The sequence below is a fragment of the Ascidiella aspersa genome, chromosome 6 (genome assembly GCF_963924565.1).
Source record: "Ascidiella aspersa chromosome 6, kaAscAspe10.2, whole genome shotgun sequence".
Lineage (NCBI taxonomy): Eukaryota > Metazoa > Chordata > Ascidiacea > Phlebobranchia > Ascidiidae > Ascidiella > Ascidiella aspersa.
In genome coordinates this window covers 15,835,492-15,907,422 of record NC_139452.1, presented here as the reverse complement: position 1 = coordinate 15,907,422, position 71,931 = coordinate 15,835,492, and the positions used below count along the sequence as shown (strand labels likewise).

General features: G+C 36.3%; 5 protein-coding genes and 1 non-coding gene across 7 annotated transcripts in view; 3 read left to right on the top strand and 3 right to left on the bottom strand.

The window, feature by feature from the left end:
• Positions 1 to 6,097: 6,097 nt before the first annotated feature.
• Positions 6,098 to 10,922, bottom strand: LOC146140459 (cdc42 homolog). The gene is made up of 4 exons (XM_083391716.1): positions 10,501 to 10,922; positions 10,336 to 10,394; positions 7,386 to 7,600; positions 6,098 to 7,267 (listed from the first exon to the last, which is right to left on the bottom strand). The coding sequence occupies exons 1-4, from the start codon at positions 10,709 to 10,711 to the stop codon at positions 6,985 to 6,987; spliced, it is 768 nt and encodes a 255-aa protein (XP_083247842.1). The 5' UTR covers positions 10,712 to 10,922; the 3' UTR covers positions 6,098 to 6,984.
• A 3,331-nt stretch (positions 10,923 to 14,253) lies between these two features.
• Trnat-cgu (transfer RNA threonine (anticodon CGU)) lies at positions 14,254 to 14,325 on the top strand. Its single transcript has one exon. It is a non-coding gene; the product is annotated as a tRNA-Thr (tRNA).
• A 10,911-nt stretch (positions 14,326 to 25,236) lies between these two features.
• Positions 25,237 to 33,491, bottom strand: LOC146140457 (cell division control protein 42 homolog). The gene is made up of 4 exons (XM_083391389.1): positions 32,623 to 33,491; positions 31,453 to 31,511; positions 27,517 to 27,731; positions 25,237 to 27,059 (listed from the first exon to the last, which is right to left on the bottom strand). The coding sequence occupies exons 1-4, from the start codon at positions 32,987 to 32,989 to the stop codon at positions 26,762 to 26,764; spliced, it is 939 nt and encodes a 312-aa protein (XP_083247515.1). The 5' UTR covers positions 32,990 to 33,491; the 3' UTR covers positions 25,237 to 26,761.
• A 10,763-nt stretch (positions 33,492 to 44,254) lies between these two features.
• On the top strand, positions 44,255 to 47,062 carry LOC146140456 (uncharacterized). 2 transcript variants are annotated; one of them, XM_083392989.1, is made up of 3 exons: positions 44,255 to 44,379; positions 45,196 to 45,332; positions 45,564 to 47,062. In XM_083392989.1, exons 1-3 carry the CDS (start codon positions 44,343 to 44,345, stop codon positions 45,822 to 45,824), a joined length of 435 nt encoding a protein of 144 aa, XP_083249115.1. In that variant the 5' UTR covers positions 44,255 to 44,342; the 3' UTR covers positions 45,825 to 47,062. The 2 variants fall into 2 exon arrangements, with proteins under 2 accessions (XP_083249115.1, XP_083249116.1); XM_083392990.1 differs by having other exon boundaries at positions 45,604 to 45,831.
• Positions 45,887 to 64,749, bottom strand: LOC146140455 (poly [ADP-ribose] polymerase 1-like). The gene is made up of 21 exons (XM_083392988.1): positions 64,573 to 64,749; positions 63,425 to 63,670; positions 63,114 to 63,322; positions 62,691 to 62,922; positions 61,677 to 61,882; positions 60,893 to 60,937; positions 60,677 to 60,825; positions 56,720 to 56,883; positions 56,597 to 56,651; positions 56,355 to 56,428; positions 56,079 to 56,203; positions 55,737 to 55,858; positions 55,541 to 55,629; positions 54,975 to 55,088; positions 53,741 to 53,824; positions 48,723 to 48,854; positions 48,378 to 48,503; positions 48,030 to 48,150; positions 47,736 to 47,866; positions 46,802 to 46,929; positions 45,887 to 46,448 (listed from the first exon to the last, which is right to left on the bottom strand). The coding sequence occupies exons 1-21, from the start codon at positions 64,708 to 64,710 to the stop codon at positions 46,178 to 46,180; spliced, it is 2,961 nt and encodes a 986-aa protein (XP_083249114.1). The 5' UTR covers positions 64,711 to 64,749; the 3' UTR covers positions 45,887 to 46,177.
• Positions 64,750 to 67,198: 2,449 nt separating this feature from the next.
• LOC146140454 (uncharacterized) overlaps positions 67,199 to 71,931 on the top strand; it is a 7,518-nt gene continuing 2,785 nt past the window's right edge. The window contains exons 1-9 of the mRNA XM_083392630.1: positions 67,199 to 67,647; positions 67,869 to 67,937; positions 68,118 to 68,236; positions 68,884 to 68,978; positions 69,121 to 69,206; positions 69,597 to 69,751; positions 70,073 to 70,149; positions 70,223 to 70,277; positions 70,408 to 70,693. Coding sequence (XP_083248756.1) covers positions 67,236 to 67,647; positions 67,869 to 67,937; positions 68,118 to 68,236; positions 68,884 to 68,978; positions 69,121 to 69,206; positions 69,597 to 69,751; positions 70,073 to 70,149; positions 70,223 to 70,277; positions 70,408 to 70,693 — 1,354 coding nt within the window. The 5' untranslated portion in view covers positions 67,199 to 67,235. The remainder of the gene's footprint in view (positions 67,648 to 67,868; positions 67,938 to 68,117; positions 68,237 to 68,883; positions 68,979 to 69,120; positions 69,207 to 69,596; positions 69,752 to 70,072; positions 70,150 to 70,222; positions 70,278 to 70,407; positions 70,694 to 71,931) is intronic.

Here is a 71,931-nt window from a genome sequence, read left to right as displayed (position 1 = left end):
CATTTTTTTTTTGCCAGAGAAACTTTTTGTCTATCTCCTGAGACTATTGCAGGAGAACTCATCAAGCATCATCTGATCAAAACTTGAGATTTAGCGAAAAAGAATTCAGCAGTTACTAAACCTAAAACCACGTGGAATCAGAGAACGTGCACAAAACACGTGATGGGCACAATAACGAGATTCCCATACCTATTGACATGATTAGATTTATAAATTTAGCCGAAATTGCAGTCCTTAAGTATTATGTCACATGGCGGAACAGGCCATAGTATGCATGTATTTGGTGTAATAAGATTTTATTTAAACGACAAAAAATGTAGTAAAACGTGAAAAAAGTTCGCGATGCATTAATATAATAAAAGTTGTCAAAGGATATAGTTTTTTCTAAGGAACATAGTCCTGTATCTGCCTCTCAAATTCACAATCTGTCAACACCGTAGCCTACTGTTTGTTAAGTAAATATCCTGCCACATTTAGGTCACTGTATAGCTGAATATAAGAAATCGGAAAACCATATTAAAGTCACTGCGGAGAACTAAATTAGTTATTTTCATCACATATTGCGTGTGTCAGTCATGGAAATAAGCCATTTTGAAAACTATATTCGTATTCACAATACTAATAAATAAAAAAGTTTTTTCCTCAGTGAGTCCTTCGCTACCCCCATGATAATTCTTCACGTCCGCCAATTTAAAAACCCCTGACTTCTATGATTTAGATATTTCAAAAACGGTCGCTAATAAATATAAAGAAAACTTAACACAAAAGAAGTTAGATATTAGTTACAAATTATTTTTTGTATAAAATCTACTAAGATCCCAGAATGTGAGTTTACATAACCTTTAGGAAACGATGTCTGTTTGGTAAATCGTTTAATCAGAAGGGTTTGGCCAATTTGACGTCGAATATCACATTGCGAGGTGAACATTTCTCTATAGTTCTGGTCTGTCACCACTGGAAGTCTGCACTGTGATTCATATAGGATAAATTTAAGCCGAGCGTGAAATAACATCTGTATACTAACTGTGTGAAATTTTCGCACAAATAAATAATTTAATTTGTTTGATTTTACAACGCCTTTGTTATTTTAATTTTGACGGTCTCATAAAGAGAGAGACCGTATTGCTTTTGGAAATTTCTGAAAAGCTTTTACAACTTTTTTTTTTTTTTTTGCAAAAGAAAAAATTAAAATTAAAATACCAAAGGCGTTGTAAAATCAACAACGAACTGTTTATTTTATTGAAAAAAAAAATTTGACTTTTACCTACTGTAAGCTTTTTTACCTTCTCTGAACTCATGTTAACAACACACTTTTGTACTATGCGACTTTAATTGCGATTTAGACGTACTCGTCCCCTACGTTTCTCACAATCATATTAGGAAACCGTATTGTCAATTTGTCATTGTGCTGATGGCTCCATCAAAATAGCACTTGAAAACACAGATACTGCGATAATAAAACAGATACGAACATTAATGGAATTTTCATTTTGGCATTAATTGATACGTTATTTACAACAAATATTTTTACAACAAAAAATAAAAACTCCGATAAATTTTATTGCATACGTTTTAATAATTTGAGGGACTGTGTCGACTTTTTTATACTTTACCATTACATTAGGTCAGCCTTTCTTAACCGGTTCGCCGCGGCGCATTGGTGCGCCATGGAAGGCTGCTAGGTGCGCCGCGAGCAAAAGGAAAAACCATGTCGAAATAAGTCCAAAAATAATCGGAATAAGACTTTAATGGACAAAATAACGTTTTTTGTCTCAAAGGCTGGAAGTCCCTTTAAAGATATGCAACTATAAAACCCATATAATAAAAAATGCAGGCAACTTAAAATCGGTACACCTCAAAAATTTTGCGCTCGCTTCGCTCGTAAGGTGCCCCGCCACATTTTCATACGTCTCTAGGTGCGCCCCCAAGTAAAAAAGGTTAAGAAACACTGCATTAGGTATAACATTGGGAGAAAGCAAATAATAACGAACAGGTCAACATGATTTAACATTTATTGCTTTTTTCGAAACAATTAATGCCAATTTCGTGTTTGCGTATTGATGACGCTTAAAAAACATTAGTAAAATATTGTAACAGCCGAAATCTTTTCAAAAACGTGGGCATATGTTTAGCAGTTTACCGATGTCTCGCTCAGGTACAGTTTGAGTTTTCGGCCACTTACTACCCAAATTCGATTTTAATTTATCATAACCCCTCCAAATAAAAGTTTAGAAACCCGCGCGTCCGCTCGCACTGACGTAACAAAGCTGTTTCGCGTAATTATGGTCGCGCACCAGACCGCTGACGTGCAATTAAGCGTTGATGATTACTAGCTTGGTTACGCTGGTACTGTCAGTCTAGTAATTACGCTTGTACCGTGGGCGCTTTGGTCAGTTCAAATCTGATGTTGCAATTGCCCTAACGACTTACACGAATCGCGTTTGTACACCGATCAGGAGTACTTTAGGTTAAACGAAGCTTAAATTGGCTAACTGCATCAAAGAGTTTTCTTTGATCGGTAATTCCGTTACGTATAGTAGGCTAACATGAAAGAAAAATCAGTTCTCAGCAAACAATGATCCGTGCGCACAAAATCCCTAAAATTAAAAAGTTTGATTTTGTATCAATCGTAGAAACACTACAGTTACGGGGGTATAAAAATCGGCGTGAATCATTCACCTTGGTCTGATGCGGCACGTCACTACCAAAAGCTAAAAAAACGAGACCTCCAATTTTGGCGAACCATTCTCTGCGCTGTGTTGCGTCACGCGACCCCATTTAGAGAGTTTCAAGTTTAGACCCAAGTCGAGCGCGTCACGTGAAACCCGATCCTCAAGTCGCCCGCCACCCACGGGCACATACGCCCTCCTAATTTATTCGCGGCTATGTGGTCACACTTGTTCGCGGCGCCGTGGATGCCTGGTGAGTTCTACCAGCAACAAACTTGCAGCACCGGCGTAAATCCGATGCCGTGATAAGGGAGCGTAACGTCACAGCCCGGCCCTGTATCGGCAACAAGGCAACAGCGGAACCGGGCACTCTCGCCGTTTCCCCGTGTGCCTTAGTTTTACTGCCATGGGCCTTGTTGCCTCTTTATCTACAGATCACCCGTCACCATTCAACGCTCGGTTTATTGTTGTTTCCGCCGTGGATCGTTAAAAATCGCTTATCCTGTTGTCGGTGCCGTTCTTATGCCGACCCTCGCCAGATTTCGATTTCCGATAAGTTTGTTGAATTTCTGTTCTCGTATGACGTCAGGTTTGCGGGTTGTGTCGCGATCGTCTGCTCGCGAAGCTATTGCTTTTCAATCGAGTTCAAGCTGGAGGAGAAAAAAGTCCTATATCAAACGATCTTTGTTGTTGCTTTCAACGGAGTATAAGCTAAGGTCAATCAATTGATGTTTTGTGCCAGACTCCTTCGATTGAAAAAGCAATTAAATATAGCTTCGCGAGTAGACGATCGCGACACAACCCCGCAAATCAATCGATGTTTTTGTGTCAAACGAATTAACAAATGTAATTGTCGTCAATAGTAATAACAAACAACCTGAATAAATAAACAACTTTTGTTAAGCGTACCGTTGTTGTGCGAAAATTTATATGCAAAGCTACAGGTAAAAGTTGCAAAGCAACGTTGTGGTGATTACATTAGAGATTTAACATAAATCATATAGAAATCGTGGATAAAAACCAAACGGCGTTGCCTCTTCTCACGACTCCAACTTGTCTCGAATGTTATAATGGATGACGGTTAAACAAAGTCGGCAAAAAGTGGAAGGGGCGTCCATAATGATACATGGCATCGCTGCAGCATCGATTTCTTAGTCACTCGGGCACTGAGCTACGGGGCAAAAAGTGTTATCATGTGGGTCAATGGCCGGCGCGTCCTGTGCGGTTTGTTTTGCGAACGATGTGCGCAGTCATTTGTCGTAGGCCCACTCGTTAGTCAACGTGTCGCGTCCTACACACGCGCCAATTTTGGTTTCCTTGGAAAAAGATAGCGCCTTCCAATGTATGTTATAGGTCAGCGATTATATCAATACAAGAATGAAAGGCCGGCGCTTTATGTGACGAGAAGGTACTTGAAGTGGCCGATTTTACCGATTGTACTGATTTTAAATCCTAACTGGCCACCTCGTATAGCTCAAGTTGTCCTCGCTTAATTTGGCCTAAATTTGGTTTTGAGCTATTTTAAAACTAAGATACTTTAAATTGCCGTCCTATTGTTTTATCTCGCTCATATGAAGAGAATGTCCATCAGCGTTGTTATGTTGCTATATTTATTTAGGTTTATCTCAAAGCTATCGCTTGGGCATTGCAGAAATTCACATTATGTGCGTCATATAGATTGCTTATCCCGCAGATTTATGATAACCCATCGGAAGGAGTGCTTTCGAGCTTTAGCATCTGCTACGTCACAATGTGTACCCTTGTGAGCTTTGTAATGAAGCATTGTCGGATAATAGACAATAATCGACAAAACAGCGCTGCGTGTGCAGGCTGACTAAGAGTCAACGCAACGAAAAAGGGTGGTGTATGTTTTTGCTGTCGCTGAAAACGGAATATCGACATCAAACTTGTTGACCTACTAAAATCAAAGCACAGGTTCCAGCAGGTACGTCACAATCGAAAACATGGGAAACTCACTTTCTTTGTGCGCTCTGCTGTGGGGCAGGAGAAATAAACAGTCGAGACGCGAGCAGTAAATCGACCGGCCGGAGAGTCACAGACTAATAGCGATTCGATACTCTGGGAAAGGCGTTAACAAACCACCAAGAAAGCGCGTCAACTGGCTTGAATCAGCTTCCTTGCCGTCACTTTTACACCTGATACCAAGCCCCGGTGCTGTTACTTAACAGAAAGCACCCCAGCTCAAATAAGGAGATATGTGATAACTGACAAAAAACGGGGTCAGCCAAAGTGGGAAAACATGATAAACTAATTTATTGTACTGTCTTATTTTATCTAAAATGTCACAATAAAATGCCTTAAACCATTTAAATTTTCATACTATCAGTTATAATTTTACCATCATTATTTTAGTTTTTTATACAATTGGGGTATTCATCTCAATTTAAAAAACAATTAGCTTGCTATTTGTTGGGTTTTTATTAATTTTTAGTTCAGTTATTGCTCATAATTTCAAAGGTTTACATTTTTTTTATTGTTTACCTTTTTTATCAATGATTGATTTAAACTTGACTTGCTTTATAATAATGACTTGACTTGGACTAGTCACTAGAGTGACTAGACTAAGGCAAAAAATAACTTAATGTTTTTTTAAGACTAGTCCTTGACGTTAATTATTTTATAAATGACTTGACTGGGACTTATAGGTCATTTCAAAATAAATTGTTTACAAACTTTTTTTCACTATTGTTTTACAAGCGCAAACGACGGTGCTTTTAAATTATTCAAATTAAAGGCCACAAGACGATTTTTGCGACACAGCCATTATGTAAAGCTTGATTTATAATTGCTTCGAGCCTGATTGAACTGACCGAAAGTAGACGCTAAAGGCGGCCATTAGGAGCAAGTGGGGCACATGATTACAGCATCAAAGGACCACAACTGAATTCTTTTTCTATTGCTAGAGTTAAGTTTCATGTATTGTATGGTAACAGCTACGTAGTAACTTCATCAATCTCAGCATTATCATAAGGGAACTTTCATTATTATACGGAAATTACACACGATCGAAACTAAGAAAAACATAATAATTTATTTATATTTGGTTGTTTGATTAACAAAATTATATGGCTTTTTTTTTAATTTAATTAGGTACTGTGATGACTACTTGGACACATAACCTACTAGGATTGGCAACTTGTAGTGTTGAACGTTCGCGTTTTACTTTAATCCCGCCAAGACTGATGCTTGCCTTAGTTGAAGGACATTGTAAACATTTTGCAGTGCGCCGCGTTACTCTTTCTGCCTCCTGACCTACACAAACAAGCCCGTAATAAAACTGTCAAGTCGCTAAGGTATGAACCCAACACCTGTTTAGTGTCTATCTATTCACGATCAACTCAGGCCACTGCTGTAATGATTCACAACGCTACGCCCATGTACGGGCAATGTCACAGCACTGCCAAGGGTATTTTCTCCTTTTAACGCTTTATTGCATTTGTAAAAGCGCGCGAGAACACAGGTCATATAAGAGGAAAAACTAAGAGGCAGTCGGTAAGATATTGCCAGCAACAAATAACGCACTGACCACGCACGTATTCACTTGACCAAATATGAGAACAGTCAAATTGGCGTCTTACTCATTTAATTGAACGGCCAAAAATAAACGTAACGAACTTGTTTAAACTTTTGAGCGACGCTTCAAAGGCGGGTTTGGTGTCCTGTCCAGACTGACAGACGACGCATTTAGCGCAGAAGATATCTCAGTAAACGAAGTACGTTAGGAAATGCAAAAGAACAATAAAATCAATTACACAAGAGTGAGCGATACACACAAAAGAGTTCGTTTGCAACAGTTTGGTGGACACACAAATGCACATTTTTCAGGGGACGTATAGTTACGCTCAAATCCGATATCTTTTATCAGAAAAGTGAAGCAAAAAAGCACAGTGAACTCGTACCAAAGCCAGTTCGGCACACATAGATATTATTTATCGCGTAATATTGATCAACAATATAAAATTAAACCGAGCATTTTTGTTAAAGTTGGCTGGAACACAAACTATTATCGCGATTCACTGGTTTCAATATTGCGTAGCAAAATTTACAACTGATGAAACAGATAGGGACTTGGTCATTAAGGCACTCGTATCATATACAAAGTAGAGAATACAGAGAATAGCTTTTCAGGTTTAATATAACAATCGAAATATATATCAGACAGCTCGTGTCCCTTTCTACCCGCCATCAGCGCCTTTGACGGCATACACCTGTTCTTTCCTTTACAGGTCTTACGGTTGACTCTCTTCTTTCGTCGACCTTTAGGTAGTTGAATTGCATTTTTTTGCAAAAAAACTTAAGCCAGGCAGAAGTACCTCTTCCACCAAACAACCGACTTCCTCTTCACCTCCAATGCTCTCCAGTGAGTCGTGGTCTGCTCCTTATTGAGCATGCTCTTTTTTCTCCAGGATCGCTTGCCCTTGCGGTCCTGGTGATCGCGGTGATCAAAGGCGTCCAAAATGGCAGTGTCGAAAACCGCCTTGAGGTGTTTCTGTGTAAGGGAGGAGCACTCCACATACTTGCTGGCGCCGATCTGCTCGGCGAACATCTGGCCTTCTTCCTCGGTGACTGGATGCTCGCTGTTAATAAAAAAGGGTGGTTAAATACTCCACAATAATTACGTTTATTAGGCAAAAGTGTCAATTAAACTTGCCTAACTAAAACACATTGAGGCGTTATGCTTGGTCGTTTAATTACCTGTAAGTTGCAAGGTCAACCAATACGTCCACACTCGTTCGAAGATCGGTCATGGTCCCCACCAAGACGATCGGAACCTTAGGCAGGTATTTGCGCATTTCCGGAATCCACTTGTCCTTAACGTTGGCAAGTGAAGTTGGGCGAATGACGCTGAAGCATATCAGGATGACGTCGGTGCCGGGGTAGCAGAGTGGGCGCATGTTGTCGAATTCATCCTAAAAATGTAAAAGGTAACGTTACACTTTCATAACTTCAGCTTATTAAACAAATAATAATATGCCGTTTTGCTTTACCAAGAACGGAATTTAACGTAAAATACGTTCGAAGTCTATGCTAGTGATACCAATTAAACCTATTAAGTAGATGACTTCGAAAAGCGCTCTTGTTTATGGCTGGTAAAACGGCACCGACGCGCCACTGCCACTTACGAAACGACCACATAGCCGACAGCAACGCTTCCGCTCTTGACAAGCGCTGTTAAGGGTTGTATGCAGTAAAACAGTTATACGCCACATTGAACACGGGTCGTGTACGCATCCACACGACGAACAAAAAAATGGGAGACACTTAAACGCAACACAGCAGAAGTGACGAGACATAAATTGCCATTTGGCGTTGACGTATTCACGGTCCTAAATTCAATATTACCACCAACTCTATCGAGCTGCTGTGTATTTTTCCTTTTCCGTACTGAGCCCTAAAAGGAACGACAATTGGTCCGATATCCGGCTACACATCATCAAAGGCGCGCCTGGTCTGTTTGTTGTTTCGTTGGCTTTGGCGCAGCCGTCCGCACTACTCACCCATATAAGGCGATGCGCTGATTGACAAACGACGCGGCAAGCTCTGATATCTCAAGACAAGTTGTTCTGGGACGTCGCGTTGTGACATCGCAATCTGTCTCACGACAGGGGCTACGCAATTATTTCGAAACAACCCACGCGCGACAAATTTGGATGTGCGCTGTTATCTATAGGGCTTTAGCTTTTAGTTAGACGTACATCTTAACGAAGACTTTGTAATTCATAGTCGGAAAACCTTAATCAATTTTGTTTGTAATGCAAAGGCATGAAACTAAATTAAGTTCATACCAGAGGAACTACGTAATTTACGATTCGAATTACTAAAGCGGCGATCAGTCGTCGACTCCATATTAAGCCGGCATAAATGTCAATTTTAGTTTACGCCAAGCATAAAAGTTTGAAGAGCGCAGGTGTTTTGTTAAGGCGCCGGCTTCCCTTGCTTGTTTTGTCATGCCCGGTTATGTACACATCCGCACTGTCGGCTGTGAACAAGTTGCCTCGACCGTGCCGCGACAACAGCGCACAGAGGGCCTCGTTTATTCGCCTTACTGGGAAAGGACGGCTCGGTGGGCACGGAGAGGCCCCTGCCGGCTTTGAAGTGTCAAATTGTCGGTTGACTGGCTCGAACAATGCCGATCGTCGACGCGCAATAAAGGCGAAGGCGGACGCCCTGTGACACCGTAACAAAAGCCGTGAATTGTTAGCTAGAAGATCGTAGATTGCTCCCTTGTAAAGGTTGGCGCTGCGCGGGCGGTTAAACACAACAAAAACAACCGCCCCGTAACGAAATGCAACAAAAGACTGACGGGACCATTTTACTTGGGCGCCAATGTAATTGAACAAGTCCAATATAAACTGATAACCCGGTTGAGAAAACTCGTCCAAGTTATGACGAATCAATATAGACAACAATGCAAACATTCCTATCGTAAGCGGCGGTATAGGGTTGTTCAATTTTTGTCTTGGGCGTAGTGTTTCAACAAAAAAGCGTTTCGCAAAGGTTCAAAGCGACATTGTCTAGTGATGCTTACCCGAGAATAAACCATAAGCCCGATTTGGCATGAGCAATGTTCGTAAGTTTGATAGATTACAGTTTAAAGGGTCAATAAGTTTAATCCGGTTCGCACCTTGCACGACTCAAATATTGGCAAATAAATCAACCCTTTCATGATATACGACATTTTGAAGTAGTTCGAACGGCGCCTGTATTTTCTATTGAGCTTCTGTGCGACTATTTGTGAAGCAAATAAATCCGAGAGCACGGCCGAAGTTTTTAAGGCGACAAAATTTACACTTGGGACCCCTTCGGTGTTTGCCTTCGAAATCAGCAGCACAAAAACAGTTCTTTTGTTCTTGACTGGATCAATTGTAGGCTCGTGTTTGAGGACACCCCAGCACACAAAAGCCCGGAAAACTTTCATAAATATGAGTGTTCGCGAATTAATAGCTTGGGCTTCTTGCTCAGATGCTGGTCAATGGCCGCCGGGTGAACCGGAAAGGGTTTGGCCTCGACTATAGGCTTACTGGTTAATCGTCGTAGGATTTTCAAAAGACGGACGGACTGCGCCTTAACAACATTTTACACGATGAAATACGCTTAAGGAAAATTACAGGTTAGAGTCGAACAGAATATCGTTAAAAGCTATCACTCACAGCTGCTATCTTCTTATAAACGTTTACATTAACATTGCACGACGATGTTCCGCCTTTAAAGTTTAATAACCGTTGTTGGATAAAATGCATCGCACAATGGACTTTACACGCAGCGTGGTGCCTCAGTTGATAGCTGGTCGCAGCAGGAGCAGAGGCATTTTTTATTAACTCTAATCGACTTTAACGTATCCCGCTAGCTTTCATTCGAAGGATATTAATTCATACGCGTATCAAGTTGTTAATACCCTCGTCCTTCAGTTTATCACTGCATTACATAACGCATTACACGAACATGGTGAAAATGTGTTTGATTCAAACAGAATAAATCAATAAATGGCATACAGGTCACGCATTTGGTATTTAAACCGTTTCGACAGGCAGTGTTGCTAGTTGACCGATTGTGCCGATTTTGGTTGTGCTAGAATCATTTGCGCGGCAACATGGCCAATAAATTGGGCCGCTAAAACCGAAAACAAAAACAAGCTGTTACAAACCTGGCCTGCTGTGTCGCATATTTGGAGTCTGATGGGTGTGTTGTCAACGTTGACACGAACTAAAAACAAAACCAAAACTTATATGATTGGGAACGTGAACAGATTGACGCTAAAAAATTATGACAAAGTTGTAATTACAAATCTAGTAAAATTTGCTTAAGGTACCTGAGTAGTTGTCGAAGGCTGTAGGTACATATTCCGTTGGGTATCCGTTGGTAGTGTAGCTTACGACCAAGCTTGTTTTTCCCACAGCTCCGTCACCCACCAGGACGCATTTTAGTCGCTTTTCCTGATGTGGCTGAGGCTTTTCGTCGGGAATTAGGTCTTGTTGAGCAGGAAAGTCGTGAGCATATCGTGATGGTGCATCTGGTGCCATTTTTGCGGTGTTTTCTTAAATCGTTGGCTTGCAGTTGTTTCAGAACAAACTTGTTTAAGTTACCTTATCTAACAACACAAATATATAATTCTGGTTTTATTTTCACAAGCACAAATCTAAGCATCATACAGTATTCTACGTTAAAGCCTCCGCTATGGTGCACACTTGCCCACTATATCAGAAAACTACGTAAAGTGAACTGTTGTTTTAAACATATCCATCCGCAACACGGCAAACCAACTGTCGTCGCTAGCTTCCAACCCTGACTAACTGCACTAGCCGTCGTTTGCGAGTTGGTTTATGAGCGAACAATGAACAGCGCTTTTTTTCTTTCGCTGCGGGGTAGACAACTCTGCGAGGGTGGCAGCAGCGGACGGCGAACCGGCCCGACACAACAGTTTCCAATTTATTTTTTCTCTCACACAGGTTGCAGCACGCAGCACTTGCGAACGCTCACAGGCTTGTTTGTTTTTAACACCACGACGCGCAAGAACGACACGTCGTCATAACTCTCGAGCATTGTTTAAAATCAAAATTTAAGGTCGCACTGAAAAGTTGCCTTGCTGTCAAGTGACTGCGCTTTACACGTTGGAAGGTGTCAGTTTTAAACAATCAATCAATTATTTAGCTAAACATTGGGATATTTTTGTTTTGGAACAAACAAAACAATATAATCTATTTTTTAGTTTGAAGCAGCCTTCAAAATGCTTGTCTATAATATTAGCTGCACTTTTTTCTGTGCCTATCTGCCTAAAGCTACCTGTTTTAAACTTCAAGCGCTTTGAATAAATTTTCAGTATAAGTTTGCATTACAGATAGAGGGCATTTTCCCCAAAAGTTGTTTTTCTAGGAACATAGTCCGATATGCCTCCTTAAACTTGTTTGATTAAATCAGAAATGCGCTATTGGTTCAGATTTACAAGGAAACACACAACAAGGCCTATAAAGCATTGATATATAACCCGGAAATATCTACAATATCATAGTATTAAGATCGTCGACATACATAATTACAACCAAATTCGCTGTAATATCTACAAAAGAATACGACGTAAACTCATCGTTATTCCGTTTTTGCCTTATTGTTGAGTCCAATTAAAACTGTTTTGTCTCGTATATGCAAGTTTAAAATGTTCCGTAAATTCAAAACGACCTCATCAGGATGTACTAGGAATTTGCTTGGTTGCGCCATCTAGTGACATGGTATACCGCACTTTACCTAATGGAAGTTTTAAAACAGATTTATCCAACCCTAAATAAACACATTGTCTCTTTCTTGGTGTAAGAAAGTTTTCCTATATTACAATATTTCTTATTTTACTGATTTCTTATTCCGATAAAGATACTATGGCTTCCCACACAGGATGTTTTTATAATTCGCATCACAAACAGAGCTTTCAGGTCTTTGTGCAAAACGGTTAGGAACACTAGCTCGCGAAAAGCCTAAATGAAACAATAATATTTGTTTTCTTGAAATAGCCAGAATATTGATTTACGAGATAATGTTTGTTTTAAAGGTGTTTATGTAAGATCAGATATATTGTATTGTAGCCTCATACAGTGTAATACTCCCAAATGACTGTCATTTATGTTATATCAAATTTCAAAAACATTCAAACCAAATAAAAGTACATTAACAACCTTTATAACCATGTGGTATCTAATGACCCCGCATGTACATGTGTATCTCTGGTGCTTTAAATATTTTTTCTAGGTTTAAATACCTAACCATATTTCAGCCTACAAGTACATTTTAAATAGCGCTAAACAACCGTCATACTTGAACTTTATTTCTCCATCACAGGATTGAGTAAGCGAAATAAACATTGTCGGTCGTTCGCTTCCGTGTTTGCAATTGAAAGTGCCCGAAAAAACCTTCTATTGTTTAATCGTTCGCTAGCCATTACCGACTCGCGGCAAGATAAACTTTGCAGATTATTATTAATTGGACGCTTTTTGAACGCCGTTGTCATTTCTGGATTAGAAAATGCTAACCTTAAAAATTGCAATTTTAAATTAAATCCATAGAGAAATCGGTATTTGGAAATGTCACACACGGACATTCGGACATTCCGAAAAATGGTCGACTAAATCACATTAACACCTGTAAGATTTATTAACCGGCGTTTTAAGTCGAATGGTACACGCAGTTGCCGAGTTTGATTTATGTGCCACCCACGTGGATCAGTTGAGCCCGCTGTGGGTGTCTAATTGTGCTTCAAATCTCTCGAAGCCTCACCTAACACAACACGGTACCGATTTGTCCTCGTATTACCTTTGCCTAAAATAAAAACCCCTCTTGTTGGTTTGCAGCTACTGTGTGTTCCAGTTGGGCTACCGCCTTAAATGCTGATTTTCGTTTTTAGGCGAAAGAGATTCACATAGGCTAATGCTATGTGTTTATTTGGATAAATACGATTCATAAGTGTTGTATGCAAAGGAATACAAAAATGGGAATTTTTTGTTCAAATTATGTAATATTAGGTTCAATCTATTCTATCGTATCAGAAACGTCATTCATTTTTTGTTAAAGTTGTTGCGTAATAGTAATTTTCATTGCATACTGCTACAATTATACATTAAACAGAGCACACGTAAAAGCTACTAACAAACAAAAGGCAAATCAACCAGTAAGCAGTAAAAATATTTCTCAAACTTGGCAGTGTTAACTTCCAAGGAAGGAATGCCGCATGCAACGCCCACCAACAAAGGCGTTGCGAAATTTGGCGCGTTGGTGTTATGGCAACCACCTCCGTTAGGATATTTGCCGGCACTTCGTTGACCTCTGTAAGCCAGCGTCAAGGTTGCCGCGATGTCAACCGATTGCCCGAAAGCTGAAACACGCGTCGTTAAAGCCGCAAATATCTCGCAACATGTCCGACGGCGAATTTCCGCGCGTCGATCACGATTACACTTCCGCATTTCAGTAAACAAGCCTCGAGAAAAGCCGATTAGCGACCGATATTTTACAGAGCTTTCTGGCTTTTAAATCTTCGAAATTTGCTTGAAACTTGTATCCCCCGCGGGGCCTACACTTCTGCGAAATTAGTTTGGTTTTTCTGTCGAATCAACGGCCTAATGCGATTTGACACGCACCTCGCAATGAAACCAAAATTGCACTTTTGCAAAACGTTATTTAAGATTTTTGCAAACACGTTATTAAATGAAACAAGAAATTAAATCTCGCCGATCGTGTCGTAAAACCATGACCCGCATTCGCGTAAGTTTAAATAGGTCAAACGTAATTACGACATTAATTTTCCCTGCCTTTTGGTTAGGGGTCACTTTACCGCAACTGTTTGAACAAGCTTGAACTTGATTAGGCGAAAAGTTAAAAAAAGAGCAACAACAAACTGATGTAAATATTATAAATACCACTGTCACGCTTGTTTTGTATATTGGTGTATGTTGAAAAACAAATTTGAATTATAATAATTGGTTGAGATTATTCGTCATTGTTGTTTAAACGTATTCAACGATAAACTGCTGCAAGCTCTGGTGCGAGTGATTATATTCTAAAATTCGAACAGCTTCGACGTCGCGCCGCTATAGCTCAGTGGTAGAGCACTGGTCTCGTAAACCAGGGGTCGTGAGTTCAAACCTCACTGGTGGCAAAACTATTTTTTATGTTATTACAAGGTTTACAAAACAAATCACTATTAATATTGTTGCAACATTTTTCTGATTTATAGAACTGTAACATTTTAAAAACGAATCGGTAAAATACTTAATTTATTATGGATTTTACAAAGTAATTTGTGGACATACGATGCTACTTTCATTACTCCTAATAAACCAATTACCCTTTCACTTAACAATTTAACAATTATTGTTTTTTTTTATACAGGAATATCGTAATTTGATAGAAGGAAATTTATAAGCCGCAAGTCATAGGCACTATTTCTCGGGATAAAGCATAAAGGTGATTGGTAATACCAAGTAACGTCATTACTATACACAATTGTAAAAATTAGATAAAATTAAAAAGTCCACTGTTGATATTTTCCAGGTGTTTTAGTCTAAAAACTTGTTTTCATTTTTTTAATGGCCCGATTCGATATTATTACAGATAACCTGTTTTTAATTGCTACCACGTAGCTCATATCATTTAAGATTTACTTTTATATGTCGTTTATAAAGGTCAGCTCTCGACAGTTGGATGGTCGAGTGAAATGTTTGGCGACGGCATTAGTGGATTTCGGAAACAAATTATAATGTCAGCGTATGAGTTCGATGCTTTGCTGCTAGCGGTGTTAAGTCTTGCCACCTGTGTATTGGTGATAAGCCTGCAAGATAATTGCACAAGACCGCCGCCGAGTCTTGCAGGCGCCTATTGTGACAATGTCAGTCACGTGCTGTATTGTCGGTAATCCGATTGAATAACTCACTGCAGGATTTTCCCAGCTCTCTAAAGCGAAGTAGTTATATCTGGGCCACTTTCGCGAGGCAACAGAAAAAGTGTAGGGTATTCCAAGGTACAACGTCGATAAAAAAGCCTTAAATTGCCGCTGCTGATACTGTTCTAGGTTGGCAAAGGACTAAAGGTGTTGTTCCCACTAACACTTTAATGTACGACAATTTCAAACATTAAACGCTGTTAAGTATTTGCCACAACTTTGGGTCTGCCGCACAAATAACGCATTGTGAATACTTGGTGGCAACAGTCGAAAGATTGCGTAAACAAGAAATTTCCATATCGCGGTTCCTTTGTTTGGAGGGTGATTGCGATTCCTAGAACTGCGACAGTTTCCTCGCAGAAGCGAAATGTTTGTTTAGATTCCATTACGGCCAAATTGAAACACTTTACAAACAATGTAGAGGTCAACTGGCGTACAACACAGAGAAAGGCGTGGGAAATTGTACTTTCAGCAGAAGGTACCCAGCTTTAGATTGCATTTTTAATTCAATGTGGCGCACAGGCCCGCTACATTTTGCGAAAAATATTAAATATAATCTATGTTAAAACGTCCGTTGACTAGGCCATATATGAATATATTTAAGATAGTTAGACATTTAGTGTGAGCTCCGTACTGTGCTTTATTACGTTCTGAACAAGTTAAAATCACCGTATGAATTAAGCCTAGTCCTGTTGTGACAACAAACACGTTCCCTTTCACAAAATAAGACATTATGCTCCAAAGTTAAGTATGTGTAATGCACTAAACCGAAGGCGGGTTATGTCTTGTATATTGGCCAGAAGTTGCTTTTCACCTATATATCCGATCGGGAGTAGAGGATTGAGTCATTGCCCTATAAACTTTATCGGGATCAGCGCTCTTTGAAATTTATATCCTCGTTTTACTGGGTGGTCAACAGACCGTCACAAATTCGACTTTTTTTGTCGAGGTTCCAGGTAATGTGCCTGGAAATGGGCATGACGTCGACAGTTCGCGCTACGAGCAGAGTATTTTTAGCTGCAAAACGGGAAAACAATTGTTGTGACTGGCGCCTTATTATGGTGGCAGCAATTGTTTATCAGTATTACGCTTTTCGATTGCTTATATGCGCTTGCCAGAGTTTGCAATTAACCAAATTGACCAAAAAATATTGGGATACATTATTTTATGTACAGCTATGTTTGAGCCACGGTGTCACTCGTCACTTATATTAGCATTCGTTTTGCAAGTGCTAACAAATTTTTATATAGTTTGTCAATACATTATATGCATAAATGTTGGGTTACTCAGTGTGTTGGTCTTAAAAATGTTTATGAGCAATCCTGTTTACCTTAACATGCGCAACTGATATGATGTTAAAGCTTTATTTTTAAATCATAACAACATGCGCGTGCGGCGAGCGGCTTTCAAATCAGAATTCCCATATTTAAAGATTCAAATTTGATTGGCTGATCTCTTTCGACAAACTTTCGCAAGACACGTTACGTAATGTTTACTTAGCGATAAGATAAAAGTCTCCCGGGTTTAATGCTCGCAGCACAGCAGACAAGCACCCTTCAGTAGGCCAGCACCCTGAAAAACAAGCTTTGTGGAAACGCTGCTACGAACGAGCTCAATCGTCGTTATCTTATAATTTTACGATCAACAAGTTTGAACGAAAACCTGTCGTGCTATTGTGTATTTTTAAATTTAAATTAGAGTGTAAATCGACAAAAGCGCAAGGCCACAGTTAAGTAGCGTAATGCGACCTTCGAGTACCCTATTGTTTGACTACAGTGCATCTGTGCCGCCCTACATAAGTAGATTTCGCCATTACCAAGCTTATTGCGTCACACTGCATGTTTTGATCATGACAATCAGTAGTGCCACTTTAACACAAGTCAGCTTCCAAATGATTTCAAACAATACGTTTAACAAACATTGTATTACCTAAAATGGAAAACTTATTTTATTTAACCATAAGCCACACTAACTCAAGGATTACGTAAACAACTCGAGATAACAACGATCTTCTAAATAACACTTTTCCTAGAATTAAACGAGGCCTTAATTTAAAATATGCGAAAAACTAGACCTTTGCGAAATGTGTCCGGTTTTCACTTTAGGTATAATTTAGATAGTAACTTATTAAAAGGTTACACTTGCTGTACATATGGTAAGTCTGTCAACACATTAAATGTACGACATTTTAATGTTGTTCTGGTTTAAAGTAAAGGGAGATTTAAATCTCTAAATAAATGCCGTGTGGTTTTGGTAAAATTTTAAAAATCTGTAATGAAAGCTTCTTAGTAGAAAACGCCTAATCGCGACACTAAAATAGCTCTATTCGCCGAGTAATATTTTTTTTTATTAGGTGCTTCCCAATAAACGGCTACAGTAACAGCTCTATGTGTAGGACTTAAAGTATGAATCAACGACAAACTTGAGAGTGAATTGGGCTGTGTGCTGAGTAACAGCTTTCAAAAATCTGTTGCTATTTACCGAGCCTGTAAAAACGGTGACGAACTTTTATTATGTTATGTAAATTAAGAAACGTGTTCTAAAAATATATTTTTTATGTAAGGCAATTCCAAAGTGATATTCTAGGCCACGTTTTCCGCATAATGTGTGAACGTAGCTGAGTTAACCAAATCCCCTATGCACAATGGCACGACCGGGTCGCACGATCACACTGGATGTGATTTTAGGCACCTTGTTGACCCGCTGTTGGTCCGGCGGATGTTCTGAAGATGTTGATCGTGCCATCGTGGCAACCCACAGCGGACAATGTACGATTTGACGGGCTCTGCCGACGACACAACCACAGTTCAGTTAGGTTTGAGACTCCAGGCGTTCGCTTGGGAATTTTCTCTCTCTTAACCTTTGTCACCTACCAAAGTTGTTTACCGATTCCTTTCCTACTGCACTTATTCGTCCCGTTGTTTCCACTGGAGTAAGGCAAGTGCTGGCGCGAAAACAAATCAATAGCACTCTGTGTGCGGGCGGCGGAAGTCAGGAGTCAACAGGTTGAATGACGTTTGAACTTCTTTTTTATGGCTGTAGTTACTCATTAATACTATATCTGTTCAGATGACTTTACGATCATCAATCCGAAAATAACTGTACACTCTTACGTTATTTAGCAACGCTGATAAAAACGCTTGACTAGGACAAATTAAACAAATATTCTACGGTCACATGTCTTTGACGCCATGTGATACCCTAAACAAATATCCATGTACGTGACCTTGCGCAACTCATTTCCAAAGGGGGGTGGTGCTATAAAAAGCGGGGTTGACTTTGGACGATAACATTTTGAATTTATAAACATTCAATTAAGGCATTTTCTGTCAGCTTTTTACTATAAAATGTTTGGTTGGCTGACCCTTAACAATACTGAATTCAAAAAGTTAATGCCTTTTCGATGCTAATATATATTCTCGATTTATGATTTTCCCTTTTATTACTGTACTATGTTGTACTGAATATGTGAATAATAGAAATTACCTTGACCCTTGCAAGATAAATGTCGACCTTAATTCCTGATCAGTAACAGCAAAATAATCTAGCAAAGCTAGCAATTCAGGTCAGACACATTAACCAGATCTTAAAAAGATATATATATATTTCGCCAACTAAGGCATCGTCAGTATATCTTAATTCGAATGAAATCTAAGATATACTGACGATGAAAAATCGGGTTGTAGTTTTATGGTTATTTACGTTTTTTAGACAGAAATATATTTTATTTAAATGTTCGTCCGACCACTTGGTGTACTCGGCGGCGCTGCGTATAAATAATTAAAAAAAAATGTTTTTTGTGTGACAATCTTTCAGGCATATTAAATGACAACAGTTGTTTTTTTCAGTTAATAAGCACCGCGCGGTTAAAAGAAGCTGTTTTAAGGCCCTCGTGTAAATCGAAGAATCGAAAAGTGTAATTTATTCTATCAAAATACAGCTTTGGGCTTTTTAGTGGCCACGTTAGCTAGCCTAAGGTTGTTACTTGTATCGAAAAACAACACAACATTTATTTTCCATGCTGTATTGACGTTCGTTCCCATTTAAAGTGATGCTAGTTGTTCGTCAGCAAACAAACACTTTCATAGGTGTCGTGTGACCCCAGTGTGACGTCACATGCGTTTATGTTGTTGCGTTATAATCAAATTACCCGCATTATGGTCTGTCTGGCCTTCTTTATTCGGTGGCGGTCATACAATATCAAATAAAAATCGTGTGCCACAGGTTGCGGCTGCTTGATGTTTTTGCTGTGATTCAACCGACATCGAAATTTGATTAAATATTCGCGAATATTGTACTCTCAAACAACATCTTGTGTACCAATCCATTTTTGATTATTTAACTTTATTTTCGCTACTTTGAATATGGTTTTGCTCCATATGAAAACTTAATTTGTTCTTTCAAACCAATTTCAGTATTACGCCACACAAACGAGCAAATGATCTTCCAACTACTAGTTTAGTTAATCAATCGAAATACTACCGCTCTACGGCGACAGCATGTGACCGCTATTTATCTCGCAAATATATGATTCCTTACAAGTTTTTGTTAGTGGCATCAATTACCAGGGTCATACAAGCATTATATAAACAGTTAAACTATGCAGAAAATTAAAATATCCACGTTTAAAAGCCAGATTTAAAAGCCAGGTTACAACCGAAATCAAAGTTAAGACAAGCGTTCATTTTTTTCAATGCAATAAACTGTACCAGATTGTGCACGATTTGTGCGACGTAAACGGCTAATGCTTGCGAAATACATATAATGCTTGTCCCAGAAATGTGTTAGGATTGAAATAATAATTCCTTGTACATACCTGAAATAAAGCTTAGCAGAGTGATGTAAGTTTTGTTATATTATCATCATACTTGCAAATGTTTTAAAATGTTTGGTTAAGTACTGTGGTGCACACAGCTATACTTTCTATTATTTTTTTGACCTTTTCTCTATCCCAAGAAGGTACGCACCGAACTACTTTCGTACGCCATTTATGTGTGATTTGTGCTTCACCATCCCGGAAAGCACTCGACGATAACCGACGATGATTTACTCAACATCTCGGAGTGCGTCATAAATTTAAAAACATATATTTTTAGTTCGTTGCCGTGTGTTGGGTTTAAGCACGTGGCTATATATTGCCCGCCGAAAAAACATGGGGATGGGAGGGGGATAGGAAATCAGGGGATCAGGGGGAATCCACCAAGAGGGGGGACTTTGTTTGATCAGTCGTAAAATAACAACCCAGATTTACTGGAAGCAGACGCGCGGATAAACAAAGCCGCTGTTTGCTCTTTCTTTTGTTTGCTGCCGAAGTATGTTCTTTGCACGTTCGTATGGTGCAATCGGGCTATAATAGCTAATAACACACTCTTTGCATGTTTATCGTCATACGCCAAAAGCCTTTTCAAGTCAGTAAATTTCAGCCCACTTAGCATTTGTTGTGCGTCCTTGACTAACGGCCTTAATGAGTCGAACATACAATAGCCACGGGAAAACATACAAGGTCGAAATATTGTTATATTGTTGCACAATGTTTGCTGTGGCGCATGACGACATCTCTATCTTACTTGCTGAAGCTATATACCGTTTTTGTTGGAGCAAGACACCTTCGTTGGAGCAAGACACCCACAAAAGCGTGACAAGTGGCATACCAATTGCGACACGTTCGTTTGCAATCAAGCGACCGTTTTGGCACTTTTGATTAAGTCAGATCCTTCTGACGAAATCGTTTCTTTTTCGATATCATCGGGCAGCCACTATACGAAATTCAACAGTGTGCCAACATTTATCTCATAAGTTGATCAAGATTAGACCATAAGTAAAATACAAGCTAATGGCGCCCAAGGAACTGACTTTGTGTGGTTGTTGGTGTTTGATATTAAATATAGGTTTATATTATTTCGTTTCAATCCACAGACTATTTTAATGTATGTGTCCATAAGAGCATATTCCGATTTCTCACAAATTAGTTGAGGATGGTTGTCATCACTTGTGGTAACGTTATGTATTAATTTTAAATGTCAACCGAGTTTATAGGCGTGAAACATTAACTACATCTCAAATAAAACCTGACTTCCAAAGCGCAAACTCCGCCCCTTGACGCCAGCCCGTTTTACAGGTTTATTCTGGATTTAACCAGATAGCCTTGTTGGTAATTTAATATTTGTATGACATTGTATGTATACTGAACCTGAGATTTACACTTTTTGACATAAGTTCAATAAATGTAAAACTCTACTTGAATACATAGCCAAGTAGGAAATATACGTCAGAAGTAAGTCTATGCCTTACAACATGTCTTTCAGTAGTAAGTAGTAGGTTTGTAAAAAAATAAGCACAAAGCTGGTTAGACGTACTTTACATTACAAAATAAAACGACTGTTTTTCCTAAATTTCGATTAATTGGTACAGACATGTAAGACTAAGCCCGATTCCCACGCCTTGGAAAGCAGTGCGCCAAAAGAGGCGGGGCAACCCGTCACACGACACCGCGACTGGCCTGGAAGATAATAAAGGCTGTGTGTTAGGTACAATACGACGATACAGCAGTGACACGACTGTCTGGTCACCGCCTCGTGTCCCAGCACTTTTACGAGCCGGGCGAAAGGTAAAAGTGCCCAGTGTGAACGGATATGTCGCGTCAGCCTTCATGTTGGATCCAGTTTCGTCGCGCGTTAATTCCCATCAAGCCGATCTGCTAGTCGTGTATAGATTCGATGGTCTGATATCCGTGTTGAAACATGTTGCCTTCGTAAGCTTTCTGTTTTATTTCCTCTGACCGCCGTCTGCCTAAACTTCCGTTTAACGCCGCCAGCAACAAACGGTTTCGTGTTACGGCATAGAAATATGAGACTGTAAATTGATTGTTTTGGCCTAATTTTTTAAATTGACTTGATTGGTTCCGCATTTATCTCACTTATGTATTTTGAAAAATGCAATTTAATGGGTAACAATATTTTAAAAACTTATTGTAAAACATTTCCCATGAATGGCAAATTTTAACTCCGTGAATGCAAAACAAATTCGTTTTAGACCCAAAGGCGTCGCGCGTCCTATTGTATCCTCGAAAATGAATAACATATTTGCAATGTAGCTTTTCTATTGAACATTACATCTCCAACCTAAAACAACGATATGGTCAAACTGAGTGGTGTTCGTTAGGTTACTTTTTATGACGTCACGTATATAACTTACTTTTTGACGTCATGTTTTGATGTATTTTTGTGACGTCACGTCATAACAACTTTGTGACGTCATATCTAAAAAATGTATTTCTCCAGCAATCAAAAAGTCTAGATCCGCGTCTGTTCACGCCTGGGTTTCACATTTCTTTCGACTTAAGCATGAGAAAATCTTTAAAAAATCTAGTTTAGACCAGGGATGCAGCGTCGCCCTACACAATACCAATACACTTGCAAATTACATATTAATAGCAATCCCTGTGAAGAAACGCTAGAATGAAACAATGGCTTTAATCAATATACCGTTAATTGCAAGGACTTCAGTCAAGGCGATCATTGACGAAAGTCAATTCGAAGGTACATAGCGACAGCTTGTCAAGCACCTTGCCTATATCCGTCGAAGAAGAAATCGATAAGTAGGGCAAGGCACCGAGATTTGCCTGGGCTTGTCTTCCTATGTTTGGTGAGTTGTATCGCCTGCCTTAGGCAGGTTTTTTGCTTTCTTGTCAAAGATGACAAACACCTCACTTTAATCGTACGCAATCAGTAAGAAGTACTTGCTCACAGAGACTCACATTACACGTAGGAATCGTAAAAATAATTTTCTTGGAAAAGCGCTTGATGTGCAAAACTACTTTCTTTCGCCTTTATTGCTGAGTTGCTTTCATTGAACCATTGAGTTGCTTTCGTTGAACCTTTCATTGCGCAATAGGGCATTATTTTTACGAAAAACAGTGTAATTCTTGTAGACCCGCCGGTCAAGTTTTGTTTAAAAAATTCAAATATATTTCTATTTGCTAAAAAGTTGTACATATATACGGTTGGCCATAACAATAGGTAATTGCGACGAAAACAAAAACATTTAATTGTGTTCAGTTTTCAAATCAAAAATGTTAGGTGCGAAGTAACCCTTTCCCAATTTATTTTTCTTCGTCCTGTTTAACTTCGAAGTTGCTTATAAAACAATATAGTGTTTTACCAGTAGTCCTGAAAAAGCACAGTCGTTGGAGATAATAGTTATTTTGCTTGGCTAAATAAAATAACCAAATCATTTTTTTCCTTTAAAGTCATCACGCTTCGCAACCAAACCGAACCCCATAATTCGGGAAAGGCCTCTTCCAAACCCTTTGTTTGACTGCTAAGAAACGGAAACCCAAGAACTGTTTCAACCTTAGCACGTCTAACCACCCGTACGTGAGGTCTTTTATCCTTGACAACCGAAATAGCGCTTAATCTCCGAATCGGACGCGCCGCTACATAAAATCATTGTTCACCAGTGTACGGTAATGACTTATTTGAGGTGTGTCAGTCGCGTTATACATTACTAAGGTCGCCCAACGAGTTTAACCATCCTTTGAAAATCGCTGAGGTGTATGAAACCACTCCCGTTCTAGCTAACAGCGGCGGAAGTGTTCGATTTGTGATCTGTCCACCATGACACTGTGAAGTACCACTTTTCAGTTATTGTATTGTCATGCAGTTTACCCGTGTTGGAAAGCGAATATTCCGATTTAATTTATAATATGATCGTGATTTTAAAGTTCATGGATTTACACAGAAAAATCTTTCTCGGGAAGCATTTTGTCACTATTTTTTTCTTTTTAAGTGTAATAGATATTCCTTATTTTTATCTTGTTTTACCTGATCGCAACCTTGTTGTAAACTATTCTTTCAAAAAGTAAGCGGTTAATCAAGCGCCAGGACAACAAAAAACAGCGATAACCAACGCCGCGTTTTGTGGCCTTATAGATAGTGCATGACGCCAAAAAGTAAAAAATATATATCAACGTTTAATTACCAACAGAACTGCGTCCGTATATCACCAGTAAAATACGTCACTAGTCAAGTGTTTGGTGAAAGTGAATAGGGAGAAATAGAATCTGCTAAAACATATTATAGTTTGGGACAAAACGCGAGAGTGTGAATGGTTTGGCCTGGCCGTAAAACTTAATCGGTGTTGTTGTACACAATAAGTGTGACGCCTCGAACAACCTCGAACATGAACGCCGTGTCGCTTGAGTTTATTTTCACTTTATCTGTTGATGCACGCGATTAACAACTCTGTTTACCATGCAACTAAAAGGTCACACCAATAAGGCTAACGATTTTACGATTAAAATGACGACCCTTGTCAGTAGGGTTTAATGTTTCATAAAAGCGTTGCCTTGCAACTTAGCCTAAACAAGCATTGCAAGGTAATAATTAGCTAATTATTTTATGAAACTTTCGTAATGATCCGAAATAAGCTTTTGTGTTATTATAGGTCGAAAGTGTGTTTTTAATCATATAAACATTTTAGTTTTGACACTTAAATGACCAACTTGGTATCTTGCTGAACAAAAAAGAGTTCTCTTGAGAACTTTTAGGAATGCCATATTGATTGACAAACAAAATTTATTGGTTGATTGTACTTAAACACGAATTATGACAATTGCAAAAGTGCTCCTGGAAAACAGTAGAATGAACAATGGAAACATAATTATTATTAATAGCAGTCGGTGTGCTTATTGCTATATTGCTGCCCAAAGACTACTCAAGTTGCTATTCATATTCCAGTGACAAATTGACTTTATTGTTCTGGTAAAATAGGGATTTCATACTGAAGGTTACATTTTGTCCAAGCTTCGGTTAAATTAACAAAAGATGGTCATAGGCTAGCAATAAATAGTTTAGACATGGCTAAATTCAAATGACCAGGGCTTCCAATTTTACTAAGCTAGTTCAACCGAAGTAGAAATTCGTATTCGTTTCATACACGTCCTACGCCTTTCGCCTAGTCTAGCACTTGACAGGAGAGCCAAAAACCACAACCTTTAAACCGCTTAACTCTGCTAAGTCTACTGAACTGTGTCAAATTCGTGGTCCAATATGCCCCTCTATAAGTTTGATAACTGCAAAAATCACTATCCCACCGTGCCAATATAGTAATAAGATAATAAATTACAATTATAAGTTTAATGCAATTTTAATGAACAAAAGACAAGCGCAAATTTGCACCAGTCCATGCATAACAATTTATGTCATATATGGCTTAAAGCAAACAAAAGTAAAATGCTTAAGGACGAGTGAAAGTATTTGCTACGATTCACACGAAAGGGCGATAGTACGGCGAGCGTATAGCGATATAGGTGCGGCATAATTGGGTTAAAAACACAGTCAATACATCGAAAGGTTGGCTATCGACAATCACGCCATGAAATAAATTCAATGTCATACAGCATTTTGAGTAACCAACGGTACCTTTCAAACACAAGAAAGATAAAATTCCGATTTGATCATTCTGTTGATTTAACTTAGTGATGCAATGTTTGGGATTGTATGTCAGCCTGTTTTATAGTTTGCACAACGGTTTATACACGCGAAGTCAAAACAACAAAGATTTATGAGAAAATGACGACATTTTAGGTTTAAAAGCCATGTTTATACGCAAGCAAATGACAAAACGGAAATAATTGCTAGTCGCTTGCTAAGTACATATAATGCCAATACACACACATAAGGGCACGCGCAATTAGAAAATATACACAGAGAAAAGTGCACAGTGTTATTGTTACGTCATAGCAACAGGGCGCAATCAAGGACCCTTGATTATTTGATAGCGACCCGTGATTGAGAAGAATTTCAGTTGCTCGGTGTATCGGTTTTCTGGTTATTTGGTGTGACAGGCTTTAACCAGCATGTATAATTATCATATACTATCGAAAAAGTGCTGGACTGTGAAACAAACTCGCTCAAATAGTCATATGAATATCTTTAACGAGACTAAATTGTCCTTAGATATAGACATGACGTAACAAATGCGACTATAACCATAAACATCAAGCTATTATATCTAAAAGGAGCCAAATTAAATTTTCGAGCGTGAAAGAAAATTGCACTAAAAAGCAGTCAATAAAAATCACAAAGATAGCAAACTTGCTTAATTTTTGAAAATAGAAATATTGAAATTAAAATTAAGTTATAAAACAAAAGATTAATCCAAAATGCCTTTACAAAAACATATATAACAGACAAATCTTCCAACGGCAACCAGCACTAAAAAAGAAGTACATCAAAAATGTTGTTTAACGACCAACCAACTGCTCATGCGCAAACTAGGCAATGCATTTTACCAAACAAGTTGTGATAGGTTTTACCCAATGGAAACATCATGGAACAATAGTTGAACAGTATTCGAACGTCAATGAGTCTAACTTCCGTTTTAGAGTCGATCGATCTCCATAGTTAAGGTTGGCATGTGGATGCCAACAGTCATATAGTTACGGCCACCGAAATGACAAAAATGGATTTAATTTTTTATGTCAAAAAGAAAGGGCCAATTAAAAGCAAGCGAGAAGTCAACGTACGAAACACGGCGTATTTGAAACAATGGTCTGTTTTTTCTTTCTGTTACTTTCCCTCCTCTGGAAGCCCGCTTGGTCACAAGGTCTTCTTGTCAATCACCAGCATCCTACAATGGCTAAAAGAGGAAGTTACGAAAAACAGAAGAACTTTCTCCACCAGACGACTGACTTCCTCCGGACACTCTTTGCCCTCCTCTGGGCAGCCTCACGTTTCTCGCTCTTGGTGGACTCGTTCCTGCGCATGCTCCAGCTCCTGCCCTTCTTCTCTTTCTTCTCTTTCTTCTCGCTGTATCGGATCCCCTCAAGGATTGCGGTGTCGAAGACCTCCTTGAGGTTTTTCTGCGTGAGCGCGGAACACTCGACGTAGCCAACCGCGCCGCAGCGCTTAGCAAAGAGCTGAGCCTCTTCTTCTTCCACAGGACGCTCACTATAGGATAAATGTTCAATTTAACCACTGAATTGTTTGTAAATTACGGTACCTAAAACCCTAATAGCTTCCTTGTCTCACCTATATGAATCTTTTAAATGTTTAGTATTTTTCTGAAAACCGAACTAAGTACACTGGATGGGATTGGCTGAAATGAAGGCCTATAGAACTGGGATAAACAGTGCCACTTAGAGGAAGGTTCCAGATTGCACAAATCCAATTATGGTAAATCAATTTCCTATATAACCGGGACCATTTTTAAGGAACACAGTCATCCATAAATTAACGCCAGGCCCCCTCAAATTTCTGTACGCGACTGTGGAAGGTAAATATAACTGGGGCACGTAAGTATAATTTTACATCTACGGCTACAATAAATTATACGTCGTCTTAACAAATTAGCAAAGCGACTATACAAGAATTGTACGAAAAGAGGCATTAGATCAAAAGTACTTACTTTAAGCGCGCGAGATCGACCAACACATTAAGATTGTTCCTGAGATCGATCTGGGTGCCCACGATGAGAAAAGGAACCTTGGGCTGAAACTTTTTGATCTCTGGCAGCCATTTGTCCCTTATGTTGCACAAGGAAACCGGACGCACCACGCTAAAGCACACCAGGAATATCTCGGTGTCCGGGTAACAGAGGGGACGCATGCCGTCGAACTCGTCCTGTAAAAGATGAGGAGGGCTTGTGAAAAATGGAACAACGCAATTTATTTACGCTTTGGCAACAATTAACGCTAAGCACTTCAATAAAGTATAATTACAATCCGAGAACATTAGGTGCAGCAAGTATTCCTATTGCATTTTACTTTATATTAAAAATACCAAAAACAACATATACAATATTTATTACGACATGACGATTTCCATCTAGGCATACTACTTTTTTCGCCTTCAGAAACAAGCAGTAGCCTACAGATTAACGATTTCGAAATTATGTAAACCCGACTCTAATCGGACGGTTGGAAGCCTCCCGATAAGCTTGGTAGGCACTTGAACTGTTTAACAATTACACATAAAGCTAGCAGGCAAGACAACCAACTAGGGGTAGTTCTCCGCGCCTGTAGCCTTAGTACTGTGGGCTGTGTGCCAAGAGAAAACTAACACCCGACTGTGTATTCGAACCGCTAGGCAGGGTTACCACTACAGCAGTGTGTCGAGATGAGCGTTACTCTGCAACGCAATGCTTTCAACTGAAGTACTGTTAATTTTTGGTACATGGCGACTTATCCATGTAGTGCCATAGCAATGTTAAAATTGCGTTTTATTTTTTCTTACACGACCATTGTAAAATTAAAGCAGGCGTGTCGAACGCCAACAGAGCATGTGATTGCGATAAACATCTGATTCAATATTAAAACGTGAAATTGATGGGCGGCCATTTTAGACGCGCCGTCTGAGCTCGTAAATTGCTGGTACCACGAAATCGTTTGACGCTGCTGTCGACCGCCCACCAACCGCCTTACTCAAAACAGAGGAGATATAAAACCGTTACAAGTGGAAATATATTTCGCGCTTCAATGGTATACCAAATGAATCAACATTTCTATATAAATAAACAATTTAAATAAAAGGCTGTTCAAATTAAGACTTAAACCTTAACATAATACAGTTCATCTGCTGTCTATGGCTACATGCCACAACAGACTATGAAATTTACAGGGTAATGTGTCCTATCTTTGTCGGAGGTATACCATTGGAGTTGGAGTGAAATGAAAAATTCCAGTGTGAAGACGTAACCCTCAACTAAAAAACAGAAAAAGAAACACCAACTATGTGTTCGCCAAGCGTAGACCAGATTAGAGCCAATCTGGCTGATGAACCAATTCGTTTAGGCCACGCTTGATTTACCTTTCTTTTCAATTTGTTGGTAAATTCAAAACAAGTATAGAGTCAGAGTGGTGGCAATGATGCTTTAAACGCTATTCAACCGACGCTTGAGTGCTGTCTTATGCCAGAGTTGCATCGACGCCAACTGTGCGCATTCGGGCGTGGCCGTAAACGACAATAAACGAGCCTAGCCTAAAGGCTAAAGCGCTTTGAAGACAGGCGCGTGGCATTTTAGAGCAAGATGGAGAAATAAGGCGAACATCGGAGTATTCGGGTGGCTACGTAAACTACTTGGTGACGAGTAACGCCGAGCGAATAGCGGATACGGTGAACAATGGTTGCGAGCAATGCCCGTGACTATACTAACAAATTTCGATCCTATGATATTTAAACTTCCATGGATTTGTGAGTCCGTGTGTGTGCTCAGCTAGGGAGAAACGCAGAACATGGGCAAAGGAAAATCCAACAAAAATCGAATATTGTTATCCTCTGCCAACCAACGGGCTTTTTATTATTGAAGGTTTTTGTGTTGAATAATATTTTGCACAGCCTCGTTGATATTAAACAGACAAACGTAAAACCCATATAATTAAAACACAGATGTTACAGCATATTTTTTAAATCATAACAACTTCTACACCGTATGTCTATAAACTTGAGTGGTATGAAATTCATGCTAAAAATTTTTATAAGTTATCTGACTATCTGCTGATTGGCTTCGTGCAACAACAAAATTATTGTGTTCATCTTGTGCCTTTCCCAAAAGTTTCCAATCCGCTATATAGTGTTCTTAAACATTAACCGCTTAAAACAGGGACTTTCATTTGGCTGTGTAATGATAGCGCGCGCTCAACGTGGCAAGTGAATAAACACGCCAACTTCGCCAAGGTCGTCCAAATGACCCCGTGACAATGACATCATTAACGCGCGAGGCAAGTGGAAGGCGCCTTTGACCATATATGTAAGCGACTTAGCGAAGGCAATTAGGCACTTGTATCGGTGAAGCAGCTGATCAAGAACGCCCACGGTATAACATTTAAGGCAATGTCAGACAATGCCAAGGTAAATATAATATATCGATATTTTCAAATGAGTTATGGCACGAGACTGTGACAAGGCTTTTTTCGTTATTTAAAAATAGACTCTACATATCTCAATCTGCCATCGCAAAATACATTTTTACTTGCGTTACTTCAGTCCACTTACTTCAAAACCTTGGCGTTATCTTCTTCCACTGTGCTCTCCATTAATTTTTTAATATAAACCACGAAAATCCCTCGAGGCAATTTGGAATAGCGTATGAAGTTTAGAAGAATGTGCTTAAATAGGTGCAACTTTTAGTACGATTCCATCTCCATAATTTAGGCTTTAGGGCCATTTTGTGAAACTAAGTTCAATGTTTGTGTAATGGAAATAAACAGGTGTTGCACTGTAGACAATATGTGATTTATTTTTGTATCGATCGAGCAGATTTGTTAAAAGATAGCAGAAAACTACCACACGCAGCGGCCAACCCGCGAAAATAAGTTTTTTTTTATTATTATGGAACGCTTTACGATTTTGCGTGTCATCCTTGTGCAAACCTTGCCACGGCAAACACATAGTTGTTGGACCGAAACAACAGGCAAGTGAGATGACTAGAGGTGCACGAAAGTGTTATTCACACAGCAGCAAAAAAGACTTTGATCGCGGGTTTTCCTAACGAAGGCACCAAGTCCATAAACGGTGCTCGGCAAGGGAGCCTGGGTCAAAGTTCCAGTCGTTATTCAGCCTACTGGGAACGAAAGAGGGCTAAACTTGCTGCAAAGAGGCCTTAGGCTTCTCGCAGCGCAGCGCATTAACGACTTTGAACTGTCGTCCCGGGAGAGTTTTCGCGAGCGGCTATAGACATGTCGGCCAGATCGCGCCCTGTAACCTAGACTCACTTTCTTCTTCGTTTTTCCTTTCATGGAAAAAGCACAAAACGCTTGTGGTGCCAAAGGAAGTGTTGCGACAGGCATTTGTTTCCCTGTTCAACAAAGTACTCGCGCAAGTTAATTTTACGAATGATTTGAAGACTTTCTGTTGCGCCAGCAGATGTGTCCACTTGTTGGCTCTAAGCTAAAATTACAGTTAAACGAACCTAAAGCATTTTACAAGTATTGGTAATTTTAACAGAAACCTAAGATCTGCGCAGTGCATAATATTTACAAATCCTCTTTACTTCATGCCCCTGGAAACCACAGCACGCTTCAGAACTTGGGTTCCCAAACTTTTACTTGGCGGAATATTTTGCTGATTGGAAGCTATGGCGAACGCAATCAATTTTTACAATTAGACAACTTCACGGTACAATAATAACTCTCGGATTTAAATCAGTAGTCATGAAAACTTCTTATTATATTAAAGCTTTTTTATGGTACAATGCAAATCCCAGCACCAATAAAAACCTTTAAAACTATCAAAGGCACTACGCTCTAACTTTTAAAGGTGGTTTTAAATTGGTGGCGGACTAAAATCAGATCATATATCAATGTTTTAATGTCTTTAGTAGAACGATCAAAATCGATTAATTTACCTGGCCAGCAGTGTCGCATATCTGTAATCTGATTGGCCTGTCGTTGATTTTCACGCTGACTGAAAAAATAAAAAAGTTTTGTTACAAAGCGGAACAACAGTAACAAACCACTTTAACAGTGGAAATAGCCAAATAACGGTTTCCACTTAATTAGTTAAATGCGCAACAAAAATAATTATTTCTATGTTTTAAATTACAATTAATCTCATTAAAACTTTCTGCTCGAAATTACTTAAATTTCCGTTGTTCCTTTTCTGAAAAAGCGTATTAATACTTTCCCCTAACAAGCATGTTGTGTTTTTGTATTATTTCTCGCTGGTGTATAGTGCGTCAATTATCTAGTCATGTAATGAGCTACAGTTGACACACGCACCATAGATTTGCCACCCCTGATTTGGGGTGCCAAAAATACATGTAAATGAGGCACACAGGGAGGTTTGTGTTTGTGGAAGATATTCAACTGGTTATAACAAGGCCATTTTCGGTGGATTTGTAAAATGTTAATCGCTCCCAAAATGAAACGTCGTACACTATAACGATTGAGTAGATATTGTAAGCCCATTAGTCTTCCCTTACAAAATTTAATTTTAGACAAATAAGTGCTAATCCCGAAGGCTGTAGTATATTTGTTCACTCTGGTAACAGGCAAAGGAACGTCTAATTGAGATGCTTTGTCTCGCTGACAGGTACAAAGACTGACCACACAGTGGCCAGCGCAGATAGTTGATGGGGTGCGACCTTATCGCCGCGGCTAATCGTCCGAAAGACAAACGTTCTAACTTAATTGTTTTGTCAGAGTACGTAAACATTGATATTTTTAAACCACCTAACCTCAATCTTTTTTGTTTTGCGCACGATTAATTAGAAAACTACATACCTAGACATTATGGTCACCAGCTCAGGCACTACATTTATAAAATATTTGTTTTAAAGAGTCAATTTCATAATTTGGCTAAATTTAATGGCATTACCAAAAGGATAAATAAAAGGTATAACCCAGACAACTGATAGCGACTTAACGCGTGGTTCGTTAAATTAATTTGGTCATGTGTGGAAGATGCAGAATATAATTCACCAATAAATTATTGATCGTCATACAATCGGACGAAAGTCTATGTTGAAATCTAGAATAAATCCCACCATAATTAATACACAGCACCCAGTATTCACCTGAGTAATTATCGTAGGCAGTGGGCACGTATTCCGTTGGGTATCCATTGGTCGAGTAACTCACAACCAGACTCGTCTTGCCCACTGCACCGTCCCCCAGAAGTACGCACTTAAGCCGGTTTTCGCACTCGCTCGAAGCGCGCGAGGTTTTGGCGACGTCATTGCTGCTGACGTCATCTTCGCAACACTCTGAGCTGAAGCGGGCGGAGACGTCGGGTGGCATGTCGTCACTGCTGGACTGGTTGTTGTTCACCGAGTTGCTGTTTGTACTTGACTCGAGAAGACTGCTCTGGCTGGTCGCCGATGGCGCTTTATTACAGCCACTTTCCGCAGGTGGAAGCCGCTCAAAGGCCAAAGTGGCGTTCATCAAACCAGCTCAACGACTATTGGACTTTGGGTATTTAACTGGATTCGCTCACTCTCTATTCGTATAATACCTGTCGACGTAAAAGTTTAGTCACCTTTAATCTAATTCAATTTTACAAAAATCTTTAGGCAAATACAGCAAACTACTGTATTAGAGGGGAGAACTGACAAATCAAAATCGTATAAGAGTTACGTCACAACCTATTAATCGCATGCTTTGACGTTGCATTTTGTAAGGAAAAAACAACACGGTGTGGAAGCGTCTTTCTCGTTGACAAAAATATCGACTGTCGCACAGATAACTCGTAGGTAAGTTTGAACTTCTGTTATGTTCTTTCAGCAGTAATCTACAAACTAATGCAAAATGTAACATGACATATAACATAGAAAATCTTAGTATGTATTCTCAAGTCACTCGTATTGCTGTACAACATAATAATAAACCGATCGTTGCTTTTACGAGTCAACTGTACAGCGCCTTGTACGGTACCAGCCGGCACACTTTCTAACAAACCCGGTATGAAACGTGTTCTGGACAGGGTGCTTACATGAGTGCTGAACCTTTTTCCCTTTCTCTCCCTGACGAGTTTCTCTCTCTTATCTTTTAGCTTCGGGAGTTTATCTTCGCAATGAAAGCCGTACGTCAGCACGAGCAATCGTGGATCGTTCTGCCTTTAATCTCCTATTTGTTGTGGAACTTTTGCGACCGAGTTGCGTTAATCGGCTTAACGACCGATCACACTGAATTTCCAGTCCACACCATTATGAGGTTATTACTAATTAGTTGACAAACTTGTGTTGGTCGACTTGGCAATTTTAGAACTAGTTTACCCTTTTTTTAACCTTTACGCAAAAGGACGTAATACGCAAAGAACTCTTTGGACATATATGGGTTCAGGGCCAACGCAGAATGAGTTGAAAAATATTTAAACCAATTTATGAGTGCATGAAAAAGGAAATTATATAGATGTTTATTGATTTAAATAAATTCCTAGTCTCCTATTGAACTTTTATTAGACTTTAAACACGCAATTTTGAAAATTTCTTATTTTTAAGAATTATAACGTACCCAGTTGACTGTAATTTGGCATGACCTAAAGTTAAATAGAGAAGCGATATGAAGTTAGCAAGCCAATTATATAACCAACGATAAACCATCGAACAGTAAATATCGAATGAAACATTCAAGTCAATCACGATGAAGTGCAAAGCTTATAGAGATCGATTGGGTCGCATTTCATAGCACAACAAAAATCAAGCTTTGCGTTTCACAGTTTCGAGTTTACGCGTGACAGTTTTATTGAGATTAGACAGTTTATGCAGCTAAACTGAAGAAGGTTGGACAGTAAAATTAGCAAAGTTGACAAATTAGATATATAATTTTGGAACAAGTACCAGGGAACAGATTAATTACGAGTTGGAATTATCCAAAAAGCGCACCTGCTGTTAATTCAGGCCAGGATCCACTGTTGACGTCAATGCTCCGTGATAGTTTCCATTGCGCACGAAAATAAGAGCCAGACCATATTATTAATTTTATTCTGGTATTAGTTAGAAGTTTTGAAAACTACTACTGGATTTTTTTACATCTCGTATAGTGCATTGACAGTCATGGTCTGTCGGTGATTGCTGATCGGTTATTTATAATAGGCCACTTTAATTTAACACGATTTGATATATGATCTCACAGATTCACTATTATACTAATTGGCATACATCCTATACACTTTTGCACAAGGTTAAGTTGCCCTAAGTTTATTTTAAAACAATCTTAAAAGAGAGATATAATTTGGATTAAATGTACTACTAAGATATTCTTTTTTTAGAGAACTGCCTCTCCCTAATTAGCTTTAAAATCAAACCATATATCGATAATCGGTAATAATTGTAAGGTAGAATTTCGATGTTCTAAGACTTATTTAAAATAAAACCATTTTCCGTGAAACTGTAAAAAAGTTAGACAATAAATCGAAAACTTAACTGCATACCTGCCAACATAATATGCGTGACCATTCGCCAGCCGCGCACACACAACCTACACCTAATTATTGACATGTGATTATCGTCATTGCCTTTGATGGAGGCGTTACCTGCAAACCAGGGCTCAACACGGTTTGTGATTGGAAAGCTGTGTTGACCGGTTTCGGGCTGAAAGTCGTCCAGTATGCCTGTTCTTGGTATAGTTAATTATTGATGTAGCATGCCGCTATATGTCGCCGGTGTCGTTTGGCTCAATTGATGCATCCCGTTTAACAGGCAATGACCATTCAGCAGATGTATTGGTGGACCCTTTTAAGACCGCGTATAAACCTGGGCTGTCCAAACATTTGCTGTCGCCGCCAGGGCCGTGTGGAATTTGCTTTGCGTTTTCGTGTTGGGCGGATAAATATGTTGGCTTCGTTGAAACGCACGACAATAAAGATGACCTTTTAATAAATCTTCTATTGGCTAGCAATCTATATTTAGATACAAAGAAAAAATAAGTCATATTTTGTTGGTACGTCGGCTAAGGGCAGTTTCATTATATTGTTCGACCGACATGTTAAGCAAAAATCGTTTTAAGGTGGTTCAAAGGCGATGCGCTTTTGAAAATACTTTAAACGCATCGTTACTTCTTGAACTATTCTATATAACCAAAAAACAACACATTTTTTGGCTCAAGGTGTCATGAGTCGTTTGAGATATTTCAGGGATCTTGCGCTCGAAAAAGCCTTCAGCAGTTTGTCCCATTTGGCTCTAGTTTTCATCCGACGATGCAATTCTTAACACCCCGAAGTGCAGCACCAAGAAAATGGAAAGGAATATGCAGCTTTGAGTTGAAAATGTGAAATTGTTTTATTCTTAGTTTGGTGATACCAGCGCACTAATGAGCGTGATTTCGACAAATGGGCCTACTAAGTTTTATTTGGCACGAAGCTTGGAGATAAAAAGGAGTTGTGGTCTCCTCATATTGTGTGTAAGTGTTTCACTAAAACCGTTGGTTTTAAGACGAAAAGTAGATCGAAAGGAATGAAGGTTGAAGCACTTATGGTGTCATAGGTGATATTATACAAAATAGGCGGTATTTTACGGAAATAAAGTCTGCCAGGGCACCAGCATTATACCTTTGAGCAGACGTTTTCTACTTTTACTTTTTTGCAAAATATGTTTTGAAATGACGATTAGGGGATATGATATGTCACATACCGCACTTTAGAAAAATACAGCCTAAGACACACTGACATACACTGACGAGTGCTGTTGCGCACTACAAGCCAACCCAACAAAGCGTTAATGTGATTAGGAACGGATCCAGGGGAACCTGAGACCATCCCCACGCACTATATTTTTGCCTATTTTAACTACATAGAAACAAACAAATTATACCGCGCGAGTCAAATTTGCTTTCATAATATGATTTATCTTGTTTTAAGAGAATATGTTTAGTACAAGTGGATATTTCGAGAGCTTCGTGCGAATCTGCAACGCTATACATGTTCATTCGTTCAACGCAAGTAGCGCCTCTCCACCTCTCCAACATAAGTTTGCCAGAATAAACAAACTGCATATCTTGCGGTAAACTTTTTGATCTTACCTATACTTCGTGACTTAATATTCGGACGTGAATTTGTGACGTCATGTCTTAATCTCTAACTTTCCCTGCCCACCCTAAACAAAACTTATAGACCCGTCCCTGAATGCGATCATATGGCGAAATAAATGCCTATTATTATTGTAAGCTCCGCATTCTTAACTTGTGCGTTCAAAGCATCAACAATAACGCTTTAAAATAGCTCCCTAATTAAGACGGGTCAAGCGCTGTGAGAAAGGCGAGCCTTTTCGTAAGCAACGAACCTTGCAAGGGGATTCACCAGCTTAGGTATCGTGTTTCAGCTATATCGCAATCCAATTTACGGAAGCAATTCTCTTAAATCTGTTCTTTTTTTGCTAGTCATTAGGAATATATTTGTGTTTTAAGTGGACCTTAAAACTATTTTGTGATGGTTAATAGGCCTTTCGTTTCGTTGTAAAAAGCCCTCCAGCTATAGGTTAAATTTTATGTAAAACATTAAACATGGTTCGATTGTTTCTTATGTTTTCAATAAATTATATGCAATTCACTTGTTTTTGCAAGATGTATGAAGTATCACTAGTGAATGCAATGTTCTGAGTTATAGGGTCTGCCAGGTTTGGGTTTTTAGAGACATTCATTGGTCCATAGCAATGGATAACATTTCAAAAAAGCGCCGTTGGAAATAGTGCTTTTCCGCAATAATTAATTGCACAATTTATTTCCAAGTAAGACACTTTTATAAACGTTTACTAGCATTGTTCCTAATAATATATAGCCTATATTATAAAGATCAGTACAGGTAGCTATAGACGATTTTAGTGGGGAAGGAGTTCAAACAGTGATTTACATAAGTCATTTTAAAATGACTGAAGTGCAATAGTCAAGTCATTTGTAAAATTGAAGTATTTTTAAGTAAGGTATTTTTAATTAAATATCAAACCAAGTCCTGTAAAAAAAATTAAACGTTAACCTATTGCAAATTTTAAACTTAACTCAACTAAAGAATAACCAGGTAGTCGAACCGTTTGACTTTTCCGGTTCAGGTTCGGTTCGGGTTCAAGAATTTTTTCGGAATACGGTTTAGTTCCAGGTTTGGTTCGGAGCAATTTAAAAGTTTTGGTTCAGCTCCGGTTCGACCATCGTTATTTCAAAACCGGTTCATAAAGTTCCGGTTCGGATATAATATAAGTTGCGTTAAATCTAAAAATGTGGGTCACAAAATGTAGAGAATAATCTTTGAATAGTAAGACATTCAATCAAAGTTACGTGACGTATTTAAAAAACACCCACTCAGTTTTGAAAACTCTAAAAAATTAAAAAAATTAGCGTTTTTTAATCAATATTTAAATCTGTTCATAAAATTTTAAACATGGCATAACTTGAGTCTTTAAAATACAAGTTGTGACGTCATGCTGAAGTGAACCGCTATTGTTAACAAGTTCGGGTTCGGTTAAGGTTAATGTTCTTTTAAATTATTCGGTTCAGTTCCGGTTTGACTCCTTAAAATCGTTTAAAAACGGTTCAGATTCGGTTACGGTTCGGAAAAATTGACCCAAAACCGGTTTATAAAGTTCCGCTTTGGTTCCGGTTCGACTCCCTGAAAATAACATAAACGCGAAATATAGTAAGCTAATATTTTCACGTGCACAAATTGAGATAAATAATCCAATTTATAAAAACCTACCTAAAATAGAAATTAGTAAAGTTTTAGGTTGGAGCGAGGGGTTATATACTCGATTTGCGCAAAGCATAATAAAACTTTTGTTAGTTTAGGTTATAGGGTTGCCATACTTTGAAACGCGAAATTCTTGACAAATTTACCGCGGTTGCATTGGCCAACTACAGATCAGGGACCATAAAAAACTCAGAAATAACGTCAAAAAGATTTATCAAAACGTAACGTATTGTTTATACTAAAGATGGAAAACAATTGCGTTCTGCGTGAAAAATCCATCTGTATATAGTTTAAGTTGCCCAAATTTTTATTTTCGATGTTGTTATAAGACCCACGGCGCATTCAGGTTGATCCATTTCAAAAACGGGCTAGAGCTAAACATAAATTTCGCGCTTTTTTATTTACATATTTTTACCAAGTTTATGAGCTGATGTTCGATTTTAAATCCGTGCTACCTTTGTATGAACTATGAAACTGAGATATATGTGCCTCGTCTGCAAACTAAAAGTTCTGCTTCCCATTCGAATTCTATCATTTCTAAAGCACGGTTATTTTACTTGCTTTTCACTCGTGAATTATTTTCTCTTAGAAGTAAATTTAGGATTTTGCTAAACCCAGCTCGAATCTTTAAAAGAGATAATGTTTATTATTTAAATTCGGCTAATAAACAGCAGCATGGCCAGATAAAAAAAATTGTGTGTAGCCAAATAACTCAAAACAAGTGTGTTTTTACAGTAGGTTTAGTGGATAAATAATAAATTTGACAAAAATATCTTAGGATTAAATTAAGTGTTTTTCATTAAAACGCATCTCAAGTTTTGCACATTAAACAATTTATTACTGTATATTGCGTTTGTGTTTAATGGCTTAACCAATTTTAATGGCTTAACAGTTTACTTTTATGTCAGTGAAACGACTTGAAATTGACTTGATCTCATAATGACTTGACTGGCACTTGATTTTTGCGTCAGGCTTGACTTGGACTTAAGTTATTTTTCAAATGACTTGACTGGGACTGAAGTCATTTCAAAATGTCTGGTTTCTAACACTGGAGCTTACTAAAATAGAACGCATTTAATGCGCAAAACTCTTTTCAAAAGCAAAAACAAGATGATTAAAAAGCCCCAAACTTGGTAGTGTGTGACGTAACAATCAACAGTGCTTGCAAACAATGAACACCATTTTTCTCGCGAATTACTCTCTGTGAATATTTGAGCTATTTATTAAACCAGTGTTTCGCAACCTTTTTTTGGCTTGCGGCATCCTACAAAAATTATAATAGTTCGCCGCATTCTTGATCGTATTTTTTTGAGTGGTTAACTGTAACCAACGCCTATCTATAACATAGATAGGCGTTGCCGTAACGTTACAATAAGCGGGATTGAAACACCAACACATTAACTGTGCAACAAGGTTGAAAAAAACTTTAATTTTTGGGATTTATATCGCACAGTACACAAAAACGAAGCTTACTAATAGAAAGAAAAAAAACCTTACCAAATTTTGGTATTAACAAATATCGTTTTCGATATTGTGAATGTAATGGCGATATATTTTATACATTACGGTTAAATCCCGGACAAATAAGCAGATTTTGTCATTCTCCCTGACGCAGATTTTAACAAATCCTGACGTATTGCAAGCTGCAACCCTAGTTTAGGATGCCCAAACTTCAATTTTTCAAGAGTTTCAATGAAACGCAAAGAGCCTTTGGGATAAAACAAGATGCCTAACTTGCGGCCGTGTATATGTTTGAGAATATAGCCTACAAGTGTTGGCTACCTAACGTTGCTACAAACGGTTTGTTTACTTTATTCGGAAATTTCACGTTTAAAACTGGTCGAAAAGTACGCTGGGTTTCGATGTTACACGCCAGGCAGGCAGCCTTTAGTTGCTGGTCTAGATTGGCTAACATCAGTGTGGGGAAGCAAGACGAAAATATTTCAGCCAAAGAAAAAGCTTTATGGCACTATTCATCCTAAAGTTGTAGTCACTTTTCTATGTATCCACAATTTGGTGTTTTCGTTGGTATAGATTTAGACTCCCTACAAATGCTACTTTTGCAAATTATCTAATTAACGCATTTTTGGCTGTCTTGCAAAATACAATTTATTCGTGAACTTAACTAACCCCTATCCGAATTTAAACAATATAAACATACAGTATGATTCTTAATCATGACTAAAATTACTTTATCAATGGGTATCAGATCGACGCCACTACTGTACTAGTATTGTACGAATACCGAGGTATCGCCTTCAATCTGAAAATATGGAGCAGGTAATTTTATCGAGCGTTACTGCCGTGAGAAAAAAAGACTTTTATACGGCCGTCAATAGCTAGCTAGGTAACATAATAGTGGGGGAGCTATGTGTCAAAAAAAAACTTCTGGCATGCAAACGATAGGTAGACGTGAGATTTTTGGGCGCTCTTTCACTTATGTACGTGCAAATTAATAAAAAAAAACTTTCTTCAAATGCCGCATACCACAACGCATATTGTTTTGGTTAGCAAGTAAAACTCATAGTTAAAAACATGAGTAAAAACAGGATCAGACGTTTTGTTTAAAGGAAAATATATTTCGCCAAAGTGGCATCATCAGTTCCTGTAAGAGTACAAATAAATAAAATCAGAGCGCAGCCATCAACAAACCAATAAAAGTAAACAATAAAATATTAAAACATTATAATAGACTAAAAACGCAATGAAAAGCACTACAGCCTCGCAGGCAACACGACTGGGATAAATGAGTAGGCGACGCAAATAAGTGGAGGAAGGGGAAAAAAATATATCATCTCGCACTGCTCATATGTATTTTTTTCCCCTTCCTCCACTTATTTGCGTCGCCTACTCATTTATCCCAGTCGTGTTGCCTGCGAGGCTGTAGTTTGGCGAAATATATTTTCCTTTAAACAAATCTGATCCTGTTTTTACTCATGTTTTTAACTATGAGTTTTACTTGTTAATATACGCGTCAGCGGAGCAGTGATCGACTGGCTAAAACCTGCCGCCGATGGTTTTCGATTCTATAAAGATACACTCTATTGTTGTTTTGGTTAGGGTGCGGGTTAGCGTTTGGTTGAGGGTGGGTCAAGTTATTATTAATAATAAACATAATATTGCTTGACCCACCCTCACCCAAACGCTAACCCGCACCCTAACCCAAACAATATGTGTCGTGGTATGCGGTATTATTTTGTTTTGTTTTTTGCATAACAGTTGTCGAAATTGCACATATTTTCAAAATTACTTCACAGCAGACGTTAATATTTTCGCCTTACGGTTTAAACATAGACGAAAACATATGTTCATTAAATGCAGACTATAATATTTAAAAAACGCTCAAGTTAGTCGCATGTAGGCTGTAACTAAAGCAACAATAAATGATACATCAAGGTCTCTCAATTTCGTATAATTTAATAATCAAAAGATGAAAAAAAATGGGAAAATAAGATATCAATTAATGTTAAATCAACAGCATGCCGGGCAAAATACAATTGCAACGATATATATATATCAATCACACTAAAATAAATTAAACATTTGTATGTAATAATCATTCTTTCATCAATACTGTGTACTACATCTGGCTGTTTATGTCCTTTTCTGTTTCATGCATATCAGAAAAAGTACATTTTTTGGTGTTTGAGGCTTGGGTCGTGAGATGTTCATAAAACGCGCTGAAAAAAGTTTAAGAACCACTGTTCTAAAACAATGACAGGTTTTTGACAATATCCATGCAGTGTTTGATGGTCGACTTTTGTTTGACTTATCAGGCAAAAGGGGTAATAATCCGGTAAGACATGGTTTAGGATTTGTAGATCGCCTTTGTTTCGCATAAAAGCTCGGCCATGATATATCAGAATGGGAATTTTCCGCTGGGAAATCTTTAAACTTTTTTACATGTTTTAACCAATCCAATTCGTGTGCAATTTCGTATAGCCTGGGGGGAGGGGGCTGAGGGGCCATGGCCCCCCCCCAAACATTTATAAAAAATATTCTTAATAATTTGTTTTTTCAGCATTTATGAGCAGTACCACAACATTCGATCACAAATATACAACACCTTTAATTGTCATGCATTGTTACGTCACAAACGATGTAGTTAATATTACGTTTGCTATACATTAATGTAGTTTTACTTCTTTTAGACAGTTTTTGCTCTTTTAATGGTTTTGGGTATTGCGTTTAACACTCAGTCAGTTGCTGCTCGAAATGGTTTGCTAGCATTGTTTTTGTGTTCGTTACGGCAGTTAATACAGTGACAAAAGCTAAACAAAAAAGTCCAAACTTTTTGCCCCCCAAAAAAATTTTCGGCTCGCTACGCCACTGACTACACACAGAATGACATATAAAACTAGTTTCGGTCATATCTGAAAGAACTTCACCTACACGTTTTGAAGATATTTCTAAACGAGGAACAGTAGTGTACCATTCGGTTTTTTTTACAGCATTTGGTGAACCAAGGACCGATGAAGTATCTTGAAGGCATATACCACCATTGTCAACATCCGGATGTTGCGTAATAGTTATGGCAGTTCCATGAAACGAGTAGCATGCTGTAGTAGAGGTAAGTTTGTGGTCGATATTATCAACAGCACATGTTGTAAATACGTTTTTACGATGAATAGAGTTGGATGCTTTATCTACGAAAAAGTTATCTACAACTGCGTTTACCGTAATTGATTGATTTGTTACGCCATGAAAGTAATTATACTACATTTTATGGCTTTTTACATTCTATATAAGAATTTCTACACTGTAATGAATCTCATTTTTTCCTAAATACGCAAAATACAAAAAAAAATGTGACGTCATTATGACGTCATAGCTTAAGTGAAATATCTTTTTAATTCTGAAAAAACAAAAATGCTATTTTAAATCAATTAAACTGTGATTATAATAAGCTAAAATGGAGGTTAAGACACAAATTTGATGTATTTACGACTTTCAACGATGACGTCATCAAAACGTTAAATGGCAATAACTTTAAAATTATACGTCATAAAATTAAAAAAAATATATTTTTAGAAATCATTTTTCATTCTGGTTCGTTTAAGACTAATCACAGATTATTTTGCTGGAGCTAAAATTTAGGGGTTTAGGGGGTCATACGGGGGGGGAAGTACACCGAAATACAGTTGGGTTCGGGCAAAAATCAAAATAAAACGCTAAAATGAACATCTGTGCCAAAAATCTCACGTCTACCTATTGTATGCGTGCCACTGCCGATAGCGCCCCCACTAATAAGTTTGGTATGTACGAAGTCTGAGTTGTCGAAATTAAAATAGGCCAAAATGATAGTTTTAGTGGGGGTTGCCTCGTGCCTTCTTGGATCCCTGTTAAAGTAATTGAAAAATCTTTTAATAGCGGGATTAAAACGGGAAATTCCCTATTTAGTTTGGAATTTTTAAAAATCGCTGGCAGCTAAGACCAAGTTTTAACTGTAAAAGGCCACATCGCCCCCTAAATATATAGTTTTGGTACTTCAGGTCGAAATGCAAACATTATCGCACCTCGAGTGCATATTTTACGATTAATTGAATCGTTTTGCCCGTTTCAACAAAATATTCCAGCCTTAAAGACGTTGTGATATTTTATTACCATTTCGATGTGTCCACAGCCTCGCGCTTGGTGACTCATATGCAATCTTCCAAATTATCTTAACGCAATTATTTAAGTAAATAATAACATTTTCGTAGGCCTTTGCATCGTATACGTAAGTGAGTACATTTACAAAACATTTTCGGTTACACACCTGATAAAGATTTGCCAATTTAGCAAAATAAATGCGAAAATGCTGAACCCAAACAGGGACAAACTTGAATTTCTTACCTGCTATATGCTGGTAACTATTAAATAGAAATAATTTAATGTGATTATATTTCTACATCTTGCTTTAATAAAGACAAGCGTCATAAAATATCCTGCCAGTAATATGAGGACTTGGTCATACTTGCATTAACTCTTCTTTACTTTGCATGTTATATTTCACAAACTAATTGACTTTTTGAATATATTTACATCTCAAGTGTATTAAAAAAAAATGTTTTTAACCAATTTGTAAACTAAAATCTAAATTTTTAAAAACAAGTGTGTTAGTATCTCTTGTATTCCTAAAGAAAAATGGATTTTTTCTGTCATGCTATTAGAATACAACCTGGTATGTTTTACTTTTTGTTATTGTGATAAGCAAAAATCAAACTTTTTTGGTGTGTAGTTGCTTGTAGCAGGAGTCCGCATAATTATAGTGGGTCACAAAAATGTATAGCGACATGTTCTTGCTTCTGGTTTACATTGAATAGTACACACAAAATGAAATGTAACACAAAGATGCCTAATTCTTTATAACAGGTGGTCAAGCATGAGGCCTTGTAACATTACTCTCGCTAAGTTTTATTCCATCGGGGATATTTTTTAGCCCTGCCTCGGTGGCCAACATGAGGACAGTGTAAAATAAGCGCAGTGTTGTCTTAAGCACAATTCCTTGTAAGTCTTTACAATGTGGTCAGACACCTGATTGTGTTACATAATTTGTGGCCAAAATGTATATACTATGTCTTGTATATCAGATGGTAGCCAAGAACTGATGCCAATTGATATTGAATATGTCACTACAATAGTATCAGTACATTGGTTCTGATCCAATACCAAATATATTTGTGCAAGTTGGTCATGTTTTACGATCCAACTCAGATTTGTTTATTATCACTAACGCCAAATTTCCAAAAAATATTATATTAAAAATAGAACATAAATAGACTTCCTGGCACAGAATTGCAATTCAGCTTACTACCCTAATAATTATTACCATTGCATGATTAGTTCTACTCATTTGACCATATAAATGACATCATTTGGTGTCGGTCATAATATGTTTTGCTCAAAGTATGGGGTATCGAATAAAATATAATAAAACAAAATATATATAAACAGTATTTTTATATGCACATTATGATTATTGATTTTACAAATTTAGGTGAAGATTTGCTCAAGACACTTCTCTGTTTTGTGAAAAGCAAAACTGTAAGCTCTGCTTTTATATTGACTTGTGTGGGAAGTTTAAGCCAAGTAAAACTACGGCTGGCTGGTGTTGATAGACACAACAAAATGCAGGTGGGTTATAATATTACCATGCCTAAAAAAGGTGGTAAATATTTTTATGTCTGTTGTTATTTTTCTGAATGTACACAAAGCAATTGCAAAAAAGGGGGTAATTTCTTAAAAAAGTAAATACCATTTGTATTAAACTTTATATCCTCTTGTTGGGCTATTAAAATATTGTAAACCTAATTTAACAATAGATTATATGTTGCCTCAGAATGTTATTTTCTTTACATGCTCAAGTTTTTGCAACTAACCAAAGAACTGGAAATTGTGTCACTAGTTGGAACAATATCAGAGAGTGGGAAACCGCACCTTCACATTTCTGTGTCGGACAATCAAGGAAATGTTTTCGGTGGTCATTTGCCTTCAGATGGGACTGCAGTTGTTCGTACAACTGCAGAAATTGTAGTGGGTTTAAGCAAGGAGTTGAAATTTAAGAGAGAATTTGATGATAAAACTGGATTTGATGAACTTATTGTAACAGAGCAGAAAATACATTGAACAATGCCGTGTTTTTTATTTAGTTGAAAAAATGTATTACAACTAAATATTTTTTACCTGCTCTAAATTGACTATAATTAGTTTTTTTTACTTCTGTAATGCAAAAGGAGTTTTATTACAGGATCAAACGAAAGTTGGAAAGAGTTTAGAAAAGAAAAACAAGATACACCTGATAGCATATTAATTTACACAATTGGCAGTTATAAGGCAACAGTGTGTCATACAAGAGCTATTTTTTTAAGTCTATGCAAACGAAACATATTTAACCTAGTGCCACACTAAAGAAATAGAAAGTTTACACAATAAAAATTTACTTCATTTGCAAATAATTCTACTCCGCCATAGATGTCAAATCACCAAAGCGATTTGTAGTCAAACTTGAATTTAACAAGGTACTTTAGGTTAACTTGTGCAATGTCATAGACAATATATTCATTGTACAACAGCGATGTCTTGTTGTCCTTGTGTTTAGCTAAGTCTGCAGGAACACCTTTTCCCATGGGCCACAAGACCCCATCTCTTGTAATGTGGGTGCTTTTGTCAGGCTCAGTTTGACCCACACCTTTCACACTGTGCTTTGCCTTGGGAAGCCTCTTAACATTCTTGGCATCGGTTAGTTCATGCCTAAGGAAATATTGCACAACGCAAAATTAGATATCAATACAACAATTTCATATCTACATAAGAAATAACATGATATATACCAAAATTAAACTAAACAAAATGTTTACTTCTAAATGTACCTAAAATATGCATAATTTCAAGCTTCTAAGTCGGCGCAACATTTTACAAAAAAATATGCAACTCTTTGTTACATTTTATTTTGTGTATACACAAAATTACACTGGACCAACAGAGCAGATGTTTATAAAAATATATTCTTGTAGTTTTTGAACTAGTTGTGTGTTAAACTTAACAAAAATTATTGTTTCAGAAAAATCGAATTATCCAATAGAATGTTTTATTTTGTAACTTACATGTTGCCAAGTGCCACATCAGCAAGCAAACCAAGACCGATTGGGTTACTGGCAGTTGCACCGCAATAATTCATACTCTTTGAAACCATGTCAGCAAAATATATGCCCTTGCCAAACATGTATCCTGTCTAAATATGTATAGTTGTTTAATATACAAAAATGTATGTAATTTTATTCTTATATAAAACACATACACTATGGCGAACTTACACATTAGGTAAAAATTTGTCAAAATGATTTTAAGTCAAAGTCGATTAAAAATGCAAATATTAAAAAAATATATATAGTTTGCTTTTGAAACGTCGTATAATTAGCTTTTGAAAGGCGTTCAGTTAAAATTTTATCAAAGAAATTTAGTTTTGAGTTATGTTTAACAACATTTTAACTATTTTATGTCTTCATTAGAGCAATATACAGTATACACGAGCTTGCAGAATTAACCACCAGGCGTTTTTGCATTATATGGTTGAACAGTATTTGCTGTCTTTTTTCGCAAGTGGTTTGCAATTATCCCATTTCCTATTTCGATAAATATATCTTTGTTAATTTTTTTGCAATTATTTTAACTTTGTTAACATTGTTCTATAATAACCAGCATCTTGTTTTTCTTTGGCATTTTGATAGAAACCCGGTAAAACATGTAGTTGACAACACAAAGACCAATGATGCAGTACTTAAATTGGTCTTAGTTTTTAAATGAATGTATTTCTAGTGGGTCAAAATTTCTCATTTTTCAGGTAAAAAAAAATGGCCCTATTCATTTTTTTGACAAACTAAAATTGTGCAGCATGTAATAAATTTAAAATATGTGAAACTGTTTCACCATTCAAAAAAAAATTATACTTTTAACTGTAAAACCGGAACAAGCATGTGAGTCTGTTAAAGTTTGTACTGTTATAAAAATAAAAGCATGATAAAACGAAAAAGTTTGTACCACAGGAGCTTCGGGTGGAGCGATTCGCAAGCCTTGCGACAGTATACCAGCATAATTCGTAGTCCGGGATCCATGCCACAATAGGTGGCGATTGTGCATAGCCTTGAAAGGCCGATAGCGAGTAGATTCACCTAGAGTTAACAAAGATGTGTTAAGATAATTTCTGAAGTGTGATACCACAAAGAATTATTCTCTTCTTCCAAAAGCAATACACTTATTATATCTTGATTTTTGTTAAAACAAACGTGCTCTAAATGTGGTCCAAAGTATTTTAGTTTAGACTAGAAAGTTTACCATGTCTATCCAGTTTAAAGAGTTCTTCCACTGTAAGTGTGTATTGGTTATGCGTAGAGGCATGAGATAATTCAACGTATTTCTTTACTAAAGCAAATTCCTCACTTTCCTTTGCTACAACCTAAACAAAACAAAAAAACATAACTTTGGTACAGTGAAGCAACACACTGAAATATATTTCTGTAACTCGATCGCCAAGCTTGTCGTTTACAAAAAACCTTGATTCACTTATATGAGTCAGTTTTGTGCAGCAGCAATACAAGTTTAAAAAAAATGTACAAATGTAACTCATAACGTTTATATCTAACTTGATATAGATATATTTGAGCAAAAAATTTTTAAGTATACCTCAATATGACATTGTAGTTTTTTATAACTAGCATCAAGCGGGTCGTCTTCAAGCTCATTGCCTTCACCTGACTTCAGTAGATTATAGGCAACTTCGATATCCATCAGATTATCCAACATTTGCGTCTAAAATAAAACAGTTTGTCATAACGTTTTTATAATACTTTGAGAAATATGCAAAATATGAGAACTTGGTTACTTGACTTGGCCTACGAAATGCTTAAAAAAAATGCTTTTTCAATAAAAACGAAAATGCTTTTTCAATAAATTTTGATTTTAAAACTTGTTAAAATTTAATAACTTAAACATGTTTGACTTTCTTACATTTCTTATAGCATATTTTACCTTTGCTTTTATAATGTCTGAGTTATCGAGAAGTGGTGGTTGATGCATTCCATAGTCATGAGGTATCAGTGTGTAGAACCGATTAGAGCAATCCAACATTACAGCACCAGTCAGCTCACCTTTGTCTATTAACTAAAACAATTGGTTTAATGGAAATGGGCGGAATCAGTCGTTCCTAAACCTTTTTTATTGTACACTTATGATACACTAGTCAAGCCAAAATACGTTTTGGTAAATGCATTCAAGGGCACCTCTAGAAAAACCTTGTTGCAAAATGCAAACTATATGGGACCAACTTGACTGGGATAGCTAATAAAATTAATGTGTAACAGGGCTGTGGAGTCAGACTCGAGGAGTCGGTTTGTTTTTGCTGGAGTCGGACTCAGGACTCGAGTAAGACCTTACAAAACTACCGAGTCCCGACTCCAATATGCACATTGTGCAGTACCAAATTTTAAAACTGATATGCAAAATGGAAATTGTAAAGGTGGAATATTATATGGTGGAATATTTTCCAACCATGTATTGTGAGTGAATGAATTACACGACACCCCTATAAGTAGATTGCACGTTATTTTAGGAGTAGGGCGGGTCGCAAAAACACTTTTTCTTTAAATCCACCTGCCTCATATGGATTTTTATAGTAAGACACCTAAAACCGTTATATACAAAATTTTGGCCAATTTAAACATGTATTGGTGTGAGGAAATCCAGTTAAATTTTTGCCAAAAATCAGGAAAAAATGTGAAATTCTAGGTTATGTTTAATCTATGATTTTCAAGTGAAATCCATTTACTGCGACCTTATACTTGTTTTTAGACACTTGTGGAATTACTGAAGTAAGTTAGATCTGCAGAGATTGCATTTTAAGATTTATTTGCAGTAGTATTAAAATTTGCTTTCTTCTGTAACAATATTAATAGCCCTTTCAATTGACTGGGTATAACTCCTATATAACCTTTTTGATTTTTTTCAACTGATGTGGTCCTCTGTTATTAAACTGGTTATGCTGGATATTCCCAGTTTGTCGTTTTGGTATATTATGCTCAGTGTTGGTATATTGAACTGTCTGACAGTGTCATCTTCAAATTGATTTTGACCACATATTTTTTATACTATGGACAGCTTTTCCTCGTATTATTGGATCATTGATATATGGGGGTTCACGCTGTTGGTACTGTAAGGCATAGGTATTTCTTTCGACAAAAACATTTATACAATATCACACACACCATTACAAAAGGACAAATTTCACCACATAATAAATCAAAAAAGGACCTCTAAATCATGGCTTACACTTAAATCCAGGGTTTGCCGTCTGTATATAAGAGAACATAATTTGAAAGAAAAATCTAATGAAAATCTTCTACACTTGGTCAACTTCATTGGAAAAAAATTATGTTACATTGTGGTTTAGGATAAAATGTCAACCACTCTACAAATATGCCCCATGCCATATATTTGAATCACTGCAAGTTAAACTGCCTGGCCAAAAAAATCAGAATATTGTGAAATTTAAAACGTTATAACAAAGAAATGCGTACAGTGCCAACAGCAAGAACCTTCTTATAGCAATGATCGCTGACAATGATCCAATAATATGAGGTTATATAACTTATATGATGAAGCGGTCCATAATACAAAAAAGATACATGGCCAAAATCAATTTGGAGATGATAGTGTGAGACAGTTCAACATACCAACACTAGATTTAAAGCGGGGGATCATACCGAAATAATAAACTGGGAATATCAAACAGAACCAGTTTAACAACAGAGGACATCAGATGGAAAAAATCTAAAAGGTTGTATAATACTTATATTACTGCTTGGTAAAATTGCGAATCATACTCAGTCAATTGAAAGGGTTATTACAAATGTTACCGAAGCAGGCAAAACCGTTTGTGGATTTAAAAGAAAAGAGGAAATGATTCTTTCCAAGTTGAATTCCCGAAACTCCATGCACCATTTGAATCAAAGCAGAATTTTATGTAATTTGCAGTGACAGGCAACACTTGACACTTTAAAATTTACTGTTTTCAACATTTTCGTCAAAAATTCAATTTTTAATACTGGTGCAATTAGTATTAAAACGCAGTCTCCTGCCACTATATCCATCTACAGTGGGTCTTTATCTTACATAAACATTAATTTAAAGTCATGTTTGATTTGAAAACTGCAGATTGAAGGCAATCTAAAATGTTGCCTTTTCAAAAAATTTGCAAATTTCAGGAAAAATTCAATTTTTAATACTACTGCAAATAAATATTAAAATGCAATCTCTGCAGATCTAACTTACTTCAATAATTCCACAAGTGTCTAAAAAACAAGTTTTAGGTCACAGCAAATCAATTTCACTTGAAAAATATGGATTAAACATAACCTAATAGTTCGCATTTTTACCCGATTTTCAGGAAAAATTCAACTCGATTTCCTCACACCAATACATGTTCAAATGAGCTTAAACTTTGTATGCAACAGTTTTAGGTGTCTATCCATCAAAATCCATATGAGGCAGGTGGATTTGAGAAAAAGGTGTTTTCGCGACCCGCCCTACTGTAGAGTCTGGGCCGGACTATTGGACAACATTGCACATTTGACTGGAGTCGGACTCGGGTTATTTTTAACCGACTCCGCAGCCCTGGTCAGTAGTACAGGTTAAATACTTAAAGTTTTGATAAATGTTTACCAAACTGTATGAAGGGTTGCCACTCACTTTTATGAAAAAAATTATTTTTCATAGAAATTTAAAGACCTAAACTTGTATGACTTGACCAAGTTTAATAACGAAAAGCTTCAAATTAGTTTTAAATCAGCATTTTCTTAACCAAATTTGGGCAATTATGTATAGGGGGCTGTATGTAAAACAGAAAATACTGTGAGTGAATCCAGGAATTTATTTATTGATTTAAAATATTTGCACTTTCCTCGATATAGTAGCATTTATCAAGTGGACATTTGCAAACAAGTTGTGGGGTGTTTTGCCAAACAGCTATAAAAACAGGGTTGATCCAGGAATATCGGGCTCTTTTTCGATTGTTTACACAGAACAACTTGTTATAGTATGCTGGACGGATTTTGGGCTGAACACATTTCGTTATAACAGGCATGAACACAAAAAAGCATTTACAAAATAAAAGCTCGCAAAATAAATAGTTTGAGAAGGGGAATGGCCAGGTGCCCTCTAAGGCTGCACAGAAACACATAAAATGTTTGCTTGAAGCACAACACACCTTAGTAAGCTTTTACCTTTTTAAAGTTTTAATTTGTAGATGGGTTACTTATAACACAATGTTTATTAAGACTTTGTACCTGTTTGAGGTATAGATAATGCAAGGCAAGAAAAAGTTGTGTTAACTAATGTTGATTTTCTAATATAGGGCTGCTATACCAAATGTTTTGTTAAGAACTTATTAATCATTTTTTCGGTTCATATATATATTTTTGCCAAATGAAAAATGACAACCAACTATAAAAATGCCGAAGAAAAAAAAGATGCTGGGTATTTTAGAGAATTGTTGAGTAAATAGTTCAGTTGAATTAGGAGGTAAAATATCTATCATATTATTAAAATAGGAAAGGGGATAACCACCAAAACAAGATACAACGAATACTGTTTATATGTTCAAACTATTTGAATACAAAGCAAAGTTTGATATGACCTAATGCAATAAACCTGCGTGGATAATTCAGCCAACTCGCGAATACCATAGAAATATTACTCTAATGATGATAAAAACAGTTAAAATTGTGTTGGTTGTATCCAATTTTGCTGTAATGACAATTTCCAAAAGATCACTGTACTTTTTGTTAATTTGGTTAAGTGACAGACTGACAGAATCTTGCCAGCCTACTGATGACAAGCATTTTTGGCCTAAATTCTTCGTTTTTTTGGTCGGCCCCTAAAGTTAAATAATGTATTTGACTAGGGAATGTATCAACTTTGGCATGTTTAGGTGATAAACAAGGCTGTTAACAAGTAAATTAGTATAAACAAAAAGTTGCGGTGAAGGCACAAAATTTTTGTTTCTTAAACAAAAATATACATAAGGGACATATGCTAAAGTACAAACTGGGGCCTGGGACTGGGTGCACATGTCTGCTTTTTGCAGTGAAAAAGCAGATAAAAAAAATGCGAAAAAAAGTATTTGGCTAAATTCAAAGAAATTTTTAATTGCTTGAAATAATGATATTTATAATTAAATTTAATAGAACTTGTTACCGAGGTTAGAATCACACAGCCAAGTTCAACTTGCATAGCATGATTAGTGTTAGTGGCTATGGGCTGAATAGATGTGCTTAAAACAGAGACAGAATTATAGCAAAGCAAAATACCAAGCTTAGATGGAACAGCACGGCCTAGTACATCCTTGTTATGCCCATTTCAATGTTATAATTTAATAACAATGGCAACTGAAGCAACATGCTTCCCAAAAAAGCACAACAAAATTAATTGACTGCCAACTGTAGTGCATAATGTTTCTAAATATTCTGCATTTCAAAATATATGTGAAAAGTTATGTGTAGAAACAACAACTTTTTTCAGAGAAATGAAATAATAAAAAAAAAAAATTATTATATTTTTTTTGCACTTATTTCTTTGGCCAATATAGTCACCAAGTCGCCAGCATTCTTCACATTTAAATAAAAATCCGTCTGAGTTAACCAAACAAAAAAGTCATGCTTGATTTTAGTTGTGTCTTACTGACTTTTAGAGTTCATAAAAAACACTAAAAAAAAGTTGCACATGCAAAGTCATACTGGCACAGAAAATAAGGGGAAAAACGTTTAATGGAAAGTATTTTGAAAACGTCTGTTCTAAGACCTTTTTTCTAAGACCTTTTAATACAAAGACTTCTAAAGAATTAAAGACTTTGTGGCAACCCTGTGTATGTCCATTAACACAAGGCTTCTTTATGGGTGGAATCAGAAAATATTACATGGTTGTTCATAAATATAAATAAAAAAAAAACATTTTCTAGAAAATTATATCTAGACTCAGTTGCTTCAGTCACAAACCTCAGTTGCTTCAGTCAGTACAGAAAATGCCATCTGCATCTGTTTTTTGCTCAGTTTGCCAAGTGGCATTTTGTTAAGATCCAGCTGAAACAAAAAAATGATTAAGCATGGAATCAATCGTTAAATAAGCTAACAGGGCAGTTTGTAACCATTTTTAAGACAATCCATTTTGTAGTTGTCCTATGTCTTATACCCCCTTAAGTGATATACTTTACACTTCTTATTTACAACTAGATTTAGAAATCAAATTTCAGCTTCTTAAGAGCACAACAGTTATCTTGTCATCTTTTAGCCTATGCCTAGTTGTGCTAAATAAAACTAGCCCAAGGTGTTGTAAAAACTTGATAATACACTTTAAATCAGGGGTGGTGCAACCAATGTAATGCTTACAGGAGGGCCGCACATCAAATAAACACAAATTCATATTTTCAGCTTTTACTAGAAAAACTATTGAGCTACTAGGCTGCAACTACGGCAGTTTTGTCAGTGCTCTCTACTTGTGAATTAAATTTTCCTATAATTCCAATGACGCCTTTCTCATACGGGTCGGCTCAGTACAATTTAATTAACAGCCTTAATTCAAAACTCACCCCTGCTTTAAATGGAAGCCAACCAGAACAAAAGTCATACCTTACTAGCCCGGAAATTTACGAATCTTAAAACTATGCACCATCTTTCATGCAATACATTGGTTAGTGTGAACGACTGACAAACTTATTTACTAGTTGCAAGATGGTTTAGCGCATTCTATAACTTTGCAGTAACCTATCTACTCATGGAAATCTTATCTAAAGTATAGGACAGCATAAAAACAAAAATATAACAAAAAGCATAAGATGAAAAAATTTGGTTACAAACACTAAAAGCAATCACATAATAACCGAATCTGACATCAATGAAAGGCAAGACAGGCAAAAACAACTAGCCTGCAGTGAGGTTCGAACACACTACCTCCGGCCATACCTAAACTGTTGTCCACCAACTGAGCTAGATAACCTCAAAGCCGGGGAGCGAGTCAAGAAACAACCATACGCCAATGATTGCTACTGTTGTTGAACATATGTGAGTATTTTTCATTGGTTGGGAAAAACTAAGTTATTTTTGCTAGTCGTTCACAGTATTCCACGGTTAAGGACCACTAGTCTTATGGAAATTGTATATTTTTTGTTTTGGTCCTAAACAACTAATTTGCATCAATGTAAATAACTGTAGAATTATACGACAAAAAACTTACCTCAAACTCAAGCATGGCCTTCTTCATACTTTCTATGTCAAAAATTAGCTTTACCAAATTTTGAATTTCAGCTTCAAGTTTAGATTTAGTACCAGCATTGGTCAAATTTACAATCTGTAATTCAAAGATTATAAACTACTGTTAGTGTTGTGATATAACAGGTCAATGAATTGAATTAAGTGCACTTAAGTCACTGTTTTCAAATTACTTAACTTGGCTTAAGTCCTTTGCGGAAATGACTTTGGTTAAATGAATACTTGACTTGAAAGATTTGACTTCAATCAAATCAAGGTATTTTTCAAAAAGATTTAAAAATGACTTGTTTACAACACAAACTGATGTTTTTCATTTTATCTCCGAAGTAAAATATTTAACAAATGATTTAACTTCCCCCAAATTTAAAGATGAACAGCTTTGTATTAAAACATGTATGTATTTTTGTTTAATTATGGAACTTTGTAATAAACCTATAGTATTAAAAATGATATTTTTACACTTTTAAACTTAATACATATATATCAGCAGATCAACCCACTGCAATAAACAAAACCTAATTAAATGTTTACCTTGCTTTTGTCATCTTCACCATAATCAATATCAAGAGGGTAAAACTTGTGCGGATACTTTTCAAAACTGCTTGCTAAAAAGTCATTGCCTAAAACAAAAGAAAATATATTGTATGCATATCAAGCTATACTAAATATTGAGCAATACCAGTTTAGTTTATTAAACTAAATAACCTTTTATTTTATGAAGAAATACCTGTTTTCTCAAAATAAAGGTCTAGAAAATTAGTTCTTGCAGCTTCCAAATGGTGAAACTTTTCAACTTTGGTTCCACCAATTACAGTTCCAACTCTACCCCATGAGCGGAACACATGCCACCTTTGAAAAGTAAACAATTTTGCCTTAAAATTAAAACAACATTTTTATACTTGTTTGTTAGTTTGTGTTCATAAATACACATGTAAGAAATAGTTTTTTTTTATTGAACAAATAGTGCAATATACCAGTAAGTGCACAGTCTGCAAAAAACATTTTATTATGGTAATTTATACATTTGTACTTGAGCTACGTTGCATAAAAAATCTGAAAATTATTGTACCTTCTTCCAGAGTGTTCTTGTAGGCACTGTAGCTTGTAATACGAATTAGCACCAGATTTCATGTCAACCAGTGACAATGTAGCAGTATACTTCTTGCCTTGATGGACCAGTACATCACAGCACCCCTGTTGTATGATGGCAGTTTTTTTGACAGTGGATTAAAATTGTGCGACATTGTACGTTAAATATTCAGAAGGTACTGATATGCAATGATTGCATATTTACACTTACGCTATTTCCTTCACTATTTTAAAAATTGTTTTATTAAGTTATCACCTCTAGGTTGGATTCTGGATCAACAGCTGCCCCATGTTTAACCATCAGCTTGATCTTTTTTGAAGATTCGCCTCCTAAGTCATATAAATTTGTAGAGATCATTCACTTTTTAAAGTCATATAAAGTTTAAAATTTTATGAATTTTTAAATTAACCACTTTTTTAAGTTCACCTTTCTATAACACATTGGTTTTTATATTGCAATCATTTTATACAATATTTCAAGTTGGACACAACACTTACTGCTTTCAATTTTTTCTAGCATTCTTTTATTGCTCTTTCCATCAAAAACTTCACCCTAGATTTATAAAAATAATTTTTTTTTTCGAATATAAGGAATATAAATTAGTTATTTTTTTTGGTTACCTCACTTCCCCAAGACACCAAGTTAAATTTCTTGAGTAATGGTAGCAATGATTGAACTGGAAGTTTTATTTGTTTGCATTCCTCCAAAAACTCCTCAGAAACAACAAATAAATCTTTCAGTTCTGCACTGGAGAGTTTCTTATTATTCTTCTTTGCAACAGTTTCTGTTCAATACAAGGAATAACTTAACCTCAAAATGAACATTTTTATAAACCTTATAATCATATAAATAAGATAATATAAATTATCTTGCCAGAATCATAAAGCCAGTCTTTAAAGATAATAAGTTGTGGTGGTGAGTTTGAATCTATTATTGACATTGAGGTCTGTTAGGCTTGCTTTAATTCACCATATTTCTTTCACCGCAAAAGCTTAGTTGTTTTGATGTTTTTTATCAATGGTTTGTATGATGTTGTATGACTAAGATCACAATTGTACACACATGTAGGAAATGATGGTTCCAGTTTCAAATGGAAAAAGTTGCAAAACTGCATAAACATAACATTACCACTTCAAACAACGTTATAAAAAACGCACTGCAGGGTACCGACAGAAAACATCTCGCTGGATTATGGCATTGCAGAAACAATTTTTTTAATGGAGCATTACAGAGAAACAGCCCCAATATCAGGTAACGTGAATAATAATAATAATTAGTTAGTAGGTCAAATGCCCGTCTGGTGATGAGCATTTTCGGCCTAAATTCTTCGGTTTTTGGTTGCGTCCATAAAGTTAAATGATGTGTTCGCCTAGCCCTAAGGAATGTATCAACCTTGCCATGTTTTGGCGCTAAAAAAGGGTATTAATAAGTAAATTAGATAACAAAAGTAGGCACAAAATTTTTGTGACATTAAGCCTTAGCAAATGCATAAGGGGCATGCAAAGGTACAACCTGGACCTGGAGGTGTACATGTCTGCTTTTCTTACTCTAAAACTGTTACATAAATAAGCTGTTTTTAGGCGACCGGGTGTGAAAACATGCATCTCAAAACCAGATTGAAAAGCACGAAAAATATTTTTTGGATAAATTATTAAATTTCGAAATAATCATATTTATAATACAATTTAATAGAAATTGTGCAGTCCCACTGCAACACACCACATAGTATGCATATTATACCTTTGGGATAGATTTGTTTAAAACAAAGACACATAAACCTATCAAAATAAGACTAACTCAATTTTTTTTTCGTTTGCGTAATTAAAACAACCGAAAATATACTTCACGCCTTAGGTGGAGACGCATAGCCTGGTATATCCTCAATATGCCAATGCAAATGTTATACCAGTACTTTCAACAGAAGGAATTCAACACAATATAGAAGTACTTGACAAATCAAAGAAAAACTGCAAACACATAACAATTCCATGATGAAAAGTGTGTACTTTTTAAAATAATAAAATTCTATCTGCCTAACCATGGCTTTTTCTCACTAAACAACGTGCTTTACACTAATGAAACACTTTTCAAAATGGCACAACAAAATTAATTTCTGCCAATTATAGTGTGTAATGTAATTACATATGCCGCATTTTTAAAATAAATGTGAATAATGTGTGGAAACAACCACAAGGTATTTTGTAAAATGGATCTTTGAAAAAAAATAAACTTTAAAAAAAAAAAATTTCTTTCGAAATTTTTTTTATCTTTAACTTTTTTTTTTACTGCATTTTTTTTTGCACCAAGTTCTTCGGTTTTCTGGCTGATTCTTCGGCCGACATAGTCGCCAAGTCGCCAGTATTCTGCCATACTGCCTGTAGGATACCTTACCGAAATCGGAAATTCTGCTGAGAACCACCTGATGCCATAGACAAGTGGTTCTTAATCTTTTTCAGCTGTGTCCCCCTTGGTAATTTTCCCATGCCTTGCGCCCCCCTCTCTATGAAAAGCACTTTGGCATTTTTAATTAAATATGAGACAACTTGAAAATAGTGATAACACACAACAACAGCAGCAATATTGCAAAAACATTATCGATTCGCACGAAAAAGTTTGAGTCCACTGTTGCTAGTCTGTTATCCAATTAAATAAAACATGGATAAAAAATAGTTCGAACGGTGGATAAATTTTATCGTTTATCTAAGTTAGCAAAATTTTAAATAGGGCCGTTATACCTTCAATGATATGAAAACATGCAATGGCACTCAAAGAGACTTTGTGCTAAAAAAAGTAGAAAAGATTTCGCGCCGTGCACGAAAATTTGTTGCCGTTTTAATGTTAAAGTTGGCAAAAACAGAGTTTGTACAGTGCTGTAGGAGTGGTGTACAACACAGCGAAACCATTGGAATCATTGCAAAAATTAAATATTAACTTAGAGCTAGCGCAAAAAAAAGTACTGGACTCGGGACTCAACAAAATCTTACATTTGGCCGGAGTCGGCCTCTTTTTTTTAACCGTCTCCGTTTTTTTTTACCGTCTCCGCAGCCCTGATCACCAGTATCCATGTGTGATTTTTTTACTTCAACACTGCTACATATATAAAATATAGGCTATTAAAAGTAAACTGATATACTTGATAAATTACACTCACAAAGGTTTCAAACCTAGGATAAATGCTTTAGAAGCACAATGATTTACCTCACTTGATATTTACTTAGCTTTTTAAAGAGCCATAAAAATAATAATTTCCAACAATTGTAGTATGAAATGTTCACACATATTCGGGCAAGTCATTTGTCCAAAAAGCTAAGTCAGGTCAATTTGCTTTTGCCCAAATGACTAAAAAAAGTCCAGTCAAGTTAGTTGAAAATAGTGACTTGAGTCAAGTCGAAAATTAGTACAACACTGCAAATTCGCTATGTGTGAAAATGCCAATAAGCGTTTTGAACTTGTTTTGAGCATATTATATAAGGTGTAAAATCAATCTTTAAAACAAAATACAAATATTAAACAAATATAAATATTTAAACAAAATATGTTATTTCAAGTTTTTTCCACCCATTCCTTTGTTTTTCTGGTGGAATATTTGACCGGCATGATCATCAATATTGTGCAATACTGCCAATAAATTGGTGTTTTACATTTTAAGCAATATTTTGCTTAGCAAAAAAAAATAACATGACAAATAGCAAACATTACATTTATTAATTCGCTTTATAAACCAAATTTTACAACAAAATTTCAAATAAAGCTTTAAATTTAAAAGTCATTTGTCTAAATGACTGGAGTCAAGTTAAATCACCATTCCCGAAAGACCTATGTCATGTCAAGTCAAGTTATAAGAAAAGAAACCTCCTGGTTGCCTTCACAGTGTTGTGCATTCTTTTTTGAAATACAACAGAGTTAATGCTTTCAAATTTGACAGTCAACATTTACAAGACCCTGACACTTGGTATAGGGGTAACTTTGAAAAAGATTTGTTTGTTTAACCAACCTTTATAATAGGTGTAGGACTGTAGGTAAGAAGTACACATTACTTTTCAGCTTCACATTAAATATTTTCTTAAAATGTATTTTTTTTACTCAATTCACCAAGTAAACTGTGGTAAAACATACTAAAAACATATTATACAACCTAAGTGAAAATTACAGAGTATAAAATTAAAAAAATAAGGGATTTTATCATGGTAATTCAGGAAATTTAAATCATTTTTGGCTAACTAAGACTGTGTTTCCAGATAATCTACGACTTGTCAGCAATATGTCGTTTACTGACAGATCACTTCTTTGTTATGAGCCGAGTTGATCGCCACTATATACTTTCCTTTAGCATTTAGCGCTGTTAATTGATTTTTTATATATCAACTTGTATTGTTCTGGCAGCCAACGCCTTGTGTTTGTCAAAATGGAAATACAATTTGTCTACAGTGTCACTTGTTTTTAAATAGGCTGAATATGTGTATTAACAAATAACAAATATATATATATAGTATGAGTATAAAATACTTAAGAGATACTCCTTTATTTCATGCAATAAAATAGCGCTACACTCCCAACAATTTAAAGAAACCAGATACCTTTTGAAGAAATCACACAATATGCTTTTCCCATAGAAGATGTGACATTCCCTCCAAGAGTTTCAACTACTTGCTTCATTTCATCTTGCGCTTTTGTCAGTTTTCCAAGAAGGACTATCTTTTTATCTTTTAGAGGTTTTACAGAGGCCCTAACAAGAAGAAACTCAAACTTGTTTTTTGTATAATACTGAGTAAAACTAAAACAGTGATACTCACATTGGAGGAAAAACTCTGTCCTGTGGTTTAAATTTGTACTTCAATCTAAACACATATATAACATCAAATTTATTACTGATTAGCAAAACATATAATTTTGTTTTTACCCAGTATGTTTGCTTTTAATTGCACATACCGGAGTGGCAAATTTAGATAAAAGCCTGTCATTCTAACGAGACATTTCTAGGCTTGCTTTAAATGTAGCCATGTAGTGCGGAGTCAGCAGTTTTTCAGGCAATCAATTGCTTTGCAATAACCTTTGCCTATTCATCGGGTTACTCAAGGTCAACTTTATTCTGCAAGATTACACCACAGTGTAATTGTTATATAATAGTAATGCATTACTGGCAATATAACTTCGTATTTCTTGAAGCATATTACCTACCTCCTAATTAACTTATCAAGTTAGTAGTTAAATAAAATCTGTAACACAATGTCTTATAAAATGGACTGAATTTTTAAAGAGTTCATTGTGTTGCACAACTTGCATTGCACTCACTGTATGGGCAAAAAATAGTTTGGGTCAACAATTTTGCCATGGCATTTGGTTTGAATGTTAATTATTTGTAATTCATTTTATACAATCACAACGTAAATATATTAGCTTAGTTATCTTTGTTACTAAAGGGTATATTGTAATAAATCCACACAAAAATAGAAGGAATTTATCACAAATACACGAGGATTTAATATTCTCTAGAATACCTTACGACTCTATTTTGAACATCCCTAAACACACTTAACTATGTTTGCAATAGTTTAACAATGTTAACAATACACATACAAGTATGGTGAGAGCTCCTTCACTTCATTTGGAATTACCCATGACTCTCGTTTCACATCAAGTGTGGTATTAGTGCACTTGGTCCAGGCAGATATATCACCAGTACATTGGTAAAAACCCCGATCACTTGCCACCAGTTGACCCCCACATACTGTACAGGGACTCAAGCGTCCAAACATCATTCCATCAGCTATTCTCTCATATAACTGAACAAATGGTAAGTTAAGTACGCATTTAAAATTTTTTCTATTCTAAAAAACTTAAGTCCTATTGTTGTATTTACGCCAAACAATGACCGTAACCAAATACATTTCTGAAATTCGACCAAGTTTTTAATAAATGCGCAAAATAATTCCTTAAGCACAGTTTTAGTATGTTTTATGCAATTTTATTTTCAAATTATTGTTCTGTTTTGCCGATTTTAATGGAAACTTTTTTATCCTAAATGTGCTAAAAAAGTTAAATGGTTGGGTCAGTGATAACAGCGAGTGCCCAATGCAAAAAGCCTCCTGAATTTACAGTTTAGCGCCAATTCACCAATTAAACTCAATTATTTTCGCGTCTCGTGCGACGGACAACAAACTTCACTATTTTCGAGTTGTCTCAGTGATATTTACTTGAAAATGTTTTTGTAGGGGGGCGCAAGGCATAGGAAAATTACCAAAGGGGGGTGCAGCTGAAAAAAGGTTAAGAACCACTGGTCTAGAAAATAACACCCTGGAATTTTGCAAGTTTGGCGCCTATGATTCTATTCACTGATGTATTAATGCACATGTGTCGCCATCCTCCACTAATAGAGAAAGGCAATCTAGACTAGAGAGAAAAAATGTACTGCAACTATGACCGACCAGGTGCAAACAAGAGGCAATAGATAGCGTTTGTTTTTGCATTAGCTTAACATGCTTGACCCAAATTAAAATGCCTCAAGTTTTGAGTTGAACCATGACAAACAAGAACAAATCATGATAGTAGTGGTCCCAGATCTGGATGCGTCGCTGTTTACCCCTACTTTACCTTGTCGAGTCCCTTAGGAACATCTTGCTTGTTTTCTTGCAAAATGTCAATGAGTTCTGTTTTCTTAAGCTCCAGCTTCTTTAGAGTATCAATACATTTCCACAACAAGGAGCTCTGCTTTTTCAATTTTGCTGTATTGTCATTAATTTTTGATGGACCATCTTGTTCAACTTCTTGCTTTATTGAATTACTAGAGACCTCTTTTGGTGCAACTACCTTCTTGGATTTTTTCCTACAAAATAAGTATATGTTTTGTTTCTTTCATTTTTGTTTAAACAGTTTTCAATCATTTTTTTACTAAAATAAAAATAGGCATAATCAATTTCTAACTGCGACGGAATATTGAATGCAACTGTGGGACTAGAACACTATGTAAACACATATGACAAACAGTCAACAAAATTTTAAATCAGTTTAACCTACCCCTTTTTATCCAGTAGTTTTTTTATAGTATTTCTATCTTCAGGATCGAGTGCTTTAAATCCAGTTAAAGATTCAGCTGTAAACTCCCCATCCTTCCACCCAAACTCTTTTCTTCGCTTCACAAAACAACCAACGTGATGCCAGCGATCAATCAACCCCAAGTGAGGTTTTTCAGCATCGATTTCCTTGTGAGAAATTCGGATTTCATCCTACAAAGAATTGCCATTTACTTGTATGTTGTAGCATATGAACATTCCACAACTACTTCTATATCCTAATAAATGGAAAACAATTTAATTTAAAAATATTACCTTTTCAATTTTTTGCTCACATTTTTTGCAAGCACTGCGACTGGAAAGGGCATACTGCACAACAAAATCTTTCAACGACTTGCTGACAAGTTTAACACCACCATCTTTTCCGCCTCCCCTTCTCTCTATTTGGTCCTGGATTTTCTTCTGATCATCCCAACGCAAGGCATGAAAATGTCCAATTTCATCAATTGATAGAGGCCGACATTTTCCAAAAAAGCAAGAGTAGTGATACCAATGTGGTTGCTAAAAACATTTACATTAAATGAGATAAGGTTGGACCATTCACTTTCAAACTAAAAAAATATTAGAACGTTTTATTTAGTTTAGCATCAAATAAATACCAATGTGCATAATTTAATAACCCAAAATATTAAAAGATAATTATCATACTCAAAAAACACACACAAATATATATAATTTCCAAATTACCACTATTTTACCCATGGAACACACATGTCCCTATTAACACCACTTTCAGGAAAAAAAACTGCTATTAATTTATGGATGTTCAAATTATATTTTAATGGAATTTGAATATGTCATATAGTTATTTGTACCATATGTATTGCAGGGAACTCACAATAAGATCTGACCTAAAAGGCAATAATACCAAAAGCAGAAAAATCTATAAAGCCACAGTATTAAGACCAACATAATAAAGGCAAATTTGCCATTATATTGGCGCCAGAATAAGAACTTAACCATCTGAATAAGATATAAACCTGTTGAACAAGTTATAAATTCATCGGAATAAGGCCTAAAAGGCAAAAATAATGCCAAAAACTGCAGTGAGAGGTGTGGGATGATGGGGGACCATGGGTCTGGCATCGGCCAGTATGGTGTATATGTTTGGGCATCATAGTTTAAATGGCTTGGGTACGTGATTTTGGTTGGTGTTAGCTTTTGGGTTGGTGGTATTATTAAATTCAATTTCCCAAATTTTGCATTACTTCCAGAATTAATTCCTTAATTCAAGTAAATAACCTCAGGAAGTGCATATTTGCTATTTTCCTGGCTAGCTCCAGTTTTCCTACACCCATTCATGATAATATATGGATTTAAATTACTTGGTTATCTGGGAAATGAAATCAATATGACTAAAACAACACAAAGCTATATAATTATTTTTAATTTGTTATTGTTACCTTTCCATCAAAATGTATGGACTGTACCATAATAGCAAGTCTGAGTGAGTCTTTTGCAATTAAACTCAAGCATCTCTTGCATTTTGCCCTGCTACTCTTGGCATATTCTGCTTCATATGGTGGCGATTCATTGTCCATTATGATTTAAGAAGGTTAATATTCCTTGTATGCTTTTAACTCCAGTCACATTTATCAATTGAATATAAGGAAGAAATTAATTTGGCTAAAAGGGCAACTTTTTTGATTAGGGATTAAATCATGAAAAATAATAAACAACAAAGAAATTTGAATTTTATATTACCAGAATCTAAACCAGGGGTCGGCAACCTACGGCCCGCTGGCCGGATCAGGCTTGCCAATGTAATTCATTCGGCCCGCCGCCTCTTTTAAAAATTAGACACGGGTCTATAATTGCGAAAAATGTTCAATAATTGTGAATTTTTTTTAAAGAAAATACTGCTATAATCCCAAAAAAATCGCACTCGCTTCGCTTGTTAGGTGCGCCTTCACTTAAAACGGTTAACAAACACTGAGCTAGATTTAACCTCAAAAAATGATTAACTTCAAACACTGAGCTAGATTAATCTCAAAGTAAAACAACAATTTTGTTTTGGCATATTCACAAAGCCAGCGATGTTTCACGCCAAATGACGTCACTGGAGTGATTTTGGACAAGCATTCCACGCCAAAGATCTCTAGCAGGAAGGCACTGGAATGCAATCGGGCCCACAATCACCGCTAACCTGCACCCTTTATAACCCAAATAGTGCGCATTGATTTAATAATTGTTTGAAAGTTGTGGTAAGATTCTAGACCAGCGCCAAAAGGTATTCTAGCAAGTATACAAACAAAAAACTTAGCAAATTTATATATAGGCAAACAATTTGATAGGAGCTAATAAAATACTTGAATTGCATCATGGCACTTTGTTAGACAGATTTGATTTAATCACAAACCTAATTTACATTAGACGTGGGCCAGTGTGCATTTCATGGCACTTAAGGCTGAGATCTTGGCGTCAAACTTTAACATGTAAAGGTGTACATGTATAGGCGCCGAATGTGGGTGTGCAGAGCGTTTTTAGATGCCGTGAATTTCTGACAGATCGTCAAAACGCCCTGGAATTTGACCAAATTATCAATAAAAGTGCAAAGTTAATTCCTGTAGTACAGTTTTAGCAAAAGTGTGTTTAAAACTTTCCTGAATTACCATATAGGCAATGGAAAACCCAAACTATGTTCTTAAATTTTGCACATAATTTCATTTTTTGCTAATTTATTGGAAATTTTTTAGCCTATAAAGGTGCTATTAGAAAGTTATGAAAGGCGAAATGGTTTGTTTCAGTCAAAAACATGCAACAGCGCTGAAGCTGTTATCTAAGAGTTCACATTTTGTAATTAATAAGCCATTTTGCACTGGTTAGAAGACAACGCCCTGGAATTTTGAAATTTCGGCTTCTATGGGTGTCACACTGTCACAGGGTGTGCAATTATATTTTTTGCACGTCCCTTAGGTTGGAAATCTTACCACAATTCCACTTTTTTTCTACGTTGAACTGTTTTTTTTTAAGTTTACGTGCGCAATATACCAATTCAGATGTGCACGTTGCACACAAATTTCTTTAAACAAAATAACGGGTGTGCAGTGTGCACCAAAGAATGACTGGGACGTTAGTAACGAGAAAACGAAGCAAACAGTTTCTAGCCTAAATTGGTTTATACAAGGGATCTGGTTGAACCCTTTATGTGGGTAATGGTTGCAATATACCAGTGTAAATAGTCTAAAGCTGGCACAATCTACCAGTAAAACGTTTCCATTTTATTTATTGATCTTGGTCATATCACAACACCGTTCCAATGGAAATGCGCGAAAAACGAGATTCCCGCCAAAATAATTAACCACTAGGGGCGGTATGGATCATCTTTTGCGTGTTTCGTGACGTCACTGCTTTTTTCGTTGATCTTATCTCGTTTTCCATCAAACGCTATTTTTAGATTTAACTTTTTTACTATAAACCGACTTGGATGTAACTGTTTCGTTTTCACTTAAGTTAAGCAATGTAATTATATTTTTTTGAAATTTTTAGTAATACTTCGCAGGCATTAAGCAGGTATTGGCGCTGGTCTAGAATCCTACCACAACAAAACACCATTTGGGTTAGGGTACAGGTTAGCGTTTGGGTTAAGGTGGGTCAAGTATTATTATTAAATTAGGAATATAATAATACTTGACCCACCTACACCCAAACGCTAACCCGCATCCTAACTCAAATTTTGTGCGTTGATTTTAGAACTGTGGTAGGATTATCCTACCACAACGCACATTATTTGGGCTAGGGTGTGGGTTAGCGTTTTGGGTAAGGGTGGGTCAAGTATTATTATTAAATAATGAATATAATAATACTTCACCCACCCTTACCCAAACGCCAACCCGCACCCTAACTCAAATAATGTGCGTTGATTTAATAATTGTGGTAGGATTCTAGACCAGCGCCCCTACTCCTAGTATAGTATTTGAGTAGCTAACAACGATATAATTAGCAGAACAAATATATATTGGCCCGTTTGCTTGACTTTGTTCCTTCAGTGCTATAATTTGATACATAAACGTTTTGCTTATAGATGATTTAACTTTGGTATACTCTTAAACATTCTAAAATATAAATGGCTTTTTCTGGGTCTGTTACACCATACACAAACCAAGCGGCACAAGATTTGGACAGTCTTGATGATGATTTAAGTTCATTAAGCGACTTTAATGATGATGACAACTCACTTGATGAATACTTTGAAGATGACTTAATTCCACAGAATGATGCCAATACTTCTGTATTGAGCAGTGTATTGGACAGCACTGATGAAGTAGTGGTGATTCCAAGTTGCACTGAAGGCAACTACACAGAAGAAGATTATTCTTGGAGAACAGGATACACAGTAAACCTAAAATCTTATGGAAATTTAAACAACAGTAACAATGTCACTGAAAACTCGCCTTCATATATTGCCAGGAATTTATATTCTTCATCAGAAAGCAATATTTCAAGGTCGGGCTCAGTAAAAAAAAAGCTAAGTGTTGGTGAGTAGCCCTCAATATTATAAATTAGGTAGACCGTAATGCCAACAAGTTACGTGTTTAAAATATCTTCCAGAGTTATAGCCATTGAATTTTTTTGGGCAATATAAATGAAGTAAATTGACATATATATATACAGAATGTGTAATTTCATCATTATGTTATTTTTCTTCACTTTCAATAAATTGTTGCCTCTCCTTTTCAGCACATATTCATTTTTACAGATTTAAATGACACTTCAGACTCTGTGAATGGTTTGTCTCTTTTCCGGAGTATTGGGAATTGGTTTAGAGGTAACATGAAGTACAATATTTATATTGCTAGCATTACCCTTTATGCCTTATGAAAATGTATATAATTAAATATTCCACACATAATAGAAAAAATAGGTTTTAGGGTAGCATGAATGTCCTTCATGTTATATTGCCCCTTTCAATTTTAACATTTGTCTAAATTTTTTATTGGTATTTAAGGAAGTGGTAGATCTAAGAAGCCTGTCGGTCATGCAGCCTCGAACAATAACACAGAGAAAGTGGTTTCAACAGTTGCACTACCACCCAAACAAAATCCACCGCCATTAAATTGCACTGAGGTACAATAAAAAAATGAATATATTATAATTAAAATTTGCACTCTTCAATTGGCAGGCTGTCAACCCAATCAGCACTTGTACAGATCTAAAAATTTGCGTCCAGACTGTTTTTTTTTCACTAATGATTGGATGTGACTTCATATTTTGGCGCATATACTGACTCACGTACTTCTGAAACAGCAATTCTGTGCATTTATATGCAGATTTGTGTCTGACACAAACTAACGTTTTTACCTGACTGCTATGGGATATTCATTTATCAGTTCTTATAAATCACTTAAGACCAGATATTTTTTTAATGTCATTTCCACAGAGCAACATCTTAAGATATACCTTTAAATAATCAAATGTACGCTAATAAATATTTCCTAGTCGTTTAAATTGCTTACCACAATACTGAATGCAATAAACTTTTTACAATGTGCATGCTTTTTTTAGAATGTACAGGCCCCTTTGCATGTTAAACAATTTGACAAAATTATTTAAGTTGAAAGGAATTCGCAACAGATCAACAATTAAAGACCGTTAATAGGTCATACAACAACAACCATTGTTGCATTTAGCTTGCAGTGAGTGCAAATCCCAACTCTATTATAACTAGTAAGAATTTGAAAATTTGATTAAAAAAAGTTTACATACAAACTAAGGTTGGAACATCATTCTCAAGAGAACATTCAAGTTTGCGAAATAGCCAGAGAAGGAAAATTCATCTTAGTTTTACTGACAAAGAAGACAAATCAAGGTATGTGTTATTTCTTTCATAAAATAATTTAAATAATTTATTTATATGAATTATTATATTCAGTCGTCAGTCCTATTTTAAAACAACTTGTTTGTCCATACAGTAACAATCATTTTAAAACTTATTATCAGTCCTTTGTTAGTGAGGATGAAGAAGAATCATCCAGCACAGAATCCTTCTCTTCAAAAGTCAACATTTCTAACTCTCCATTTTCAACAGCATTACAGAGTAAGAATTTGTTGGTACATTTATGGGTGAATCGGGCAGTTTTACTATTGTTCTATTTAAATTTATTGATGTCACCCCTAGTAAACTATATAATGATTTAGCCAAACATTTGTATTGTAGCATAATGGTTGGAGGTTCTAGTAAGACGTAGTAAGAATATCAAAAAGTGGGTATCATACCTACTTTCGTATAAGCTTTGATATCCTTACTACATTTGAATTGTACCTCAAAAAATAAACCCTAAAAAACAAAACAGTGCCATCAAAAAGTTAAAAGTTTTACAAGATAATTAATTTCGACCATTTAATGTTTTTTGTTGTTATTTAAATCCATCCATTCATTTTTTTTGTTTAGTGTTAGAAGTATTTTTAATTTTTGCTGTTTTTTTAGGTCCAAAGACATTTTCCCAAACCTTGGAAGTTTCTTATGAGCTAAGATCTCCAGATAACCAGCAATATATTTGTTGGCAACGCCAGTTCCGAAAATGTCCTGGTGTAACCATTGTCAAAAAGTCTATAGACCATTCGCTTGTAGCAGATGCACTTGTAAGTCTTATCAGCACCTTATACATATTTGTATATGTTTTTGTTTATCCTTCTGTTTATTCATAACAAATGACCTTTTAACATGATAAAGTATTTTCTTGCCTGGCTAAGCCTGCTCTGTCATTTTCAATTCTACTGATCAGTGATCAATTGATATCAGACCAGACTCAATTAAAATCACTGTTAAAATTTAAAAAAAAAATAGTAAAAACATAGCACATATATAGATCTAAATGCATGTTTATTTTGAATAGCAAATATTAGTTTTGATATAATTCTTGAAAATATCATTTTAAATTAAGTCTTTACAAACCATTTTAGATTATTCCTGGAAACAGTTTTGGATTTTTAGATGGCGAACCAGAGCTTCACTACATCAGGATCTTTGGTTGGGAAATGTAAGTTAAATTTAAATTGTATTTAGTGCTTGATTTTGCCTATTGGTGTTTAAATGGTTTCATATTTTCTTAGACAAAGAAGATTAAGACAAATAATTTGTCAACTTCATGATGGAGAATTACTCATAGTAAGTGTTGTATTTAATTGCGTTTATACTTATTTGGAACCACATAAATTAGTGTTGTTTGAGACTATCTGTCCTTTAACAACACAGAGTTTCTAAATGCACACAATTTATTTTGCAACAAAACTTACAGGGTGAAGCTGTTATTCTTCCACTTAACAAGTTAGAAGGTGATTCAGACAGTCATTCTGATCAGTCTGAAGAAGACAATTCTAACAGTGAAACCCTTACTGAAAACGATGACGACAAACGAAAGCAACCGCTACGAACAATATCTGTCGACTTTGAAGAAAATGGCAGTGTACGCAACCACTGCAAGACTGTAAAAAACATAGTTTATGTTCCGGTTATGAGGGTTCCTATTCATGTGTCAGACACTGTCAATGCTTACCTAGCATTCAGAGCTGCAATTCGAGCAGGTTAGCATTACTTCTGGTTATATATATAGTTATTTAAGTTTATATATATTTTTTTTATGGTGTCATAACTATGTTGAATTACAAATTAATACAAAACGTAAGTATTTTATTCAGTTAGATCAGTGGTTCCCAAACTGATGGTACGCGTACCACCGGTGGTACGCGAGAGTCTTTCAGGTGGTACGCGACTAACTTCAGCATACGTAGAAATTTGCGAAAACTTCCAACAATTTGTAATCTCCTTTTAGTTACCTTTGGTTTCGCACGTTTATGACGTAACACTTATCTTGTTCAACATAATAAAACGCTAATTGTTAGCTGGTTTAATATAATAATAATGTACTGATAGCAGTGTAGTACTGTCGTTTGTATATTGATATTTCCATCATATTGAACTACTGTAATTTCTTCTAAAATAGAGGAATAGTAAGTGAACTAAATTTTGTTAAAAAATTAGGAACATGTTTAAACGAAAGAACAGTCAGGCTTACATAAAGTACGGGTTTGTAGCTATTGATAACAATGGAGAAGCCCTTCCGCAATGTGTAGTTTGTGTAAAATATCTTATCGTGCCTGATCCGAGTGATCAAACTAGTAAATTTCGTCAAAATATCTGCCCTTACTCTGTTGTTTAAACGAGAAATTTAGTTTCAATTCCACCTGTTTTCTCTATTACACAGAGGTGCGCTGGCTCTAACATCCATCGCATTAAAACTATTTACTATGTTTTGTATAATTTATGGCTTTTATGTTTTCCTAGAATGGCATTAGTTAAACTGTAATGCAGCTACATGCTCATTTTTTATCTGTATGCTAAAATAGTTAATAATTTGAGATATTCTAGTCAGATGTAGGCCTAAATTAGTGGTACATGAACACTGTACAAAATCTCAAAATGGTACGCGAGAAAAAAAGTTTGGGAATCACTGAGTTAAATAAATAAAATTCGCGAATTTATATATGAATCTGTTTATGTACATCGTTTTTATTACAGTCAACATGTGGACAAATTGCTCTCCTAAAACATTTAGATATTTTGTGGTCCTTTATGTACAAACAAACTATATATACTATTCTGAAAGTGACAGTCCTTCACGTAAACATTAAACTTGGATTTTTATCAGATTATAAATGCCTAAAACTATTTTTTGTACAAGTGTACAATACATTGTGCCACTTGATCTACGGGATTTTAATTGCTAGTTTTGTAAATTTTGAAATAAATATTTAATATTTTT

Coding starts and splice junctions, on each gene's coding strand:
- LOC146140459 (XM_083391716.1), bottom strand. CDS start 10,711: ATGGCACCAGATGCACCATCACGATATGCTCACGACTTTCCTGCTCAA. Junction 10,395..10,500: donor AGCCTTCGACAACTACTCAG/GTACCTTAAGCA, acceptor TTTTGTTTTTAG/TTCGTGTCAACGTTGACAAC. Junction 7,268..7,385: donor GTTGACCTTGCAACTTACAG/GTAATTAAACGA, acceptor TTTTATTAACAG/CGAGCATCCAGTCACCGAGG.
- LOC146140455 (XM_083392988.1), bottom strand. CDS start 64,710: ATGGACAATGAATCGCCACCATATGAAGCAGAATATGCCAAGAGTAGC. Junction 61,883..62,690: donor TTCCTAAGGGACTCGACAAG/GTAAAGTAGGGG, acceptor CCATTTGTTCAG/TTATATGAGAGAATAGCTGA. Junction 46,930..47,735: donor CTCCACCCGAAGCTCCTGTG/GTACAAACTTTT, acceptor ATACATATTTAG/ACAGGATACATGTTTGGCAA.
- LOC146140456 (XM_083392989.1), top strand. CDS start 44,343: ATGGATTTTTTCTGTCATGCTATTAGAATACAACCTG. Junction 44,380..45,195: donor TGCTATTAGAATACAACCTG/GTATGTTTTACT, acceptor TTACAAATTTAG/GTGAAGATTTGCTCAAGACA. Junction 45,333..45,563: donor ATAGACACAACAAAATGCAG/GTGGGTTATAAT, acceptor TACATGCTCAAG/TTTTTGCAACTAACCAAAGA.
- LOC146140457 (XM_083391389.1), bottom strand. CDS start 32,989: ATGAACGCCACTTTGGCCTTTGAGCGGCTTCCACCTGCGGAAAGTGGC. Junction 31,512..32,622: donor TGCCTACGATAATTACTCAG/GTGAATACTGGG, acceptor TTATTTTTTCAG/TCAGCGTGAAAATCAACGAC. Junction 27,732..31,452: donor TATGCGACACTGCTGGCCAG/GTAAATTAATCG, acceptor CATCTTTTACAG/GACGAGTTCGACGGCATGCG.